Below are 72,089 nucleotides of genomic sequence, written 5' to 3'. Positions count from 1 at the left end.
AGGGAAAGACAGGCTAGATCACAATGCGTGGGTGGGGATGGTAGAAACTGGGGAACGTGCCTTTGGGCAATATCAGTTTTAATTTACACCAAGTCCGGGTCCAGCTTGCGGGAGTTGTAGAACGTGACCGAATGACAGAAACAGAGATGCCTAAAGAGACAACAAAGGGAAAAGAACTCCCGGGAACGGTCAGAAAGATTCTGGGTCCAGGTATTTTGGATCCACAGCTCACAGATACAACAAGGAGAAAGTACTGGCGCCGGGATCGTTCCCAAAGGTAGAGGCAGAGGGGATAAAAATAATAGGGAGTAGGGAAGGCACTTGCCCAACAGTTGTCCAGGTCTCAAGGGAAGAAAGTTTAAATTCAGAATCTCAGAAGAGAAATTAAAAGAAAGGTCACTAGGTGGCGCCAAAATCAAAGGAAAGAATTAAAGTGGCAGTAAGTAAGTAAGTTAAGTATTATACCGCAGTAGTCAAAGCTCCCTGGGGTCTTCCTGGACCCCTGACCTAAACCGTCCTACTTAGGTGGGATCACTCCGCCCAACGGGAACGCTGGGGTGATCAGACAACAGAGGTTCAAACTGCCCAAGACAGCGGTTTTTTATGTCTTCAGAACCTGACTTTTGGGAGCCTCGCCCACCCGGAGACACTGCCCCTTCGCAAGGTGGAAAAAAGAGAGACTAAGAAAGAAATGGGAGATAAGGTCAGGAGGGAGAAAGCTTTGGGTGGTGTGGAGACCTAATTTGAAAGGTTGGGGATTAGAGGTTACTCACCAGGAGGGAGGGACACAAGCAAATCAAGTCCTGGCAGTGCTCACCCCACCGACGGGGTCTTGCAGACCTCCACCCGAATCCAGAACACTCACTGTCCCTTTGTGGTTGCCATCTGTTCCCAGGTGGTAGTGGGACCCTGAGCGAGGGTCCTTGCCTCCTACTGACAAAGAATTGAGGAGGAGAGGCAGCCTGTCCAAACCAACCAAAGTTTATTAGAGAAAGAAGAGGGCTTGTGAAGGAGAGACGGAGGGGGGCTTCCGCCTACCTATCCTTCAGCCTCTCTCTGAACAAAGGGTTTCCTAGGGCTTATAAAGGTTTTTCCCCCATGTGCCTGTCAGTTTGCCGTACTGGGGGGCCCTGTGTGTTGCTGTGATGCTGGAAGCTATGCCACCGGTATTCAGATACCGGCAGGGCCACCCATGGAGGACAGGTTTGAGCTGAGCTTCCAGACCAAGACAGACTAGGAAGAAGGACCCGGTAGTCTACTTCTGAAAAGTATTAGCCAATGAAAACCTTATGAAGAGCAGCGGAACATTGTCTTATAGAGTGCTGGAAGATGAACCCCCCAGGTTGGAAGGCACTCAAAGGATGACTGGGGAAGAGCTGCCTCCTCAAAATAGAGTCAACCTGAATGACGTGGGTGGAGTAAAGTTTTCGGGACCTTCATCTGCTGATGTGGCATGACTCAAAATGAGAAGAAACAGCTGCAAACATCCATTAATAATTGGAACCTGGAATGTACAAAGTATGAATCTAGGAAAATTGGAAATGAAATGGAATGCATAAACATCAGTATCCTAGGCATTAGTGAGCTGAAATGGACTGGAATTGGCCATTTTGAATTGGGCAATCATATAGTCTATTATGCTGGGAATGACAACTTGAAGAGGAATGGTGTTACATTCATCGTCAAAAAGAACGTTTCAAGATCTATCCTGAAGTACAATGCTGTCAATGATAGGATAATATCCATGCACCTACAAGGAAGACCAGTTAATACGACTGTTATTCAAATTTAAGCACCAACCACTAAGGCCAAAGATGAAGAAATAGATTTGTATCAGCTTCTGCAGTCTGAAATTAATTGATATGCAATCGAGATGGATTGATAATTACTGGCGATTGGCATGCGAAAGTTGGAAACAAAGAAGAAGGATCAGTCGTTGGAAAATATGGCCTTGGTGATAGAAACAATGCCAGAGATCGAATAATAGAATTTTGCAAGACCAACGACTTCTTCGTTGCAAATACCTTCTTTCACCAACATAAACGGTGACTGTACACATGGACCTCAGCAGATGGAACACACGGAAATCAAATTGACTACATCTGTGGAAAGAGATGATGGAAAAGCTCAATATCATCAGTCAGAATAAGGCCAGGGGCCTACTGTGGAACAGACCACCAGTTGCTCATATGCAAGTTCAAGCTGAAACTGAAGAAAATCCGAGCAAGTCCATGAGAGCCAAGATATAACCTTGAGTACATCCCACCTGAATTTAGAGACCATCTGAAGAATAGATTTGAGGCACTGAACACTAGTGACTAAGGACCAGACGAATTGTGGAATGACATCAAGGACATCATACATGAAGAGAGCAAGAGGTCATTGAAAAGACAGGAAAGAAAGAAAAGACCAAGAGGGATGTCAGAGGAGACTCTGAAACTTGCTCTCGAATGTTGAGCAGCTAAAGCAAAAGGAAGAATTGATGAAGTAAAGAAACTGAACAGAAGATTTCAAAGGTCATCTCAAGAAGACAAAGTATTATAATGACATGTACAAAGAGCTGGAGATGCAAAACGAAAAGGGAAGAACACGCTTGGCGTTTCTGAAGCTGAAAGAACTGAAGAAAAAATTCAAGCCTCAAGTTGCAGTAGTGAACGATTCTTTGGGGAAAATATTAAACGACACAGGAAGCATCTAAAGAAGATGGAAGGAATACACAGAGTCATTATACCAAAAAGAATTAGTCGATGTTCAATCATTTCAACAGGTGGCATATGATCAGGAACCGATGGTACTGACGGAAGAAGTCCAAGCTGCTCTGAAGGCACTGGCGAAAAACAAGGCTCCAGGATTTGATGGAATATCAACTGAGATGTTTCCACAAACAGATGCAGCACTGGAGGTGCTCACTCATCTATGCCAAGAAATATGGAAGACAGCTTCCTGGCCAACTGACTGGAACAGATCCATATTTATGCCTATTCCCAAGGAAGGTGATCCAACTGGATGTGGAAATTATAGAACAATATCATTAATATCACACACAAGCAAAATTTTTCTGAAGATCATTCAAAAACGGCTGCAGCGGTATATCAACAGTGAAATGCCAGAAATTCAGGCCGGTTTCACAAGAGGACGTAGAACCAGGGATATCATTGCTGATGTCAGATGGATCCTGGTTGAAAGTAGAGAATACCAGAAGGATGTTTACCTGTGTTTTATTGACTATGCAAAGGCATTTGACTGTGTGGATTATAACAAACTATGGATAACACTGCGAAGAATGGGAATTCCAGAACACTTAATTGTGCTCATGAGGAACCTTTACATAGATCACCAGGCAGTTGTTCAAACAGAACAAGGGGATACTGATTGGTTTAAAGTCAGGAAAGGTGTGTGTCAGGGTTGCATTCTTTCACCATACCTATTCAATCTGTATGCTGAGCAAATAGTACGAGAAGCTGGACTATATGAAAAACGGGGCATCAGGATTGGAGGAAGACTCATTAACAACCTGCATTATGCAGATAACACAGCCTTCCTTGCTGAAAGTGAGGAGGACGTGAAGCACTTACTAATGAAGATCAAAGACCACAGCCTTCAGTATAGATTGCACCTCAGCATAAAGAAAACAAAAATCCTCACAACTGGACCAATGGGCAACATCACGGTAAATGGAGAAAAGACTGAGGTTCTCAAGGATTTCATTTTACTTGGATCCACAATCAACAGCCACAGAAGCAGCACTCAAGAAATCAAAAGATGCATTGCTTTGGGTAAATCTGGTGCAAAGGACCTCTGTAAAGTGTTGAAGAGCAAAGATGTCACCCTGAATACTAAGGTGTGCCTGACCCAAGCCATGGTATTTTCAGTCGCATCATATGCATGTGAAAGCCGAACAATGAATAAAGAAGACAGAAGAAGAACCGATGCCTTTGAATTGTGGTGTTGGCGAAGAATATTGGCTATACCATGGACTGCCAAAAGAACGAACAAATCTGTCTTAGAAGAAGTACAGCCAGAATGCTCTTTAGAAGCAGGGATAGCGAGACTGCATCTTACATACTTTGGACATGTTGTCAGGAGGGATCGGTCCCTGGAGAAGGACATCATGCTTGGCAGAGTACAGGGTCAGCAGAAAAGAGGAAGACCCTCAACGAGGTGGATTGACACAGTGGCTGCAGCAATGAGCTCAAACATAATAACGATTATAAGGATGGCTCAGGCCGGGCCAGTGTTTCGTTGTGTTGTGCATAGGGCTGCTGTGAGTCAGAACCGACTTGACGGCGCCTAACAACAACATAAAGGTTTTTAGGTGGGAGGGGGGAAAGCATTATCTTTATTCATGAAATGGGTGGTGAGTTCCAGGAAAGAGGAGGGGTTATGAAAATCAAATACGTGTGCAGCTGGAATTCGAGATGGGCTCCCCCACAAAGGTGAAGGGGACAAAGATGGAGTCCCTCCTGAAGGTTGCTGGGGTGTCGAGGTGTGGGACATGACTTATTCTGGGTTGTTGCACATGCTCCAGTGTTTCGGAGTTCTGGTTTGAACCCCGTTAAGGGGCCCTTATTCTTGACTGCCTGGTGGGAGGTCATTTTGTGGGTCATGTATACTTCTGTTGAGCATGCTCTGCACCTGGGGGCCACTTAAGCAAATAACTTTAAGGAACTGGTTATGTTACCACAAAGCACGGAGTCAGGCCGCCTGCTACAAAGCCAATACTGAAATAGGAGGAGGTAAGCAGCAAGAGGGCTTTATTGAACAGTGGTGTACAAGAGACAGGGGGGTTAAATTTCTCCCAAATTCTGCCTGACTCTAAAGGGCTAACCAGAGGGTTTATAGGGGGAAGGTCAGGGTTTCCTAATGTTTTTAAGCGTGCAGTGCACAGATGGTCTCATACCTCACAAAACAACTACAAGAAACTATTAAACTAAAGATATGCATTAGTCAGACATCTGGACTCTAATCTGTATGTTCGTAACAGGCTGAAAAAACTTACATAAGAATCTCTGGGCTAGTAGAACTGTTCTGCGAAGTCCACCCTGACTGAGATAGGGAGCAAGAAAGAAAGTTGCAGATCAAAAGTGCCAGGCAGCCTTTCTAGCTGCTGTCTTGCAGACTGAAGGCCATTTCTCAGGAGAAGGAAGAAGAGAAGAGAGACCAAGGCCACAGGAGCTGAGAGAGCTCTGCACCCCTTTGGAAGAGCCCGGTGCAGGTGGCGTAATAAAAAAATATTTAGAGATCACTTAGAGCATCATTATGGGCTTAGTTATGTCAAGCTCTCAATCACCCATTTTGAATAGGAAAAAACATGTTGTAAGGTATTAGGGTGTTTGTTACGTTAAGAGTGGGACAGGCTGCTCAGCCATATCTTGAACAGAACCTGAGCCATTTTCCAAAGACTACAGATTAGTCACAGTTTATACAGCTATGCTAAAGCAAACTAGAAAATATATTCCCTCTACTTTAATATTAAAACACTAAAGAATATGTATATTCTCTGCTTCAGTTATCCACTTGATTAGCCAAGAATGGCCATTAGCAGGATGTGTAAAGGAAATCGTTATTTACTCGACCAGTAAGGAATGCACTTCATCAAAGCATGTGAGGGGAGGGGTGGTAGCTTTGTGTGTGTGTTTTAGTTGCAGGAATACAGGCATATTGAGCCAAAGGTCATCTGCCTTAGCCAGCCTGATTCCCTGCCTGCCTCAGTGTGAGGTTTGGGTTCTGTTTCATTTTTTTGCAGATGGACATCCAGTTTTGCCAGCACCATTTGTTAAAAAACTGTCTTTCCTCCATTTGATGGACTTTGGGCTCTTGCCGAAGATCAGGTGTTGAATATATTTACATCTGTGTTCTCAGTTCTGTTCTGTTGGCTGCTGTACCTGCTGTTGTACAAGTTATCAGGCTGTTTTGACTACCATAGCTATATAATAGGTTCTGAGGTCAGGTAGTGTGAGTCCTCCTACTTTATTCTTTTTCAGTAGTGTTTTGCTTATCTGGGAACTCTTCCCTTTCCATATAAAGTTAATGATAAGTTTTTCCATCTCTTTAAAGAATATTGTTGGTATTCGGATCAGCGTTACATAATATTTGTAAATTACTTTGGGTAGAATTGTCATTTTCACAATGTTGAGTGTACCTATCCATGAGCATGGTATTTTTCCATTTATGTAGATCTCTTTTGGTTTCTTGCAATAGTGTTTTGTAGTTTGCTTTGCATAGGTCTTTTACATCCCTGGTTAGATTTATTTCCAAGTTTTTTTTTCCTTTTTTTAGGAGCTATTATAAATGGCATTGTTTTCCTGATTTCCTTTTCAAAGTTCTCTTTATTGGCGTATAGGAATCCAACTGATTTTTGTATGTTTATCTTGTATCATGCTTCTCTGTTGAATCTTTCTATTAGTTCCAGTAGTTTCCTTGTGGAGTCTTTTGGATTTTCTATGTATACTATCATATCATCCACAAATAGGGACAGTTTAACTTCTTCTTTACCAGTTTGGATGCCCTTTATTTCTGTTTCTTTCCTTATTGCTCTAGCTAAGACTTGGAACACAGTGTTAAATAGGAGTGGTGATAAAGGGCATCCTTGTCTTGTTCCTGTTCTCAAGGGGAATGTTTTTAGCCTCTCTCCATTGAGAACAATGTTGGCCATTGGTTTTGCATAGATGCCCTTTTTTATGTTGAGACATGTCCCTTCTATACCTATTTTATTGGGAGTTTTTTTTTTTTTTTTAATCAGGAATGGGTATTGGACTTTGTTGAATGCCTTTTCTGTGTTGATCGAGATGATCATGTGATTCTTTCCTTTTATTTATCTGGTAGATTATGTTGATTGATTTTCTAATGTTGAACCATCCTTGTATACCTGGTGTGAATCCTACTTGGTCATGGTGTATTATTTTTTTGATATGATGTTGAATTCCATTGGGATTTTGTTGAGAATTTTTGCATCTATATTCATGAGAGATATTGGTCTGTAATTTTCTTTTTTTGTGGTGTCTTTGCCTGGTTTGGTATCAGGGTTATGCTGGCTTCATAGAGTGAATTCAGAAGTATCGCTTCCTTTTCTACGTTCTGAAATAGTTTGAATAGTACTGGTGTAAGCTCTTTGAAAGTTTGGCAGAATTCTCCAGTGAAGCCATGTGGGCCAGGGCTTTTTTTGGTTGGGAGTTTTTTGTTTTTTTTTTATTACCTTTTCAATCTCTTCTCTTGTTATGGGTCTGTTCAGATTTTCAACGTCATTTTGTGTTACTTTGGGTAGGCAGTGTGTCTCCAGAAATTTGTCCATTTCCTCTAGGTTTTCAAATTTGTTGCAGTATAGTTTTTCATAGTACTCTGTTATGATCCTTTTTATTTCAGTTGGATCCATTGTAATGTCCCCCATTTCATTTATTTGGGTTATTTGCATTCTCTCCTGTTTTTCTTTTGTCAGTTTGGCCAGTGGTTTGTCGACTTTGTTGGCCCTTTCAAAGAACCAACTTTTGGCTTTATTGATCCTTTCTATTTTTCTGTTCTTTATTTTATTTATTTCTGCTCTGATCTTTAGTATTTCCTTCCTTCTGGTGGCTGTCGGCTTCTTTTGCTGTTCTGTATTTCTTCAAGTTGTGTAGCTAATGTTTTGATTTTGTCCCTTTCTTCTTTTTTTTTTATTAACTTTTATTGAGCTTCAAGTGATCGTTTACAAATCAAGTCAGACTGTCGCATATAAGTTTATATACACCTTACTCCGTACTCCCACTTGCTCTCCCCCTAATGAGTCAGCCCTTCCAGTCTCTCCTTTCGTGACAATTTTGCCTGCTTCCAGCTCTCTTTGTCCTCCCATCCCCCCTCCAGACAGGAGATGCCAACACAGTCTCAAGTGTCCACCTAATATAATTAGCTCACTCTTCATCAGCATCTCTCTCCTACCCACTGTCCAGTCCCTTTCATGTCTGATGAGTTGTCTTCGGGAATGGTTCCTGTCCTGTGCCAACAGAAGGTTTGGGGACCGTGACCGCCGGGATTCCTCTAGTCTCAGTCAGACCATTAAGTATGGTCTTTTTGTGTGAATTTGGGGTGTGCATCCCACTGATCTCCTGCTCCCTCAGGGGTCCTCTGTTGTGCTCCCTGTCAGGGCAGTCATCGATTGTGGCCAGGCACCAACTAGTTCTTCTGGTCTCAGGATGATGTAGGTCTCTGGTTCATGTGGCCCTTTCTGTCTCTTGGGCTCTTAGTTATCGTGTGACCTTGGTGTTCTTCATTCTCCTTTGATCCAGGTGGGCTGAGACCAATTGATGCATCTTAGATGGCCGCTTGTTAGCGTTTAAGACCCCAGATGCCACATTTCAAAGTGGGATGCAGAATGTTTTCATAATAGAATTATTTTGCCAATTGACTTAGAAGTCCCCTTAAACCATGGTCCCCAAACCCCCGCCCTTGCTCCGCTGACCTCCGAAGCATTCAGTTCATCCCGGAAAGTTCTTTGCTTTTGGTCCAGTCCAATTGAACTGACCTTCCATGTATTGAGTATTGTCCTTCCCTTCACCTAAAGCAGTTCTTATCTACTAATTAATCAGTAAAAAACTCTCTCCCACCCTCCCTCCCTCCCCCCTCGTAACCACAAAAGTATGTGTTCTTCTCAGTTTATACTATTTCTCAAACTCTTATAATAGTGGTCTTATACAATATTTGTCCTTTTGCCTCTGACTAATTTCGCTCAGCAGAATGCCTTCCAGGTTCCTCCATGTTATGAAATGTTTCACAGATTCGTCACTGTTCTTTATCGATGCGTAGTATTCCATTGTGTGAATGTACCGTAATTTATTTAACCATTCATACCTTGATGGACACCTCCTTTCTTCTTTTTTGATGTGTGCATCTATTGCTGTAAATTGACCCCTGAGGACTGCCTTTGCTGTGTCCCAAAGGTTTTGGTATGATGTGTTTTCATTCTCATTTGATTCTAGGAGCTTTTTGATTCCATCTTTGAGTTCTTCTATTACCCAGTGGCTTTTAAGCAGGGTGTTATTCCGTTTCCATGTAATTGATTTTTTTTTTCCTTACTCTTCGTGTTAATTTCTACTTTGATGGCATTGTGGTCAGAGAAGATACTTCTTATTATTTCAATGTTTTGGATTTTGTTGAGGGTTTCTCTGTGGCCTGAGATGTGATCTATTCTAGAGAATGCTCCATGTGCGTTAGAAAAAAATGTGTACTTTGCAGCTGATCGGTGGAGTGTTCTATATATGTCTATGAGATCAAGTTGGCTGATTGTGCTCTTTAGCTCTTCTGTATCTTTGTTGAGTTTCTTTCTAGATGTTCTGTCCCTTTACGGAGAGTGGTGTGTTGAAGTCTCCTACCATTATTGTGGAACTGTCCATTTCTATTTCCAGTGCTGTTAAAGCTTGTTTTATGTATTTTGGAGCCCTGTCATTGGGTGCGTAGATGTTTATTATGGTTAAGTTTTCATGATGGATCATCCTTTAATTATTATATACGGTGCCCTCTTTTTGTCTTTTATGGCAGATTTTGTTTTAAAGTCTATCTTATCTGAGATTAGTATGGCCACCCCTGCTCTTTTCTGGTAGTTATTTGCTTGATATATTTCTTTCCATTATTTGATTTTTAATATATTTATGTCTTTGTTTCTAAGGCATATCTCTTGTAGACAGCATATTGATGGATTCTATTTTTTTATCCACTCTGTCACTCTGTGTCTCTTCATGGGTGCATTGAGGCCATTGACACTTACTGTAATTATTGATAAGTGTGAGTTTATTGTTGTCATTTTGTAGTGTTTTTTTTTTTGTGTGTGTGTGTGTGTGGTGCTAGCATTTTCTTTGTTCCTCTTATGTTCCTGTGCTGAGTTCCTTTTGTTTGTGAATTTCTTTCTCATTTCTTTTGTTTTTGTAGATTTTGTTTTTATTGAGACTTTATGTGTTTCTTCTTTATTTTGATGAGTAGGTTTGTCAGCTTTCTTTATGGTTACCTTGAAATTTACACTTATCTTCCTAGGTTTGACCAGTCTATTATTACTTGGTATCACCTTGCCTTCCTTTCTATTAGAAAGTTCTGTACCTATACCATTTATTCCCTGTTTTATTGTTCTGACGTTATTGTTATTTGCAGGTTAACCTCTCTGCTTCCCTGTTGCAGTTGTTTTCGTTTTGGATAGTCCTTGAGAGCTCATTTCCGAGGTTGGTATCTGGCTGGTACAATCTTGCATCCTAGATTCGGGCTGTGGTCTGATGTTGTTTGTTCTCAGATCGAAGGACTCCCTTTAATAATTCTTGTAAGTATGGTTTGTTTTTTACATATTCCCTTAATTTCTGTTTATCTGGAAATGTCCTAATTTCACCATCATATTTGAATGATGTTTTGCAGGATATATTATTTGTGGTTGGCCTTTTTTTTCCTATCAAGGTTTTATATATGTCATCCCACTGCCTTCTTACGTGCATGGTTTCTGTCGAATAACCAGAGCTTAGTCTTATTGTTTCTCCTCTGTATGTGACTTTTAGTTTTTCTCAAGCTGCTTGCAGGACTTTTTCTTTGTCTTTGGTTTTAGCGAGTGTGATTAGCCTTGTTGCTTTTCTTTTGGGGTCTATTCTATATGGGGTTCGTTGAGCTTCTTGGATGGTCAGCTTTTCATCATTCATGATATTAGGGAAGTTTTCTGTCAGCAGTTTTTCAATGATCCTCTCTGTTTCTGTTTTCTCTCCTTATTCTGAAACTCCGATCACTTGCAGATTTTTGCTTTTGGTTGTTCCCCACATAATTCTCAGGATTTCTTCATTTTTCTTCATTCTTTTTCTGATTTTTCCTCAAACAGAGTTGTATCCAAGTGTTTGTGTTCAATTTCACTGAGTCTGTCTTCCATCATTTCACACCTGCTCCTCTGCCCTTCTATGACACAGCCCATTTCTGAAATCTTCTTGATTATCTTTTGGATTTCTAATTGTTGTTTTTGTATGATTTCTAGTTGTGAATTCTTCTGGCATTTTGTTCCTGTACTACTTTCCTGAAGTGTTCCATTTTTTTTGTCTGTATTTTCCATAAATTTTTCTGCCTTTTCCAAAAATTTGTGTATTTTTTCCTCATTTTTGTCAGCTTTTTGCTTCAACTCTTGGATTGCTCTGAATATTAGAGATTTGAATTCCCTGTCAGGTAGTTCTAGTGCGTTTTCTTCTACTGGAAAGTCACATGGTGTTTTATTTGGACGCCTACTGGAACCATCCTATCCTGTTTTTTTTTTTTTTTTTTTTTTTTTAATATGTTTTGATATTGTCTGCTGTCTTTGGGACATTCAGTAGTTATTTTCTTCATTTCTTGGTTGTAGATTTGTTAGTTTCGTCCTGCTTTTTTGTTTTATTTGGTTATGTCTGAGCAGGCCGGCTGTGCATTCTTTGTTGTCTGCTTGTCTGTAGTCACGATGCTTTTCACCTCCTTGTCCAATGGGCAGGGGAAGTCAATCAGTTATGGTGCAGCAGGGGAGGTCCAGCTGAAGGGGAGGGGCTGGGATGTGTTGTTTGTGGCATGTACTAAGGCCAACAGGGCTAGCCAGGAATCAGTGCTGGGCAGGTTCCAGTAGGCCATGCCTGTGCTGCTCAGGGGTGTGATGTTCTGTGCCCAGTGCAGATAGGCAGGAAAGAGGAGGGAGGTTGTGATGTGTGGAGCTAATAGGGGTATGGCAAAGAGGAGAGAGAAACAGGAGCCAAAAACAAACAAGCAAAGAAAAAAAATAGTGCTAAGGGAGCTTGCAATTGGAGTAGAAGATGAGAAACTCAGAAATGGAGTAAAGCAAAAAGAAAAAGGGAAAAAGAAAATTTAAAAAACCTAGATAAAAATTTGGAAAAGAAAAAAAGAAAAGTCCCTAGGAGTCCCAGAGTCCCACTGGTAGGACTGCTAAGACCGGGGAAGTGGCTCTCAGGCTGCGCAGTATAGCCTGGCTAGGGGGGTATAGATGTCACACAGCACCAAGTATTCAGGAGACAGGAAAAGAAAAGTGTGGCAAGACAAGAATTGAGACATGAAGACAAAAAGAGAGAGAAAGGAGAAGAAAGAAAGAAAGAGAAAGAAAGAGAGAGAGAGAGAGAAAGAGAGAAAGGAAGGGAGGGAGGGAGGGAGGGAGGAAGGAAGGAAGGAAGGAAGGAAGAAAAAAAATACCCTCAGGGACCCCACCTATGTGGTTGTGCAGATTGGGGGAGTGGCTCCTAAGCCGTGCAGTGCAGCCCAGCTAGAAGGGGCTCCCAAGCTGTGAAAACAAACAAAACAAAACAGAACAAAGAAAAACAAAGGAAAAAAAGAAGCTCCAGGGATCCCACCAGCGTGGAGTTGCAGGCCAGGGGAATGGTTCCCCAGTTGAGCATGACTTCACAGCCTTCCAAGAAGAAGCAAATATGGCACACGGAGCCAGGTGTTCCAGAGAAAAGATGGGGAGGTGGTAGTAGGCACAGAAGAAACCAAAAGAGAAGGAAAGAATCCACACCAGCTCAGGGGCCTGGCCGGTGTGGGCAGGGTGAATCCAAGCAGCCTGAGGGCAAAGGAGTTGCCTCCCGCCAAGAGACTGAGGCTGGCAGGAAGTAGGGAGCTGGGGTGGAGGGGCATATAGGAAAGCATGTGTCCCTCGTTACCGGGTGTTCTGTCTCCTGCTGGGAACTTCGTGAAGCTGCTTTCCAGTACTCCCTGTCTGCACATCTGTGATGTGGTTGGGATGAGTCAAAGTGTCACTGATGTGGCACTTCCTGGCTGGCAGAGCCACTGCAGCCAGCAGGAAGCTTGGAGGTATAGCAGCAGGGAGAGAATGAGGGGTGGGAAAGCGTTTATCACTGGTTACCAGGGATGCTCTGTCTCCTGCTAGGTCTGCGAAGCTACTTTCCCTTGCTCCCTGTCTGCCAATCACCAACAGGAGTCCAAGATGGTGGCTCTATAGGACCCTCTTAATGTCTCTCTCCTTGCTGTCTGTCCGCTGTCAGTTTTTTATTCCATTTGGTGCTTAGCTGAGTTTTTATCTCTTCATTTGACACTTCAGGTTCCAGGAATGACATTTGCTTCTGTTTTACTTAGTTTTTCGGGTCTTTGCTCTGGAGGGACAGTGTGGTGCTTCTCTCTATGGCACCATGTTAGCCGGAAGTCCTCTGCTACTGAATATTTTAATTGATTTTTCCTTTTTCTATTTCTTGTTTTCAAACATAAATGAAAAATATCAAATCAAAGATTAGGAAATAGTTAGAATTTTAAAAAATCTCCAAGGCCAAGAAAGAACCATATTGGTATTTAATTATAATCTGTTTTTATTATTATTATTAAATTTTATTATTATTTCAAATAAACAAATGACTGCTGACACTTTGGATCGCTATATAAATCATTTTGTATAGTGTCTAAAAATCATTCAAAGCAATATTTCACACATTTGACCCTCAACAACCTTCGTATACAAGGGTTAAGTATTCTACCAATCCTCACCCCTTCTTTTCTGGTTCATTATTATTATTTCTAGTTATATATACTCATGTTTCATCCTTCTTTACTTGAGTTAGATTAAAAGTTAAGAGGGATTCATTGATATAGTTCTCACTGGACTTTTTCTAACCTCATTAAATGTTGGTCGTTTTTCAGAAAAGCTTTAGGAAAAATACCACTAAGTATGTCTCTTTTCTACCTTTCTGCTCCTTTCAATACGAAGAATATTTATGTCTCTAATATTTTGTTACTGAATGAGAAAAATTTCTGGAGAGTTTTTTTTTTTATAGCTCTTATTCCATAGCTTCTATAGTAACAAATAAATAGCATGTTTAAGAGAAACTTGTAAAAGCCATAATATTACAAAAGTTTTGTTTTTAAAATATTTTAGAAGTACTTCATGCAGAATGAGGTAAGTTACATGCATTTATCTTCTTATTTTAAGATGAGTGGATTATGAGTGTGAGAAAAATGATTAGAGGGTTTTAAAATAAGTAGATTTCTTTGGACAGAAGGTATGGTTTATATTGTCCCTTTATCTTAAGCTCAAATTAAGTGGATTTCCTTTGTAAAAGAATGGATCGAAATTACAACAGGGAATATATCTGCTTGCATATGTTTCCGTCTAAAGAACTGGTAGCTGATACCAGATGTATCTAAACACTGAACAAACGGCTTTTATTCACTAAATTTTCAAGATGGCTGAGCTGACAGACAGACTTCCGTTTTGGGGCTGTGACTGTGGAGCTGGAGAGGTATTATGGGCTCAGTGTCTGTTTTAAGATGAACAGGATTAATATTTATTTCCACACATTTCAGCGATTTCTTCTGTGAAAAGTGTAGTCGGGGGGATCAGATGAACACTTCTCTTCCTCAAGAAACATTAGTGCCTTGATTTTTCCTTATTCTTATTACAGCGAGTTTTCTCATAATTTTCCTATAAAGACTTCTTTTTAAAATTTTTAATTTTGTTGTTGAGAATATACACAGCAAAACATATACCAATTCGACAGTTTCTACATGTACAATTCAGTAACATTGATTGCATTCTTTGAGATGTGCAACCTTTCCTACCTGCCTTTTCTGAGTTATTCCTCTCCCATTAGCGTGAAATCACTGCCCCTAAGGTTCCTATCTAATATTTCAAGCTGCTGCTGTCAGTTCAACCCCATATAGATAGTTCTTAAAAGAGCGTAATGCTCAAGGCAGATATTTTTTTACTGGTTAAGCTAAATTATTGTTTGGTTTTGAGAAGACTTCAGGGAATGTTGAAAGGTTTAATGTTTAAAGGTTATCTCAGGGCAACAGTTTCAGGGGTTCATCCAGCCTCCATGGATCCAGGAAGTCTGAATTCCGTGAGAATTTGAAGTTGTTTTCTGCATTTCTCCCATTTTGATCAGGATTCTTCTATAAAATCTTTGATCAAAATATTCAGTTGTGGTGTCTGGGCACCATCCAGTTTCTTCTGGTATAAAGACTTTCAGTATTATAAACCAGTAGATTGATAGGCTGAGATTTATTATAGAATCTTGGAAATATAGTTTTTTTTTTTATTGTTTGCGTCTCAAAATAGGAAAGCTTGCTTCTCTCTTATCTCAATGAACTACATGATGGTCAAATTATATAATATTTGAAACTACTTAAAATATAGCATATAGCCCCCAAAATGTGTAAAATGGTATTTCCCTCGTATCTTCCAGTAGAAATTATAATTTAAATAGGAACTGCTACATTAATTTCATTTGATCGTTTCTTCAATGATTATTTGAAGTAGTAATCATCGTTTAAGACTCTGGTGATAAAATATGAACAAAACAGACAAAAATACCTGTCCAAAAGGAGCTTGCATTATAGTCGGGGAGACGGACAATAAACTTGATAAGGAAATAAAATATCTAGTAATTTAGAAATTGATAAATGCTGTAAAAAAAAAAAAAAAAGACAGGGAGAGGGGGTATGAAGTAGGATTTGAGCTTTTTGATAGGTTGTTGGGAGAGTCTAAATTTTGCGTAAAGACTCCAAAGAAGTGAGGAAACAAGCCAAGGAGTTGCCTGGGTGATAACCTTTCTAGGCAGGGAATCAAGCAGGGCAGGGAATAGGAAGTATAAAATCCTAACCTTTTTCACAGTAAAAACACTCATAAATAAAAGAATAGAGGACGATTACCTCAACTTAATAAAGCGCCTCTGCACAAAAACCTGTAAGTGACATCATACTAAATGGTGAAAGACTAAATGTTTTTCCTCTAATATCAGGAAAAAGGGAAGAATGTTCACACTCATAGCTCTCATTCAGCGTAGCCCTGGGAAATGTAGTCAGTGCAATAAGGCAAGAAAAATAAATGCCGTACAATCAGTTGTAATTGATTGGCAGATGACAAATCATCTACACAGAAAACCCAAGAAATCTAAAAAACTTCTAGAGCATATAAATGAGTTCACCAAGGTTGGAGTATACAAGATCAACACATAAAATATCACTCACGTTTCTGTCTACTAACACTGAACATGTGGAAACCAAATTAAAAACACAATGTTATTTAGAATTGCTCCAAAGATAATGAAATACTTAGGCATACACTCTACAAAGCATGCATTGGATCTATATATTGAAACTGACACAAGGCCGATAGAAGAATTAAAGAAGACTGAAATAAATGAAGAAATATAGACTGTTCATGGATTAGAAGACAACACAGTAAAGATTCCAGTTCTCTCCAAGTCTTTCTTTAGGTTTAATGAAATTCCTATCAAAATCACAGCAAGGTTTTTTGCAGGATAGACAAGATTATTACAGAATTTAAAAGTAAAGGCACTGTCTCAAAAACAGCAAAAATTATATTGATGAAAAGAAAGTGAAAGCAATCACTCCACCCAATATTAAGGCTACCCTATAGGTACAATCAAGACAGTGTGGTATTTGAGGAGGGATGGACACAGGGATCAATTTAACAGAATGAAGAACCCAGAAGTAGTTTCACAAATATATCCAAATAAGTTTTGACAAAGGTGGAAAAGCAATGGGTAAAAATACAGTGGGTAAGAGTAGCCTTTTCAACAAATGGTGTTGGAGCAATTGGACATCGATAGACACACACAAAGAACCTTGACTGACTGACTGAGACAATCTAGTGAAGTTTCCAAGAAGATTCTAATGCGTTTGCATGTCTTTTTATTTTTTCAGATGAATTAGCAAATGAATTAGGTGAGTTTTAAAAATTTATTCATATTTTCATGCCCTGAAGAGTTTTCACATTCATTCGTTCATTCAACTTTACGGAAATACATGCTGTGTGTCATGCATTGTGCTAGATGTGGAGGATATGGTCCTGGCATATACATCTGTCCTCAGGGAATTTTTGGGGGGGAGGGGGGAGATAGGAACATAAAATATTCCACTGCCGTAAAATTTGTGTGATGATAGAGTCTTGCACATATGTTCAGAAGCTGCTAACTCTAACTGGGAGAACCATGGATGGCTGCAGGCAGGGAGTGCCGCTGCTCTGGGGTGAGGAACAGACCCAACTCATGCCCCTTCAGTGAGCTCCAGCATTGATGGAAACCAGGGGATTCTGCCCTGTCATGGTTGACATGACGCAGAGGAAAATTTTTGCATGTGAGGGGTATCAGGTCACCTGGTGTTCAGCTGTTGTTATTACTTGCTCTCAAGTTGGCTCCAACTCCTGGTAACCTTATGTATGACAGAACAAAGCATTGCCTAATCCTGCACGATCTCCAGGATCTTTGGTACAGCATAGATATTGTGGTTATCGTGTCCATCTATCTCATAGAGGGTTTCCCTTGTTTACGCCGACCCTCTACTTTACCACACATGATGTCCTTTCCTAGTGATTGAGCTTTCCTGGTCACATGTGTGAAGTAAGCGAGCCGAAATCCTCACTTCTAAGGAGCATTCTGGTTGTATTTCTTCTAAGAGTGATTTGTTTGTTCTTTTGGTATATTCAATATTCTTTGCCAACACCACAATTTGGATGCATCAGTTCTTCTTTTGTCTTCTTTTTTCATTGTCCAGCTTTCACATGCATATGAAAGGTGATCAACAAGCATTCCTTAATGTGTCACTATGTTACAGTAACAAATTCAAAACAAGCTGGAACTTGGCTTTGATCTCTATAGTAGCAGAAAAAAATACGGGAAATCTTCATGTGATCAATTCAGCTTTGTGCAGATGACATATGTCTTGCTGTCGTCAGCTGATTCTTGGGGACACCTGATAAGAAGGGCATGTTCAGAATTTTAGTGTTTACTAAATGCCCAAATGCACACACAAAAATAGGGGTTGTTTTCTAAGCCTGCTGAAATCTGTACCTCAGATGACCTGAGCTTATTGATGGGCTAAAACTAAAATAAGTTCTGGTTACACAGTGTCTCAACAAACTTTGATTCAAACTTCATGGCACTTGATCTAACTGGAATTATGGTAAGAAGCTAAGGAGGTATCTTTTGACATGAAAATCAAAATATAAAGCTTCTCATGTGTCTCTCAATGACAAAATAAAAGGACAAAACACTTTGTGAAATGTACTTGCTGTTAGAACTCACAATGAGATTATTTCTAAAGCAGATACCCCTAGATTAGAGACCATGTAGCAAAAGTATGAAAGCCCAATTCTCTGTTGAACCTTGACCTCTACATTTGCCAGCTCGAGGGGCCAACATCCAGTTTGCCAATCAGCCTCCATCAAGTTCTACCTTGGGAGGTCTAGGTAACTCATAAAACAGTGGGCATCTTAGCCTTATCCAGTTTTTGAACTCTTGAGCTTTAACCACTCTACAGTAGTGATATAGTTGTATTTTATCCATAAGTTAGCATGGACGTCTTTTAAAAGACAACTCTGACTGACTTAAAGTAGGGTTCCAAAAGAGTATTAGACATTTATTTTAAAGCTATAGCTAATTTACTTATGAAATACTCTAAGTATTAGCTTCTTAGGCCTAAGATTCTTTTCTGGAACATATATATAGGCTTTTTTTTTTTTTTTTATAGGCACAGCACTTCTGACACCTTGTGGGGAAATTAGTCAGGGCAACGATTGCTTCAGGCTTTTTCTGACATTTGTCCCCTTTGCCCCTAAAGATTGAAATCACTATGGGCAAAGGGATATGGGGTCGATATAACCGATGTGTATATAGAAAATACTGAGGCAGATATTACAGTTAGCATTTGCCTTTTGACAGGTAATGTGGTAAATTTTAGTGGTAGAAAATAGGATGCTCATTCTTCAACCTATTTCTCTTTCAAAACAAAGTTCCAATAACCTGATGCCACTTTTGGATGAGCTGGATAAATAAACTTCAAATATAAAAACAGAAAAAAATACAGCCCATGTGAGATTTTACTTCAAATTAAGATACAAATAGCTATAAGAGATAGCTATTTTGATTGTCTAATTACTTCAAGGAAGAAGGGAATAAGAAGTGAAGAAGGCTTAATTATCGTACTGATCTTCAGTTAATAATCTCACATATTATGTTGCCTGTCTGTTACCTCAGTGACCAAGTGTTCATAACTGACTGTTTTGTTCTACTCTGTCTTGGCCAAATTTAAGTCAGACTTTTTTCCCTCCCCACGGGCACCTGGACTTGGGCTTGTCCCCAAGCCTGAGTAAACACAAAACTTCAGACCATTCCCTCCTGATCAGCCTTTCCCAAGAATCAGCTGACCACAGAAAGTCACATTTCCTGTCAAACTTCACACACCTACAGTCTGCTCATTTCCCTTTATTGCCCAGCTTACTTCTGCTCACTCCTGTTTATTCTTTTCTATAAAAGAAAAGCCTCTTTCTGTTTGAATTTGAGACACTTGCAGTTCTTGAGTTTGGAATGTTCTCCTTATTGAAACAGTCTTCTTGAAACAGAGTCTCTCCTTTTCTATGTCTGGATTTGTTTCTATTTAACATCAGTAATTTTGCAAAAGAAAAGAAAATAAAAATCCTCACAACTGGGCCAATAAGCAACACCGTGAGAAACAGAGAAAATACTGAAGTTGTCCAAGATTTCATTTTACTTGGATCCGCAATCAATGCCCTTGGGAGCAGCAGTCAGGAAATCAAAAGACATACTGCATTGATCAAATCTGCTGCAAAAGACCTCTTTAAAGTGTTAAAAAGCAAAGATGTCACTTTAAGGACTGAGGTGTACCAGAGCCAAGCCATGGCATTTTCAGTTGTCACATATGCATGTGAAAGCTGGACAATGAATAAGGAAGACTGAAGAAGAATTGATGACTTTAAATTATGGTGTTGGTGAAAAATACTGAATATGATATAGCCAACAGAAGAATGAACAAATCCGCCTTGGAAGAGATACGGCCAGAATGCAGCTTACAAGTGAGGATGGCAAGACTTCGTCTCACTTTCTTTGGACATGTTATCAGGAGAGACCAGTCCCTGGAGAAGGGCATCATGAGTGGTAAAGTGGAGGTCATCGAAAAAAAAGGAAGACCTTCAACAAGATGGATTGACACAGTGGCTGCAACAATGGGCTCCAACCTAGCAACGATTGTGTGGTTGGCGCAGGTGTGGGTAGTGTTCTGTGCTGTTTTACATAGAGTTGCTATGAGTTGGAACTGACTCAGCAACGCCTAACAACAGTTTTGCAAAGCTAGGATTGATAAAGAAACTTACGTACATTTGATGACTGAGCCAAGCATCAGGTTAGGCCTGTCTTAAACATTTTTGGACATGTTTTGGAGTACAATGTTCAGGGTAGGATTTAAATTCTCAGTTTTATTTGTGTATGTTAGAATAGAAATATTTTCTAAGGAGAATTTTGATTTCGCTTCTGGATATTCACCTACCTCGTCTGTAAGCAGAATTGGAAGGCCCTTCTTCCAGAAGTAGGTTCTGTCTTGCTTGGTTATCTCAGATTCACAAGAGGGACTCAGATCTACCACAGAGCCCTTCTTGCACCGGAGCCATTTGTTAAGGCAGCTAATTTTATTTCTTACGGGTAAAATAATGACGCCACATCCTATAGGCAGGCATTAAACTCTTAAACTTATTCCTGCCTGGTATAAATAAATATATAAATGAAAACACGATAGTTAACAAAAGATTGCTGAAGAAGTATGCTGTTGTTCAAAACACTGTCTAACTTCCAACTAGATTAAACCAGCCTAACAGAAAAGATCATGAAAGAACTCTATCACTTTAAAAAAAAGCAGACCTAGAATTCTTGAGAGTAATGTTAGGAAAAAATATTCTTTGAAAGAGGGGACTACCAAGAAGTGACTTTCCGAGTATCTGATTGATAAGAATCTCAAGGACAAATTCTTTGCTATTACGATTTAAATGTTAGTTGTACTTCCTCTGAGAAGCCCATTCATTTTGGGTAATGCCGTTAAGCACTGTCTTCTTAAGGTGTCCAGTGTTGCTTAGCTGTGAATGCCTGTGTGAAGCTTCAGAAGCAGAAAGTAGGTTATTTGTAACTTCTGCTATCTGTCCCCTTACATCTCATTTATAGCATGGCTTTTTGTTTTAGCCTTTCTGATTCCATTTCCTAGCCCTAGCATTGGTTTCTACCTTCTATCTCATATTCATTTGATTTCCTATATAGTTCACGTCTCTTTTAAGAAGTCTTATATCGTTTGTAGAAAAAGACAGCTATAAATATGTGTGTAGACACATAATATTTTATTTGTATAATTGTTGTGACACTTTCTGAAATGTGTTAAACTTCCTCTTTAAGCCTTTGAAGTTCTTTCTTAACTCTTTTGTTCAGCACACAAGGAGATAGGAGATTATCTATATATATTGGTTTAGATCCAGATGTACGTGTATAGATATATATGAAACTACTAGCATGTATTAACTATACCATTTATTTAGTGCCTCCTATACATTATCCTGTATTTCTATAAAGTCAGGCTTATATAGTAAAATTTTCCCTTTTTACGTATACAGTTTGGTGAGTTTTTGCCAAGAACACACTCCTGAAACCATCACCACAACATAAATGCTCCCTCATGCTCCTTTGTGGTCAGTTTTTTCCCCCCATTGCCCAGCCACTTGAAACAGCTGATCTGATTTCTGCCTTTTTAGTTTTGTGTTTTCCACGACGCCATAAACAGCAGAAACCTACCGTAGGTAGACTTCCGTGTCTGATATCTTTCAATTAGCATAATGCCTTTGGAATTTATCTAGTCTCATGAATCAGTAATTCATTCCTTTTCATGTTGAGTTGCAATTCACTGCATGGACGTAACTTGCTTATCCATTCAGAGTTGAAGTACATTTGGGTTGTGTACAGCCCAGGGCTCATATGAACAAACCTGCTATAAACATTCATGTCCCTGCCTTTTGTGGATATATGTTTTTAATTCTTTTGGTATATTTATCTAAGAGTGGGTATATTTACCTATGCTGAGTGTATGTGTAACTTAATGAAAAACTGTCAAACCTTTTGCAAAGTGACCATCTATGAATATTTGTTCTATAGACATAAATTTGGAAACGCTGGTAGCATAGTGGTTAAGTGCTACGGCTGCTAACTAAAGGGTCGGCAGTTCAAATCCGCCAGGCGCTCCTTGGAAACTCTCTGGTGCGGTTCTACTCTGTCCTATAGGGTCGCTATGAGTTGGAATTGACTCGATGGCACTGGGTTTTTTAGTCACAAATTTCTTTGAAAAAGAGAGTCATACATAACTGGATAGTCTAGAAGTGATATATTCTAGAAGTAATTATTGAACAAGAAGGAAGATTGAAGTAGATGTGACCTTCACTACCTTATTTATTATGAGATTGAGATACTTTATTATAGATATTTTAGGGAAGAGAGTAACAGCTTCACCTGTATATAATGATGAAGCATGAAAACCCAAGCATTTCATAATCATTCATGTCATAGTGAAATGTGTTGCAGTGGTCTAAACGTCCATATGTCAAGTGTGGGACAGAACCACATCTGAGATAGCCTAGTGAGAAATGGATGAAGTCAACTTCAGCTTCCTGTGCCTTCCAAATCACTCCTTGGGGGATGAGTTTGGTCTGCTATCTCCTGCCCCAGTTCCCTTATCACGACGAAAATCTCATCGTAATGTATATCACTTCACAAATAATGTCACCACAGTAATATATGTTATCCAAACTTCCTCTAACAAATGTTAGTCTCTTAAGAGGTTTCCAAACTGGGAACTCTTCTTATTATCTTTCTCTTACTTAAATTATCCTTGTCTAAATTTAATCCTAATTTAGTTAAAAAATACCAATAGTAGTTGGAATTGGAGCTAGAAAACCGGGAGCAAGTTATGATTCTTTGACTCAATAAAACATGTTTAGTTCACATTAAGTAATAATAACATATATTATTCATAAAACAAACATCTTTAAAGTGTGCTTCAGATAGGAAAAAAAGGGCGTAGTACTGATGCTTGCCTCTATTTATTAGCCTGGAGGCCAATGCTGATCATGTCGGTTATTCAAAAAATGCTTATCAACTTTCTAAATTAATGGGAATATCTGATTGTTCTTTTTGATGTTTTTCAGTGACAGTTACAAAAGAACTAGGTGAGTTGTGCTTACGTTCTTCTCATGAAACCATATTCTTATACCGTACACGAACCCAATGACAGTGAAAGAAAGACCCTTGGGCAAAGAAACCTTTGTGTGCACAGGCAACAGGGGTCCACCTCATGTCCTACAGTCAAGCTGGGACCAATGAGCCCTCTCTATCTTATAAACTAATGTATTTAGCTGTCATCTCTAATAGTGGATCTAAACACAATCCCAGTCCCTGCCAAGCCATGTGCATTGAGATTGTAAGGAAAATTATAAAAAGAACATTGAAGCCAGGGTCTGAAATGACCTGGATGACTTTTTAAATTGACTGGACCCAGTAACCGAAGCAGAAAATAGAAAGCAAATCGAACTAAAAGCAAGAAAGTTGATCCCTCAGATTAAAAGCAAGGACCAATTTGAATTAGCCATAAGGAGTCAAGCTGTGCAACGAGTTTCAATAAGAGAAAGGAATGGATGGACCATAATATAGCTGAGCTTGGGTAATCATGTAGGTGTATTAGTGTTTAGACTGGCTGCTACATATGATTTGTTCAATAATTATCTCTGGGATAGTAAGCACTCTCCTGAAGTCTTATTTCGTTTCTTGATTACAGAGGAAAGAAAGCTCCACGGACAGTGAGCGGTCACACTTCTTTCAAAATGACTGTAAGTCCCCTAAATAAAACTAGGAGCCCTGGTGGTGTAGTGGTTAAAAGCTTGGCTGCTAAGCGAAGGGTCGACAGTTCAAACCCACCAGACACTCAGTGGGAGAAAGATGTGGCAGTATGCTTCTGTAAAAATGACAGTCTTGGAAACCCCCTGTGGCACTACTGCTCTGTCCTGTAGGGTCACTATGAGTCTGAATAGACTCGATGGCATTGGGTTTAAATAAAACTAGTTGTAACATTTCTTTTCCATTTCAGGATTGAGAAAGGCTCAAATACATACAGGTAATTGTACTATGAAGGAGAGTAGAGCGATAGTGCCATTAGGGTCAAATTGCAAATGTGAATGTAATATAGTTCCCTACATTAAAAAATAATAAATAATGTTGATGCTAAAATAGGAGATGTAGCAGGGCACAGTGGGAAAAGGATGGGCTATACAGTCAGACAGACGTTACACCATTTCTTCCTCAGCTACTTACAGTCGTTGTTGTTGAGTGCCATCAGGTTGGTTCTGACTCATAGCAACCCTATGCACAACAAAGTGAAACACTGCCCACTCCCACTGCATCCTCACATTCGTTGCTATGTTTGAGCACATTGTTGCAGCCACTGTGTCAGTCCATCTCCTTGAGGATCTTCCTCTTTTTCACTGACCCCCTACTTTACCAAGCAGGACGCCCTGCTCCAGGGACTGGTCCCTTCTGATAACATGTCCAAAGTAAGTGAGAGGAATTCTCGCCATCCTCGCTTCTAAGGAGCATTCTGGCTTTACTTCTTTCAAGACAGACTTGTTCCTTCTTTGGCAGCACATGGTATAGTCAATATTCTTCATCAGCACATAATTCAAATGCATCCATTCTTCTTTGGTCTTCCTTATTCATTTCCAGCTTTCATGTGCATATGCGGTAATTGAAAATACCATAGTTTGGGTCAGGAGTACCTTAGTCTTCAAGGTGACATCTTCGCTTTTCAAAACTTTAAAGAGGTCTTTTGCAGCAGATTTGCCCAATGTAATATGTCGTTTGATTTTTTTTTAATTGTGCTTTGAGTGAAAGTTTACAATTCAAGCCAGTTTCCCATACAAAAACTTATACACACATTGTTATGTGGCCCTAGTTGCTCTCCCTATAATGTGACAGCATACTCCTCCTCTCCACCCTGTATTTCCCATGTCCTTTCAACCAGCTCCTGTCCCCATCTGCCTTCTCATCTCGCCTCCAGACAGGAGCTGCCCACATAGTCTCATGTGTCTATTTGAGCTAAGAAGCGCAGTCCTCACCAGTATCATTTTATGTCTCATAGTCCAGTCTAATCTTTGAAGAGTTGGCCTCGGGAATGGTTTCAGTTTTGGGCTAACAGAGAGTCCGGGGCCATGTCCTCTGGGGTCCCTCCAGTCTCAGTCAGACCAATAAGTCTTATCTTTTTACTAGAATTTGAGGTCTGCATCCCATGTTTCTCCTGCTCCATCAGGGATTCTCTGTTGTGTTCCCTGTCAGGGCAGTCATTGGTGGTGCTGAGCACCATCTAGATCTTCTGGTCTCAGACTGATGGAGTCTCTAGTTTATGTGGCCTTTTCTGTCTCTTGGGCTCATGTTTTCCTTGTGTCTTTGGTGTTCTTCATTCTCCTTTGCTCCAGGTGGGTTGAGACCAATTGATGCATCTTAGATGGCTGCTTGCTAGCTTTTAAGACCCCAGATGCCACTCACCAAAGTGGGATGCAGAATGTTTTCTTAATACACTTTGTCATGCCAGTTGACCTAGATGTCCCCTGAGACTATGGTCTCCAGACCCCCGCCCCTGCTACCCTGTCCCTTGTAGTGTTTGGTTGTATTCAGGAAACTTCTTAGATTTTGGTTTAGTCCAGTCGTGCTGACTTCCCCTGTATTATGTGTTGTCCTTCCCTTCACCTAAAATAATTCTTGTCTACTTTTTTTTTTTACTATCTAAATTTTTTGTTTTTTTAATTAATGAATACTCGTCTCTCTCCCCCCTAACCTTCAAAAAATATTTTCTCCTGTGTTTAATCCTTCTCTGGAGTTCTTACAATAGTGGTCTCATACAATATTTGTCCTTTTGAGACTGAGTACTTTGACTCAGTACAATTCTTACTGGGTTCATCCATGTTATGAGATGTTTCACGGATTCATCGTCGTTCTTTGTCGTTGCGTAGTATTCCATTGTGTGAATATACCGTAATTTCTTTATCCATTCGTCTGTTGATGGGCACCTTAGTCGTTTCTATCTTTGTGCTATTATGAACAATGCTGCAATGAATATGGGTGTGCATGTATCTATTCACGTGAGGGCTGTTATTTCTCTAGGATATATTCCAAATGGTGGGATTGCTAAATCGCATGGTAGTTCTATTTCAAGCTTTTTAAGAAAGTGCCAAAACAATTTCCGAAGTGGTTGTACCATTTTATATTCCCACCAGCAGTGTATAAGCGTTCCAGTCTTTCCACAACCTCAACATTTATTGTTTTGTGTTTTTTGGATTAATGCCAGCCTTGTTGGGGTGAGATGGTATCTCGTTGTAGTTTTGATTTGCATTTCTCTAATGGCTAATGATGGTGGGCATTTCCTCACGTGTCTGTTAGTCTCCTGAATGTCTTCTTTGGTGAATTGTCTGTTCATATCCTTTGCCCATTTTGTAATTGGGTTATTTATCTTTTTGTTGTTGAGGTTTTGCATTATCTTATAGATTTTAGAGATTAGACACTGATTGGATTTGTCATAGACAAATATTTTTTCCCAGTCTGTGCATTGTCTTTTTAGTCTTTTGGTAAAGCCTTTGGATGAGCATAACTGTTTGACTTTTAGGAGCTCCCGGGTTCTCTAGTTTCTTTTAGGGTGTTTATGCATTGTTAGTAATGTTTCGTATACTGTTTACGCCATGTTGGGGCTCCTAGCATTGTCCTTATTTTTTCTTCCATGATCTTTATCATTTTAGATTTTATGTTAAGGTCTTTGATCCATTTTGAGTTAGTTTGTGTGTATGGTGTGAGGTATGGGTCTTTTTTCATTTTTTTGCAGGTGGATATCTGGTTATGCCAGCATCATTTGTTAAAGAGCCTGTTTTTTCCATAATTAACGGACTTTGGGCCTTTGTCAAATATCAGCTGCTCAAATGTGGATGGTTTTACCTTTTTGTATCTAAGTTCATAAGGGATACATAGGGGATATAGGTCTGTAATTTTCTTTATTTGTGGTGACTTTACCTGGTTTTGGTATGAAAGTTATGCTGGCTTCATAGAATCAGTGAGGGAGTATTCCATCCTTTTCTATGCTCTGAAATACCTTTAGTAGTAGTGGTGTTAATTCTTCTTTGAATGTTTGGTAGAATTCTCCAGTGAAGCTGTCAGGGCCTGGGCTTTTTGTTGTTGTTGTTGAGAGTTTTTAAACTACCTTTTCAATCTCTTCTATTGTTATAGGTTTATTTAGTTGTTCTACCTCTGTGTTAGTTTAGGTAGGTAATGTGTTTCTAGAGATTTGTCCATTTTCAAATTTGTTTAGAGGACAATTTCTCATAGTATTCTGTTATGATTCTTTTCATTTCAATTGGGTCTGTTGTGATATCGTGTATCCCGTTTCTTACTTAGGTTATTTGCTTCCTCTTCTGTTTTTCTTTTGTCAGTTTGGCCAGTGGTTTATCAATTTTGTTTATCTTTTCAAAGAACCAGCTTCTGGTCTTGTTAACTCTTTCGGTTGTTTTTCTGTTCTCTATCTTTTAATTCTGCTCTACTTTTTATTATTTGCTTTCTTCTGGTGCCAGAGGCTACTTTTGCTGCACTCCTTCTATTTGTTTTAGTTGTAGGGATAATTCTTAGATTTTGGCTCTTTCTTCTTTTCAGATGTGTGCATTTATTGTTGTAAATTGACCTCTGAGCACTGCTTTTGCTGTGTCTCAAAGGTTCTGGTAGGGAGTGTTTTCATTTGATTCTATGAATTTCTTTATTCCGTCCTTAATTTCTTCTATAACCCAGTAGTTTTTGAGCAAGGTGTTTTTCAGTTTCCATGTGATTTTTTTTCTGTTATTGATTTCTACTTTTATGGCTTTATGGTCAGAAAAGATGCTTTGTAATATTTCAGTGTTTTGGATCCTGTTAAGGCTTACACGATGGCCTAATATGTGGTCTTTTCTAGAGAATGTTCCATGTGCATTGGAAAAGGTAGTATGCTTGCTGCTGTTGGATGGAGATTCTGTATATGTCTATGCGGTACAGTTGGTTGATGGTGACATTTAGATCTTCTGTGTCTTTACAGAACTTCTTTCTGGATGTTCTGTCCTTCACTGAAAGTGGTGTGTTGAAGTCTTCTGCTGTTGTTATGGAGCTGTCTATCTCTCTTTTCAATGCTGTTAGAGTTTGTTTTATGTATTTTGGAGCCCTGTTGTTGGGTGCATAAATATTTATTATGGTTATATCCTCCTGGTATATTTACCCTTTAATCATCATATAGTGTCCTTCCTTATCCTTTGTGGTGGATTTTATCTTGAAGTTTTATTTTGTCAGAAATTAATATTGCCACTCCTGCTCTTTTTTTGACTGTTGTTTGCTTGATATATTTTTCTTCCCATCCTATGAATTTTAGTTTGTTTGTGTCTTTAAGTCTAAGGTGTGTCTCTTGTGGGCAACATAGAGACGGATCCTGTTTCTTTATCAATTCTGCCACTCTCTATCTCTTTACTGGTGCATTTAGTCCATTTACATTCAGTGTAATTATTGGTAGGTTTGAGTTTAGTGGTGTCATTTTGATGTCTTTTTTTGTGTGTTGTTGACAGTTTCTTTCTTCCACTTAATTTTCTGTACTGAATCATTTTTCTTCCTATATTGTCTTTTGGTTTTTTTCATTCTTGCTATGTTTGTATTTGCTGAGTCTTTATGTGTTTCTCATTTTTTATTTTGATGTGTAGGATTGTTATTTTCCTTTGTGGTTACCTTAATATTTACCCCTATTTTCCTAAGTTAAACCTATCTTTTTGTTCTTTATATTGCCTTGGCTTCCTCACCATATGACAGATCCATGACTGCATATTTTAGTCCCTCTTTTTTGATTTAATGTTGTCATCTTTTACATAATGATGTCTCTGTTTCCATTTTGGGCATCTTAACTTTGATTTGTGTGTGTGGGTGTCATTTCCCTATCTGTGTTAATATCTGGTTGCTCTGTCCTGTGTTCTAGTATTGGATTATTACCTGATATGATTGATTTTCTAACTGGAGAACTCCCTTTAGTATTTCTTGTAATTTTGGTTTGGTTTTTGCAAATTCCCTAAACTTCTATTTATCTGGAAATGCCCTATTTTTGCCATCATATTTGAGAGACAGTTTTGCTGGACATGTAATTCTTGGATGGCAATTTTTTTCCTTCCAGGCTTTATCTATGTCATCCCATTGCCTTCTTGCATGCCTGGTTTCTGCTGAGTAGTCCAAGCTTAGTCTTATTGACTTTTCTTTGTAGATGGCTTTTTGTTTATCCCTAGCTGCTCTTAAAATTCTCTTCATATTTGGTTTTGGCAAGTTTGACTATAGTTTGTCTTGGTGACTTTTTTTTGGGATGTACCTTGCGTGGGGCTCAATGAGCATCTTGGATAGTTATCTTCTTATCTTTCATGATATCACAGAAGTGGTTCTGCCAACAAATCTTCAACAATTCTCTCTGTATTTCTTTTATCCCCTCTCCCCTGTTCCGGTACTCCAATCACTCATAGGTTATTCCACATTATTCTTAGGATTTCTTCATTTTTTAAATTCTCTTATTTAATTTTTACTCAAATATGTTGGTGTCAAGTGCTTTATCTTCAATCTCACTAATTCTGACTTCCATTTCCTGAATTCTCCTCCTATGGCTTTCTATTGAGTTGTCTAAATTCTGAAATTTTATAGTCTTCTGGATTTCTGTTTGCTGTCTCTCTATGCATTCTTGCAGCCTATTAAATTTGTCATTGTGCTCTTCTCTAATCCCCTAATGCTTTGTCTGTGTGTTACTTGGCTTATTCTGCATTTTGCCTGATCTCTTTCCTGACCCCTTGAAGAGTTCTGTATATTAATCTTTTGTATTCTACATCTGGTAATTCCAGGAATTTGTCTTCATCTGGAAGATTTCTTGGTTCTTTGTTTTGGGAGCTTGCTGAAGCCATCATTATCTGCCTGTTTATGTGGTTTGATATTGAGTGTTGTTCCTGAGCCATCAGTAAGTTATTGTATTTATTTATGTTATGTTTGTTTACTGTGTCCTAGCTTCTTGTTTTGTTTTGTTTTGATATGCCCAAATAGGCTGTTCGAGTGGGCTAGTTTGATTATTGGCACCTTTGAAGCTCTAACGACCTGTCACCAGGTGGTTAGATCTGTTACTATGTGTATGAGTCCATGATTCCTTTTACTTTTCTTGTATGGATTCAGCTCAAGTGTCTAAGTAGTCGGTCACCAAGTGTGTGGTGCAGGATTTCACCTACAGTCTTAGATGAGCAGGGGTGATTGGTGTGGACACAGGTATCTGGCTGCACTTGGTGGGGGGGGGTCATGTGCTGAGCAAGGCAGGGGGCTGACAACTGCCCCTGAGTATCTGTGAGGAAAGCTTGCCCCTGTTCCCTTGCACGCATAGGTGGGTGGGTTTTGTAGCCGAACTATGATCGCCCAGTGCCGTTGGCTGTAAGGACTGGAAAGCACCACTTATCCTTGGACCCCTGTCATGGCTGGCTAGGTGGCATGAGTGAAGCCACCAGTCCTCAGGCCCCTGATGTGGGTAGGTGAGGACCCTGCTTAATAGGTAGAGCAGCATTAAACATCACAAACCTGCCTCTCCAGCATGTAGCTGAAACAGTTGAAGTTAGACTTCAGGTATATACTGTGTCGTTCTGTGCTTATGAGGCCTATGCCGTTGAAATGGGCCTGCACAGGTCTGTGCAGGGCTAAAGGTATTCAAAGTCCATGGACTCTTTATGCCTGTGCCTAGGCAAAGGAGTTGTGCCAGCCTTGAGTTCCCAGCTTAGTGGAGCTAGCAGATTACTTTTTCCTGTTAGTTAATTTGTTCCCTGGGAGAATGACTCAGGAAATGCGATAGGCACTACTTCCAGCCCAGGGAAAACAGCTATCACTGACTGAAGCTGGCTCGGAACCTGATGCAGAGCAGGGTGGTGTCAGGAAAATGGGAGAAAGTTTTTTCCCCAAAGGGGTGTTTTCTCGTCGACATGGTAGATTAGAACCCAATTAGATGCATGTAATTATCTTTTGCCGAGAGTGCCACTTTTCTTTGATTCTGGAGGCATGAGTGGACTCTCTGCTGCTCGGTCTCTCCTGATGTAGACAATGTGTCCTGAACACCACTGCTTGCCTCACCATGCTTGCACCAGCAGATTTGGCCTGTGGGGTTCTGGTTCCTGCTGAGTCAGGTCTGGCACCTCCTTGATGCTTCTGAACTGTCTCGCCCACCCCCTGCCACTTGGTTGGATTCCTCAACTTTACCTTTGATGTTCAGGGCTCCTAGATTGTCATATATAATTGATTCACTTGTTTCTTCAGGTCTTTGTTGTAAGAGGGACCACAGGAAGCATCTGACTACTCTGCCATCTTGGCCCCACCTCCTCCATTTCATTTTTGATGATTTCCAATTTTCCTAGATTCATACTTTGTGCATTCCAGGTTCTGATTATTAGTGGATGTTTGCAGCTGTTTCTTTTCATTTTGAGTCATGCCACATCAGCAAATGAGGGTCCCGAAAGCTTGACTCGGTCCATGTCATTACGTTCAATTCCACTTTGAGGAGGCAGCTCTTCCCCAGTCGTCTTTTGAGTGCCTTCCAACCTGGAGGGCTCATCGTCTAGCAGTATATCAGACAATGTTCTGCTGCTGTTCATAAGGTTTTCACTGGCTAATTCTTTTCAGAAGTAGACTGCCGGGTCCTTCTTCCTAGTCTGTCTTAGCCTGGAAGCTCAGCTGAAACCCATCCCCATGGGTGACCCTTCTGTTATCTGAATACTGGTGGCATAGCTTCCAGCACCACAGCAATACAGAAGCCCCCACAGTACTACAAACTGACAGACACATGTCTGACCTGTAGACCCATATTTAAAGGGCTCATACAATTAGGTCAGGTCCACCTGATAATCTCCCTATTTTAAGATCAATGGCACTGTATCACATAACCTAATCACAGTAATAAAATCTCATAATCACAGGTTCTGCTCAAGGTGATTATACAGGGAGTGTAAAGCAAGGCATAGAAATCTTGAGAGCCATCGGAAGACCCTGCCTACTACATCTCTCATTAATTTAATAAAATAAGAGAGAAGGCCTTCCGTAGTTGGAAACTCTCTACACACACTTGAAATATGTAAATTAAACGACCAATGTTCAAATATAAACTTGGCTGATTTCATGGGGAAAATACCCAGAGGACACTAAATCCAATTTATAATTCTGCAGCACCTTTCAGTAGAGAAAAAATATTTATGTTGTCTGATCTAGTGCACTGGGTCATTCATAATACAGCTTGAAAAACTTAATATCTTGGATAGCAGATGTCATGATGGGTCATGGGGCTGTAAGAGCTATAACTGTGCTGTGCAAGAAGGTTTAGGATAAAGGAAAGAAGAGATATAGGATATAAAATGTATAAATAGGGAAGAAAGGTTTTTTGTTTTTCATTTTGTTTTTTTGGTGAGCAAAGAAATTTTCTCCAAAATTGTAAGATCTTAGAGAAATAGAAGGGTTGATTTAACCAAAAGTGTCTAATAAATGTATACTTGGCTAATATTACATATTTTTTGAATTTGTGGTTAAATATCAAAATCTTTACAATGGCTGTGCTTCTGTAAATGAACCACCAACTCAGAATTACAATGTATGATTTATATACCTACAACAGCAAAAACCTAGATCTATATCTCATTTTTATTTATTAAGAATGTCAAAATGCCGTCGTACTATCTACTATACACAAAGCAATATGAGGCATCCAAAAAAGTCTATAAAACTGCTTCATACCTTCCTGATTGGTTGGTAGCATAATCTTATCTTTTCTAATCACAATTGGTAGAAAGGAGCCCTCTCTGGGCTGGGCAACAGTGTATCTGTCAACGCGAATTCCAGATTTTCTTAGAGGGAAGTTGTTCATCCAGGCAGGTGATCAAAAGAGTTTATCCATCTGCCTTAATTATCTAGTGAATGTAAGTCCGTGTTGCTGAGCCCATGCATAACCTCTATTCCTGCCACCATGGCCACTTTTTTCATGAGCCCATTGGGCAATGACAGGAGTGAGTGGGCAAAGAGGATGACTGGTTTCCACAGAAGGCATCGTCCTATCCACCTGAGAGTTAAAATCCTCCTCTGCCGAGGTCACCCTTAGGTGAGCATTCACATGAGACACAAATATTTTCACTTCTTTGGACCATTCAGAGAGGTTTAACCCCATGCCTCCTCCTCAAGCCTCTTTGTCACCAATTTTTCAGTCATGTTCCCTCCAAATCCGTGACCACACAGCCAAACAATTGGACGCAGCCCATGAATCAGAATACAATTGCACATCTGGTCATTTCTCCTTCCAAGCAAGTAGACAACCAGGTGCACTGCTCAAAGTTCTGCTCGTTGGGAAGATCTCCCTTCACCACTGTCCTTTAGGGAGGTCCCAGAAAGGGGCTATAGTACTGCACTGTCCACTTCCGAGTGGTGCCTGCATATTATGCAGAACCACCTGTAAACCAGGCATGAGTTTTCTCTTCCTCAGTCAACTGATCAAAAGGAACTCCCCATGAGGCCACCCGTGCAGACTAGGAGGGGGCAGATAATGTGACAGGAGTGGAGACCATGGGCATTTGAGCTACTTCCTCATGCATATTACTTGTGCTTTCAGGCCCATTTCCTGAATGATGTACCACTTCCAATGAATGATGGAGTGCTGCTGTGCATATCTGGCTTTATAACTGTGGGTCAGACAACACCCTGTTCATGATGGGCAACCCAGGCTACATGGTGACTTGGTGTCTCATGGTTAAACATTCAGTCTCCAGTAGGGCCCAATAACAAGCCAAAAGCTGATCCTCAAAAGGAGAGTAGTTATCTGCAGAGGATGGCAGGGCTTTTTTCCCAAATCCTAAGAGTCTGCACTGTGATTCACCAGTAGTAGCCTGGCAAAGACTCCAAACAGCATCTCTATCTGCCACTGACACTTTAGGCACCATTGGATCAGCTGGATCATATGGCCTGAGTGACAGAGTGGCTTGCACAGCAACCTAAACCTGTTGCAGAGCTTTCTCTTGTTCTGAGCCCCACTCAAAAATAGCAGCTTTTTTGAGTCACTTGATAAATAGGCCAGAGAAGCACACTTGAATGAAGGATACATTGGCTCCAAAATCCAAAGAGGCATGAGCACCAGGCATTATGCCTCCTTTTTAGTTGTAGGAGGAGCCAGATGTAACAACTTATCCTTCACTTTAAAAGCAATATCTCAACATGCCCCACCTTCTAACACACAAATGTCTTATCAATAAGTCTAGAGTCATTGATACTTCTTCCTTACTAGATCCAATCAGCATAATGTCACCAATGTAATGGACCAATGTGAGGTCTTGTGGAAGGGAAAGGCGATCAAGTTCCCTGCAGACTAAATTATGACATAGGGCTGGAGAGGTGATATACCCCTGAGGTACGATTGTGAAGGTGTATTGGTGGCCTTGCCAGCTGAAGGTAAACTGCTCTTATGTTCCATTGAAATGGGTATGGCGAAAAAAGCATCAGCCAGATGAAGAGTTGCATACCAGTTACCAGGAGATGTATTGATTTGCTCAAGCAATGAAACCACATATGGAACAGCAGCTGCAATTGTAGTCACCCCCCGGTTAAGTTTACAAATAATCCACTGTCATTCTCCAAGATCCGTCACTTTTTTGCACAGGCCATCTAGGTGTGCTGAATGGGAATTTGGTGGGAATTACCACCTCTGCATCCTTCAAGTCTTCAATGGTGGCACTAATCTCTGCAATTCCTCCAGGAATATGGTATTGCTTTTAGCTTACAATTTTCCTAGTTAGAGGCAGTTCTAATGGATTCCACTTGCATTTTTCTGTCATCAAAGCCCTTATTCCACATGTCAGGGATCCAGTGTGGGGTTTCTCCCTATTGCTGCATATACCTGTTCCAATTATGCATTCAGAATGGGTTCAGGGGCTCATTGGACCCTCTGTGAGATGGACCTGAGCTAAGATTCCATTAATAACCTGACCTCCATATGCTCCCACTCTGACCGGTGGGCCACAGTGATAATTTGGGTCTCCTGGAATTAGCATCAGTTTAGAACCAGTGTCCAGTAATCCCCCAAAAGTTTGATTAGTTAATCTCCCCCAGTGAACAGTCACTTTCATAAAAGGCTATAGATTCATTTGGGAAGGTCTGGGGAAAAGATTAACAGTATAGATTTTTGGCAGTGCAGTGGGGTCCTTCCTCAAGTGGGCCTGACCTCCCCTTTGTTCAAGGGGTTGTGTGTCTGTAAAGTGGCTCAAGTCTGGGAATTGATTGAGAGGCCATGGCTATTCTGGCAATTTGAGTTAGACTGCCCTTCACTTGACCTAGAATTCTTCACTTGTACAGATCACCTAAATATTTAGTAGATTTTCTGTTTCACTCCTAGAGACACCATGACTAAGTAGCCAACACCGTAAGTCCATACGAGTCAGAGTATTCTGGTCACTGCTTTCACCCTGATGTCCATCACAGTAACCATGCCCACTTCATCTTTGTTGACTGAGTGCTGCCACATGGCCCCTACCACCATAGGGTCCAACCAACCCCATTGTAGTGAGGTGTTTTAATTCAATTAGAGCAGTTCCTGCTGTCAAATCAGACTTACATAAAATAGCAATCGCGGCAGTTTTCAAGGATACTTAGGCTTCCTTCACAAATTTGTTGCTCACCATTATGGTAAAAGGTGTGTCCTCTGGGCACTCCATGTGTGGGTCCGTGGGTCTAACCTGATAAATCCACTCTAACATGCCAATTTTCCTAAGTATTTGGACACCTTCTTCTACAGTATATCGAGGCAGATCTGATACTTCTACTTGGTTTAGCATAGGCAACCACTTAATCCATGCTTCAGTTAACCAACCAAATGCTCAAGGAGATTTCACAAGGCGTGAACACCAAGCAGTGGGGATAATTGAGTCTGCCCACCACACTGGGCCTCTCCTTGAGGGAGAATTATACTTTGTACACCATTCAATTCAGACCTGACCATGTGGCTTATTTCAGCCAATAGAATGTGACGAAAAGTGATGTGTGGTTTTCAAGAAGACACTTTAAGAACTGTCATGTGGTCTTCCACCCTTCTCTTTTACCCTCCCCACAATATCCTAGATATTCACCAGCCTAAACCCTAAACCTGACACTTTGTGGCATGGAATTATAAATAAACTCTTTTGAAAGTCACTGGGATTGTGTCTGTGTATGTTGTTGGGAGGGGTCGAAAAGGTAGTTAGCTGCAGCATAATTTAGCTGACCCTGGCTGACACAACTGGACTAAGAGATACCAAAAAGTGCTGGTGAAGCATCCTGAGGCTGGGAACACTGGAGAGCCATCACTGTCCAAGGCCAGAAGGCAAAAGCGGAGTAGGGAGGCCTTGCAAGAAAGGAGCCAAAGAATTAACACCCTGACCTCATCCCATTTCCACTCCCTGATCTACTACTGCTGCTGCCCATTGGCCAACCTCAAGCAAAGGGATCTAGAGGGGAGACTCCCTGGACTCAGGGCAGAGTAGAGAAGGAAGGAAAGCAGAGATGGCAGTATAAGCAAAGAAAATCCAATATACTCTCTAGCAACAACCTTCTTAGAGATCCCCTTACAGCCCTAATATTTCTCTCTCCTAGTTTAAGTGTGTGTGTTCTGCCTGGAGTTTTCCCTTCCTCAAGTTGTGGGGTCTCAATACAGATGAGTAATGTCCCTCATTTATTTCCTTTTCCGCTAGGAAAACAGATCTACAGAGTCAATAAAGCTTGATTTTTTTCTCGTCATGTCTGATAAACAAGAAGAATTCTCTCCCTGATATTAGAGAAACTGGGGACCAAATGCATATTGGTCATTGACATTGTTTCTTTCAAGGAACATTCCTGGAGATATATATATCTATATATATATATCTCCAAAAAAACTCATTGTTCATATTTTGTGAGTGCGCTCTGCCTTCTGTTGCTGTACACTGGCAGAGAGGCAGTAGCCAAAACAGTAAATAGCTGGGATGAGATTCCCTAGGAACAGTGTACATTGAGAAGAGAAGATCGTTGAAAATCAGATCCTAGAAAATGCTAACCTTTTGAGGACAGATGAAGAATAATAATTCATGGGGTAGCTGAAAAGAAATGACTAGAGAGGGATAAGGAAGAGAAAACAGTGATTGGATGAAATAGACTGATAATGGAATGAAGAAGTATTCCCACTGAAAGATTCTTCACAGGTTTGTGCTAATTTAAGGGCTGGTGTCTATATATTAAATTTTGAAAATAGAAAGAAGGATTTCTGTGAAATTGGTACAGGATGGAGCATGGGAGTACAATGACATAGGTAGTGAATAGACATTAATGTTGTAGAAGGGCATTCTAGACCACTTTTAAAAGAAATTTAGCTCTGAGGAAGATATAAGTGATAAGAAAGTAGCTAAAGGGAGAGAAGGACTCAAGGGCTAGTTTGAAGACAGAACAGTGTTGAAAATTACTGTAACATCAATGGAAATGTTCTATTGTGAATTGATTAAGAAAAAAGTGGATTTGTACATCATATAAGGTCCATTAGAATATAGGATGAGATGCAGGAATTACCTTTGGATAATTTTAAGGCTGTTGGAAAAAATAAAATCCTGGATTTGGAAACAGATACTGTGCGTGTCAGAAGTCAGAAAGTTGATGGCTCTCATACCAGAAGACCTCTATTGTCTTCAAGAAGCTCAATGAGGGAGAAACTGTATCTTAGAACTGGATGTACGTGAGTGTAGGTTATTGTGAGACGTGGGAAGTTAGGAAGATGTGCTAAAAAAACAACTCCGTTTGGCGGGAGTCCAATATTTGGAGGGTGACCATGCCAGTGGGTTGCTTGAAGGTCAGTTGGGACAAAAACTATTGATGTTGAGGAGAATGATAGGAAATTAGATAAGCTTTCAGCGGTATTGATAACCTGAAAACCAAACTCACTGCTGTTGAGTCAATTCCACCTCATAGCAACCCCATGTGACAGAGTAGAACTGCCCCATAGGGTTTTCTAGGCTGTAATCTATATTGGAACAGATCACCAAGTCCTTCTCCGGCGGAGCTACCGTGGTGGTTTGGATGGCAAACCTTTCAGTTAGCAGCCAAACACTTAACCATTGAACCACCAGGGCTCCTTTTAGTCTTCATAATGGCCGTAAAATTAGTATCCCCAGTTCACAAATGAAGAAACTGAGATTCAAGGTCATGAAAGAATTTACCCAAAATCCTAGCTATAGATGGGAAAGAGAAAAGCCAGAATTTGAAGACGAGGCTGCCCGACTCTAGAGTTAAGCTACTAAGTGCTAAACGGTCCTTCTTCCCAACAATGGCATTTAGTTTGTCTTGAGTGATGTTGGGCTACCGGGCTAGGTGACAAAAGTCACCAGGTAATGTGATGGCACAACTGGAAGGTTGTTAGATCACTGACAGAGTGGAATACAGCATATAGAGCATGGTTGTATAATCTGATGTAAAAAGAGAATTTTTATATGAGGCTGGAAGGCAAACATTCTGGAAAGAACTGAGAAAAGCAAAGAGAATGCAGATATTTCTCCTCCCTCCCACTTCCAGTACATGGAAAATGGGCACAATATCAGTGTCTGTTTCAGAAAGTAAAGGCATCATTTGTTGCAAAAGCTATGTTTCAGATAAAGTAATAAGATGAAGTGTACTGACTTCAAACCAGGCTGAGCCTCCAGATACCAACAAGAGGCTTAAATATATCGGTATCTTTTGGCTTCTCTGTTCCAGCAAACCCTGGTAGTGGTGTAGTGGTTTTGAATGTTAATAAAAAATTGTTTTCCTTTCCCTGCATTATCCAGTTGTGGGTGATCGTTGTAGGGTGGTCAGAATCTGAGCCTTTGGATCCTGGTGGAGTCTGATTTGAATAGCTTTATCTCCTACAGTAGAAGACTATTCTGGGAGGCTAAGCCTTGCTACCATGATCTCAGTGTTCTACATGGATTCTTGGATTATTATTCATTTTAAAACCATGACATTGTAATTATTCAGGAGTGGATTGTAATAATGGGTTGTATATGGTGATGTTGTGATTGGCCGGAAGGTGAAGGAGCCGTCAGTGGTATCTCAGTGAGGTACAAAATTCTATAGATAATAGACAATGTAGTAGACAATGGCAATGGTGTCACTGCTGGCTCGCTGGTAATCACCATGTTATAACTGCTATCATGTATACATTGTCAAGGAAACCCTAGTGGTGTAGTGGTTAAGAGCTATGGCTGCTAACAAAAAGGTTGGCAGTTAAAATCTACCAGACACTCCTTGGAAACTCTATGGGGCAGTTCTATTGCATCCTATAGGGTCGCTATAGGGTTGCTATGAGTAGGAATTGACTTGATGGCAACAGGTTTTTTTTTTTCAATACATTGTCAAAAATGAAATGGAAATCTTGAAGATTAATATCCTAGGCATTAGTGAGATGAAATGGACTGGTATTGGCCATTTTGAATCCAACAATTATATGGTCTACTATGCCAGGAATGACACGTTGGAGAGAAATGACATTGTAATCATCATCAAAAATAGCATTTCAAGTTCTAGCCTGAAGTACAATGCTGTCAGTGATAGGGTAATATCCACATGCTTACAAGGAAAACCAATTAATACAACTATTGTTAAAATTTACACACCAACCACAAATGCCAAAGATGAAGTAACTGAAGATCTTTATGAACTGCTGTGGCCGGAAGCTGATCAAGCATGCAGTCAAGATGCATCAATAATTACTGGTGATTGGAATACGAAAGTTGGAAAGAAGAAAGAAGGATTAACAGTTGGAAAATTTGGCCTTGGTGATAAGAATGATGCCAGAGATCACATGCTAGAATTCTGCAAGACCAATGACTTATTCATTGGAAATACGTTTTTTTCAACAACACAAACAGCCATACGTATGGACCTCACTGAATGGTTTACGCAAGAATCAAATTGATTACTTCTGTGGAAAGAGACAATGAAGAAGCTCAATAATATCAGTCAAGACAAGGCCAGTGGCCTTCTGTGGAACATACCATCAATTGCTCATAGGCAAGTTCAAGTTGAGGCTGAAGAAGAGCAAAGCAAGTCCAAGAGAGCCAAAGCACAACTTTGAATATATCCTGTCTGAATTTAGAGACCATCTCTTGAATAGATTCTATATTTAAACACTAATGACAGGAGCCCAGAGGAGTTATGAGATGACATCAAGGACAGTGTACATGAAGAAAGTAAAAGGCATTAAAAAGACAGGAAAGAAAGAAAAAACCAAAGCAGATGTGAGAAGAAACTCTAAAACTTGCTCTTGAGTGCAAAGTACCTAAAGCAAACAGAAGATATGATGTAGCAAAAGAGCTGAACAGAGGATTTCAAAGGATGGCTTGAGAAGACAAGGTAAAACATTCTAATGAAATGTGCAAAGACCTGGAGGTAGAAAACCAAAAGGGAAGAACATGCTTGGCATTTCTCAATTTGAAAAAACTGAAGAAAAAAGTCAAGCCTTGAGTTGCAATATTGAAGGATTTTATGGACAAAAGTGGAATGATGAAGAAAGCATCGTAAGAACATGGAAAGAATACACAGAGTCACTGTACCAAAAACAATTGGCCGATGTTCAACTCATTTACGAGGTAGCCCATAATAAAAAACTGCTGGTACTGAAGGAAGAAGTGCCAGCCATGCTGACGGCATTGGAGAAAAACAAGGATCCAGAAACTGATAGAATACCAATGGAGATACTTCAACAAACAGATGCAATGCTAGAAGCACTCACTCGTCTATGCCAAGAAATTTGGAAGACAGTTACCTGGCCAAACAACTTGAAGATATCCATGTTTGTGCTCATCCCAAAGAAAGGCAATCAAACAGAATGCAGAAATTATCAAACAATATCAATAACATTACATGCTAGCAAAATTTTGCTGAAGATAATTCAAATATGCTGAACTGCCAGAAGTTCAGGTCATATTCAGAAGAGGATGTGGAATAATGGATATCATTGTTGATGTCAGATGGCTCTTGGCCAAAAGCAGAGAATAGAAGAAAGATGTTTTCCCATGTTTTATCAGCTACAAAAAGGCATTCATCTATGTGGATCATAACAAATTATGGATAACACTGTGAAGAATGGGAATTCCAGAACACTTAATTGTGCTTATGCAGAACCTGTACATGCATCAAGAGCAGTCCTTCAAACAGAACAGGGGGATACTGCATGGTTTAAAATTGAAAAGATGTGTGGTAAACTTGTACTCTTTCAATTACTTATTTAATGTCTATGCTAAACAAACAATCTGATAAGCTGGGCTATATGAAGAAGAACGAGGCATCAAGATTGGAGGAAGATATGCAGATCACACAATCTTGCTTGCTGAAAATGAAGACGACTCAAATCACTTATCAGGGAAGATCAGGCGATAGCCTTCAGTATAGATTACACCTCCACAAAAAGAAAACAAAAATCCTCACAACTGGGCCAGTAAGCAACATCATGATAAGCGAAGAAAATATTGAAGTTATCAAGGATTTCATTTTACTTGAGTCCACAATCAACACCCACGAAAGCAACAGTCAAGAAATCAAACGACGTATTGCATTGGGGAAAAATCTGCAAAAAACCTCTTTAAAGTGTTGAAAAGCAAAGATGTCACTTTGATGACTAAGGTTACTTGACTTAAACCATGGTATTTCCAATTGCCTCATATGCATGTGAAAGCTGGACAATGAATAAGAATAACTGAAGGAGAAATGATGTATTCGAATTATGGTGTTGGTGAAGAATACTGAATATACCATGGACTGCCAGAAGAATGACTAAATCTGTCTTGGAAGGAGTATAGCCATAATGCTTCTTAGAAGGGAGGGTAGCGAGACTTCATCTTAATGTGATTTGGACATGTTATCTGGAGGGACCAGGCCCTGGAGAAGGATTTCATGCTTGGTAAAGTAGAGAATTCGTGAAAAAGAGGAGGACCCTCAACAAGATGGACTGACACAGTGACTGCAACAATGGGCTCAAACAGCAATGATTGTGAGGGTGGCGCAGGACCAGACAAGCGTTTTGTTCTGTGGTACATAGGGCTGCTGTAAGTCGAAACTAACTCGACAGTACCTAACAACAACAACAACAGGCTATGGTTCCCAGTGGTTTGGCCGAACAGTAAGCTAGTTGCTGTTCCATAATGTAATCTAATGCAGTGTAATTTAATCACCTTCCACAATGTAAGCCAATGTAATATAATCAATAGTTGAAAGGGGAGTTCCTTAGGGTGTGGTCTGCCTCCAGACTAGAAATAGATAGTTTGGCAGAACTCGCTCTGTCTCTCCACTTTGCACTCTTCTTGTTGCCTGGTCTAAGGATCTTGGAATTGGAGCCTGCAGAACTCTCCACCCTGATGCCTGACCTATGGTTTCAGACTTGCCAGCCCCCCAACAATTCCATGAGTCAGCACGAGTCTCCAGCCTATCACCTGGCCTACAGGTTTTGGATTTATCAGCCCCCACAACTACATCAGCCAATCCCTTGAAGTAAATCTCTCTCTCTCTCTCTCTAATGTACACATAAACGTATGTATCATTGGTTCTGTTTCTCTAGGCATCCCTAAGACATTAATTATTAAGATTTAACTTCACACTGTATACAGTCCAGTACTTGGGGCACACACTTGTTATGTGTGCTTTCTGCGATGCTCTCAAATCACCTATGTATAAGTCACTATTGTGTATGCTTCTACAGTGCTTTTAAAAATATATATTTTTAATAATATTTGATTGCATTTTTGGTGAAAGTTTACACAGCAAATTAGGATCCCAATTTCTACACAATTTGTTCAGTGAGATTGCTTATATTTTACGTAGCGTGTCAGCTTTCTTATTATTTCCGTTCTGGTTTTTCCATTAATCCAGTTTCCCTTCTCCCTTGATTTCTTGTTTTTACTGTACAGTAAATATTGACCATTTGGTCTCATATAGATGCTTTTTTCAAGGGAACGCAGTATTCAGGGGTGTTATTGTTCATTTTAGGAGCCAATCTGTTATTTAGCTAAAAATGACCTCATGGAATAATTTTCGTTCAAGGTTTAAAGAGTATCTCTGGGTGATAGTCTTGGGGAGTCCTCCAGTCTCAACTAGTCCAGGAAGTCTCGATGGCCGCTCATAAGCTTTTAAGACCCCAGATGCTACTTACCAAACTAGGATATAGAACATAAACTTTATATATTATATTATGCCAGTTGACCTAGTTGTCCCATGAGTCTATGGTCCTATGTTTTCAGACCCCATAAAGCAATCTCACCAGCTGTTTGGTTAAGTCTAATAAGTATCCGGGTTTGAGCTCTCTATGTGCTTTATTGTACATATGAAGATATACGGATGCCTGCACTTAAGTACACACACACATAGTACATCTGCATGTAAAACCTGATGCCATTGATTGATTCCGACTCATAGCAATGCTGTAGGACAGAGTAGAACTGCCCCATAGCGTTGCCAAGGCTGTAAGTCTTTCCAGAAGCAGACTGCCACATCTTTCTTTCACAGAGCAGCTGGTGAGTTTGAACTGCTGACTTTTGGGTTAGCAGCCAAGTGCTTAGCCACTGTGCCACCAGAGCTCAGTGTATAGATCCATCTATATGTGTCCGCCTATATACACATATATACATACTTACACGCTTCTATACATACATTCATACACATGTGTCCATAGTCTTATTATGTAGTGTTGTTGCATAATTGTATATGTCCTAGCATTTACCATAAACATGCTTTTTTCTTGCCTACTTAGTGACATCCTTCACTTTGATCAAGCTGTGCACACTTCACCTATATTTGGTGTTGTATTTCCCATTCTCCAAAATAACAAGGGTCTACTATCTGGAGAGTGATCTCCTCTCCCCCTGACCTATCCCTGGTAACTACCGGCAAACATTGGTTTCAGTGTGTATACCTAGTCTTGTCTTTTTATAATAGCAAAATCATACAGTATTTGTCCTTTTGTGATTGACTTACTTCACTCAGCATAATGTCCTCCAGTTTCATCCACAGTATAATATATTTTGAAAACTCATCATTAATCTTTATGACTGCATAGTATTCCATTGTATGTATGTACCACATTTAGTTTATCAATTCATCTGTGGACAGCCACTTGGGCTGTTTCCGTTTTTTGCTATTGTGAATAGTGCTGCAGTGAACATAGGTGTGCATATGTCTAATCGTGTCTTTAGTATTCAATTTCTAGGGTATATACCTAGCTTTATAATACTTTAAAACACCTATGTATACCCGTTGTCATTGAGTCAATTCCAACTCATAGTGACCCTATAGGACAGAGTAGAACTGCTCCACAGGGTTTCCAAGGAGCGGCTGGTGGATTCCAACTACTGACCTTTTGGTTAGCAGTTGTTGCTCTTAACCACTGTGCCACCTATAAGTCACTTATAATGTGAAGCTAGAAATAGAGAGTTTCTGATCTTAGAAATAGAAACATGTATACTTCTATGATGCTTTTAACCATTACCTGTAAGTCATTAGAAACTTTTCAGTCATTAGAAATTATAAGTCATTATAAAGTTGTTCTAAACTTGGAAATAGATAATATAAGTATGAGAAGTATGCAGTAAACAGGGACATAAATATGCCATATGACAACCCCCTTAATTTCTAAGAAATCAGATCTCTACAAATTTTCCCTGGGACATAAACATGTCATACAACAATTCCCAAAATTGACAATAAAACATATTAATCCTGGTTAGACATGATAGCACCTAACCCTTATTTTGTGAAGTGAAGGTGAAGAAATTTTATATAAACCCTCACTTTCTGCTCTCTTGCTGAGGAAAGACAGCAGCAAAACATCACTCTGACTATCGCTCTCTCTGAAGACTGAACGTCTGTGAGATACCGCCCACCACAAGTGACCTCAGACCCGAGCTACAAGGCAGTCAAGTCTCCTCGCAAGACCACTCAGAAAAGGTAAAAGCCTGAAGTCTAAAATCTTGCCTCTAATCATTGAACTAACATTGTAATTGTTAATTCTGATTCTCCAGTGATAAATGAATGTTAGTTGAATGTCTTGCCATGACTACCTTGCAATAAATGAAACAATTTATGCATGACAAACCTGAACATTTCTTTATTTAATTTCAGAATAATAATGCTCACAAGACACTTAGCTATATACAATTTCCTCACTGTATCATTATATACTTATGATTTAGGTATTGGTATAATGCTCTAAGAAGTCCCTGGGCAGACGAAATTGCTACACTCTAGGCTACTAAACAAAAGGTTGGTGGTTTGAACCTACGCAGACAAGCCTCAGAAGAAAGGCCTGGCAATCTGCTTCCAAAAGGTCATAGCCATGAAAATACTCATGGAGGGCAGTTCTACTCCGAAACACATGAAATCACCACGAGTCGGAATCGACTCAAGGGCAAAAAAAAAGAAAATATATATGTATGGTATATAATCCTCTGGGAGTCCCTGGGTGGTGCAAGCAGTTAATGTGCTCAGGTTGAAGGTTCAAGTCCACCAGAGGTGCCTTGGAAGAAAGGCCTGGTGATCTACTTCTGAAAAATCAGCCATTGAAAACCCTGCGGAGCACAGCTCTACTCTGACACACATGGAGTTGTCATGAGTTGGAGTCACCTTGATGGTAACTGGTTTATAATGCTCTAACCCAAGATTACAAAAAGGGTATAGAGTTGCTTTTGTACATATAGGGTTGTCGAGTCAGAGTCTACTGAATGGCAACTGGTACAGGATATCTAATTACAGCAGAATAACAAAAAGGGATAGAAAAGCTAAAAAAAAGGAAAGAAAAAAATCAACATGATTTCCTATGGATTCTGCCTGTTCTGTTATCATTTCCCAGTAATGAACCATCATAGAGTCCTCATTTTCATTGTGATTTCCTACCCAGAGTCTGCATGATTCAAACTTTTGAAATTTGTAGGGAAAAATTCTATAGATCCCTGTTGGCTTTATTAAGAGTTTTTGCTCCATGAATGGTAGAAAGTTGAAGATTTACTTTCCTTTGGTTGCACACATGGTAATATTATACACCTAAACGAAAAGCCAAATCTTGTTGCTGTCAAGTTGATTCCAACTCATAGTGACCCTATAGGAGAGCGTAGAGCTGCCCTGTAGGGTTTTCAAAGAGCAGCTGGTGGATTTGAACTGCCAATCTTTTGGTTAGCAGCTCAGCTCTTAACCAGTGCGCCACCAGGCCTCCGTTATACACCTACTCTTTACTTATCGACTATCTCGTTATTTGACATTTCCCATTTATGACAATAGTAAAAAATCTACTATCCAGCTACATTATGCATTAATGACATATGTCTGGCAGTCACAAACACTGAGGTGTGAGGCAAGAGTAATGCTGGCTGTCTTGGTTGGGCCATGATTCTTAGTGGTTTGGCAGTTATGTAATGATGTAGTCATCCTCCATTTTGTAATTTGATGTGGCCATTCTCCATTTTCACATAACTCCCTGGTCTTTGGAACCTAACCTTGTCGATAAGTGAGAAGTGGGTGTACATAGTGCGTGAAGCAGGAGAGGGAAATTCAGTGTAGGAAAATAAAAATAAAAATCCAGGACTGTTCAAGACTCAATGAGAACCCAAAGGAAGTATGTATAAAAAAATGGTGTTATAATGGAGCATTTGGGGCTGAGAAGCCCCAAATAGTACGTGACAAGAACTAGATCCCAGGCAACAGATCTTTCTCCAAAGACAAAACATTGTACAACTATTCTCTATGAGTTTTATTGGAGAATAACAGCTGATCCACAGGGGCATAGGGAGGATAACAAGTGCCTGGGACGGTCTCTGAGTTGCTCCCCACACCCCAATTTCAAGATGCATAGACGTTGGTAGTGGCCACATGTCGGCAGAAACACCTTTCCTCTTCTTGTCCGGCTGTCTTAGTCAGGTGTCTTTCATATTTGTGGTGCATGAGAATGTCATTCTGCAACTCGCCTGACACCCCCTTAGACTTGTACCGGGGGGGCAAGTGCCCCCCTCTTTTCCCAACTCTCTCTATGCCTCTGCTGATCCACACGCTGGAGGAATTGGAAAGATGACTGTGGATTTCATCTGCTTTTCCACTGTTTTTTATCTGTGCCATCCTGGAATCCAAATTGCAATTTAGTTATCATGTCTCCTTCATCTCATTGGGTTTATACCAATTTCTGTGTCTTTTTTTTTTCTTTCTCTCTGTATGAATTTGACAATTTCAGAGAGTACTGGTCATGTATTTTATAGAATTCTTGGTTTGTTTTCTCATTATCAGAAGAAGTTACGAATTTTGAGGAAGGATACCACAGAAGTGGTGTGCACTTTCCATCACATTGTATCGGGGGAAATGATATCAGTACAGCCTATTACTACTTATTTTTAACCTTGGTCACTGGTGAATAAAGTTAAAATTTTTCCTTTCCACATTCTGTGGGTTAGAAGCTAGTCAGTAGGTTCAGCACTTGAGGAAGCAGATGGGAACTAAGCTTCACCTCCCAGCACAGAATTGCAGATTTATTGTTTGTTATCCCAGGAAAGAATCTGACTCAGTAGGATTCTTAGCAGTTGATCAGACATTTTATAAAAAGAAAATAATCAGATGTGGTAGCTTATTGAAAGTGGATGAATGGTGTTTGCCTGTGGTCTGCCCATGGCCCAGCCAACAGGAGCAAGCAATCATTAAGGATGAATTGGAGGCTTGGATCATCAATACACTCAGTATATTGTTTAGGGATCTACAGTGTGGTTTTTTTCCTTCATGAATTGGGAATTCAACTTTCAGATAGATTTATTCTAGTGAGAAGTCAGCTTTTCTGAAACTGTCTTTTTAAGCAGAGTTTTAGCATCATTGGTCACCGTGTCAAGGAAATGAAGTTGCAAATAGAAGTTTTTTCTAAAGTAGAGACCTGTAGCAAGGAGACCTCCATTAGCTGAGCAGAACCTCTCCACATATTTCAAAAGCCTTTCCCCTATTGATTCATCTTTCTTTTTTTCCAGCAACTTTGGAGATTCAATGATTGCCTGGAGTTCCTCCACAGGCACTTGCAAATTCTCAGCCAAATTTTGAAGAGTAATGTCATCTACCCCAAAGAGAACTCGATATTCCTTTAAACTTGCCTCCAGCTTCTTTATGTCATTATCAGTGAAGATGCCCACCATAGGCAAGGTGGCCAACGCTCCAGCCTTCAAGGCTTTCAGCCAGATCTTCTGCCTCAGAGAATCCCTCTTTCTTTCAATGGCTTCCTCAGTAACATTGGGCAGGGAGAGCATAAATATATGTCGTTTTTGAGTAGGGAGATCTTTTAATAGGGTGTCTATCAGGATTGGGAAATCATACTTAGATACATCATGGGTGGAGACCAAGAAGATTTGTGGTTTGTCCATCTTAATCTGCCTAAAAGAGGCCAAACAATTGTTTCGGATCTTCTGCAGGATTTCTTCTCTTTCAAAGTTCTTTGGTTTACTTTTCTGTTCATTCTGTAAATCGATGTCCACCTTGGTTCTAACGAAGTAGAAATTTTTCTTCATACATTTAATGACCTCGGCAAATTGTGCATCATTTTGCCTGAAGCGTGTAGCAGAAATGATGATAAAGAAGTCGTATTCACCAAATTTTACTTTCCGCAGATAATCCTGTGGTCGGAAATTAATGGTCCCAATGCCAGGCAAGTCCCAAAGTGTCACGTTGGGAAAACGTGGGTGTTTGTATGGAGTTGCCTTCATGGTCGTCTCTACCACACCGGTGGGGGCCGCATCTTCTTCTTCATACCCAACTCCTCTCAGGGCATTGATGAGGCTGGACTTTCCTACACCAGACTCCCCTGTCACAGCAATATTCAGTGGGGCACTATCAATTTCTTTTAGTACATCATCAATTACAGCACCCACACTATCAATGTAACCTTTTTCCAAGTTGGACTTGATCAAATTGATGGTTTCCGCAGAGAGGATTTTGTTTTCCACCTTGAAATTCATAAAATATGCATTCATACTGGAGGCCAAATTTTGGTGTTCTTCATTATAAGAAGTAGAAGAGAAAATATCACCCATGGTGAATAAAGCATCTAAAAGAAGGAAGGAAGAGAAAAGTTGAAAGAAATTACTGTACTGGAAGAAGGTCTTTGTGCCTTGTTCTTACCAAAAATACCATATTCTCAGCACTATTTCCCTTAGTTATGTCTTAACACGGGTTGGTTTTTATCTTACTTAACCTCTTTGTTATGGAAATATTAAACTTGTACAAAAATTAGAAAGAAAATGACATACTAAACCCCATGTGTCCATTAGCCAGCTTCGGCAACCATCAAATTATGTCCAATCCCACTCATCACCTTTTTCCTCTAAAGCGAAACCAAGATAGCCCATCATCCCATCCATAAATACATCGGTTTACCTCTCTAAAAAATAAGGAATTTTAATTAACGTAACTTCAATACTATTATCACACCTAGAAATCAATAATAATTCCTCACTGTCATCAATATTTAATCAGTGTTTAAATTTGCCCAAATGTAAACAGGTCATTTATTTATTTGTTTATTACAGCTTTACTTTCATTAAGATGCCAAGAAAGTCCACCCACTGTATTTGGTTGATAAGTTTCTTAGATGGCATTAATTTGCTTTACATATGCACTTTTCTTGCCTTTGGAACTCATGTTCATTAGTCATTTTCTTCCAGGAATATTATCCACTTTCAATAACACAAAGCTTTTTCATTCTTCAAGTCCCAGTTTGTACTCACTTACTCAATGCAGTCTTTCTACATATTCCAGCCCTTATTTAGCACCTCTGTTTTCTTTTTCTTTTTATATTTTATTTACTTTGTTGCTGTTGTTGAGAATACACGCAGCAAAACATACACAAAACCAAGTTCTACATGTACTATTCAGTGACATTGATTAAATTCTTTGAGTTGTGCCACTATTCTCCCAGTTCATTTCTAAGTTGTTCCTCCCCCATTAAGATAAACTCGCTGCCCCCCAAGGCTCCTGTCTAATCTTTTGAGTTGCTATTGTCACTTTGGTACCATATAAAAAAAAAAAAACCAAACCCAGTGCCGTCGAGTCAATTCCAACTCATAGTGATCCTATAGGACAGAGTAGAACTGCCCCATGGAGTTTCCAAGGAGCACCTGGTGGATTCGAACTGCTAGTGACCCTATAGGACAGAGTAGAACTGCCCCATAGAGTTTCCAAGGAGCACCTGGTGGATTCGAACTGCCCATCCTTCAGTTTGCAGACGTACCACTTAACCACTATGCCACCAATTTTTTTGGTACCATATACATAGTTCTTAAAGGGCATAATGCTGAAGGCAGACATTCTTTACTAGTTAAGCTATTTGGTTTTGAGAGCACTTCAGGGAATATTTCTGGTTAAAGTTTTAAAGATTATCTCAAAGCAATAGTTTCAGGGGTTCATTCAGCCTCCACGGCCCCAGAGAGTCTGGATTCCATGAGAATTTTGAAATTCTGTTCTCATTTCCCCCTTTTTGATCAGGATTCTTCTATGGAACCTTGGATCAAAATGTTCAATAATGGTAGTGGGGTACCATCCAGTTATTTTGGTCTTATGGCAAAGGAAACAGTTGTTCATGGAGACAATTAGCCAGACGTTCCATTTCCTTCTCTTATTCCTGACTCTCATCTTTCCAAACCAAGGAACCAAATCCCAAACCCACTACCTCTGAGTTGATTCAAACTCATAGCGACCCTATAGGACAGAGTAGAACTGCCATATAGGGCTTCCAAGGCTGTAAATCTTTACAGAAGCAGACCGCCATATTTTTCTCCCTCAGAGCAGCTGGTGAGTTCAAACCACTGACTTTTTGGTTAGCAGCTGGGAACTTTACCAGTGCACCACCAGGGCTCCTTCTCAATATGGCTCCTTCCTAATAGGGCTCCAAGCAAATAGAAACCAATTGATGTGCCTTGGATGGCTGCTTGCAAGCTTTTAAGACCTCAGGCATTAGGCAATGAACTCAAAGGTAGAACAGAAGCATGAAACACATTATTAGTCCAATTAACTGGGATGTCACATGAAACCATGACCTTAAACCTCCAAACCAAGGAATCAAATCCCATTAAGTGTTTGGTTTCACATAAGCAGCCACGGCAACTACTCTTTTTGTTGTTGTTATTGTAAATATATCTATCATACAATTTCTGCAAATTCAACTTTTTACAGATGTACAACTTAGTGATACCAATTACAATAATAAGCTATACAACCCTACCTACCCTTAATCAGTGCAGTGGTGGTTTAATGGTAGAATTCTTGCCTCTAATGTGGGAGACGTGGGTTCAATTCCCAGCCATCATGTCTGTCAGTAGTGGCTTGGGTACTACTATGATGCTGAACAGGTTTCAGCAGAGCTTCCAGACTGAGATGGACTAGGAAGAGAGGCCTGGTGATCTACTTCCAAAAATCAGCAGTGAAAATCCTCTGGATCACAAAACAATGTTGTACAATTTGCAACCAGTCATGGGGATGGCACATGACCAAGCAGTGTTTTGCTTTGTTCCATTGTGTGTCGGGTAGCCGTGAGTCAGGGCCAATTCAGCAGCAAATAACAACATTTTCTTTTAAGCTTTTTATTTTTATACAGTAATCTAATTGCACAAAATATCTTATTATGTAGGACACTATTTGATGTGAAGATTGTTTTTTACACGGTAGCAGAGCAGATTAAGAGTATGAAGAATACTGTCATGGATTGAATTGTGTCCCCCCAAAATGTGTGTCAACTTGGCTAGGCCTGATTCCCAGTATGTGTGATTTGTCCACCGTTTTGTGATCTGATGTGCTTATGCTATGTGTTGGAAAGCCTAACCTCTATGATGTTAAAGGGGCAGGATTAGAGGAAGTTATGCCAACAAGGCAGGACTCAATCTACATGATTAGGTTGTATCTTGACTCAATCTCTTTTGAGATATAAAAGAGAGAATTGAACAGAGAGGAAGGAGACCTCATATCACCAAGAAAGAAGTATGGGGACGGGAGCACATTCTTTTGCTAGGGGGTCCCTGAGCTGAGAAGCTCCTAAACCAGGGTAAGATTGATTACGAGAACCTTCCCCCAGAACTGCCAGAGAGAGAGAAAGCCTTCCCCGGGAGCTTGCGCCCTAAATTCAGACTTTTAGCCTCCTAGAATGGGAGTGAATAAATTTCTGTTTGTTAAAGCCATCCATTTGGGGTATTTCTGTTATAGCAGCACTGGATAACTAAGAAAATGGTCTATTCTATTCTCCATTGGTCTTTTCCCAGATCCATTTTCTTCTTCCTTAGCCCTGACCTGTGACCCAGGTAGACACACCTCTGGACTGTCTCACCAGAAGGTGCTTACCCTCCAGTTCACAGTGTAATTCAGCCATTGGGAGGCAGCAACAGGTAGAAGTCTGAGTGTAGAAGGAGGGAAAGGTGAGTGCATTGCTTCGCTGTCGTCCCACTGCTTGGGCTGCATCTCTGGCAATCTTGGCATCCATGACAATTTGTACTTTCTGCTGTGGGGCTCCTGTTGGCTGTTTCAGTTCCTATGGGGCTTTAGCAACATTTTCTTCCTGTCTTCCTTCAGCCTTAGGATCAGTAAAGGCTTCTCACACTTTCTAGCCCCTGGGTGCTTCACCACTCCTTTTTTTATCTAGTTAAGCTGGCGCACCTCTCTGCAATTTCCCTTTCATTGGCGCATCTTTATTTGAACACCTTGGGATGAATCCTGCCTGCACTGTGATACCTGACTGATTCTTCCCTCAAATAAGGTGCTGTAACGGTGTCTTAGAAGAAGTACAGCCAGGATGCTCCTTAGAAGCAAGAATGGCGAGACTGTGTCTTACTTACATACTTTGGTCGTGTTGTCTGGAGAGATCAGACTCTGGAGAAGGACATCATGCTTGGCATAGTACAGGGTCAGCAGAAAAGAGGAAGACCGTCAACGAGGTGAATAGACACAGTGGCTGCAACAATGAGCTCAAGCATAACAACGATTGTAAGGATGGTGCAGGACCCGGCAGTGTTTTGTTCTGTTGTGCATAGGGTTGCTATGAGTCAGAACCGACTCAACGGCACCTAACAACAACAACAACAACAACGATGCGTCTGTGTCATTTTCTTCCTAAAAGATATACTGTGTCTCTAAAAAAGGGAAAACCAGTTGCAGTGGAGTGGACTCCAACTCATGGTGACCCCATGTGCATCAGAGTAGAACTTTTTTTCACAGGGTTTTCAATGGCTGATTTTTTGCAAGTAGACTCCCAGGCCTTTCTTTTGAGGTACCTCTAGGTGGGCTTGAACCTCCATCAATCTTCTGCAGTATAAATGAGCTTGGTGGCAGGATGTGTGTTTTGTTGACTGCTCCATCACAGATCCCATAACAGTGTGATAATTGACTCTTTAGGGAGTAAATGGATGAATGAAGGCATTAAATGCGGAAACTGTTTGAACACTGTTGGGGATAGCTGTGCGTATTCTCCAGCCCTAAGCATACAAAACCCAGTACGATTGAGTTGATTCCAACTCATAGCAACTCTGTAGGATAGAATAGAACTGCAAGGCTGTAAATCTTTACAGAAACAGAGTGCCACATCTTTTTTCCTCAGAGCAGCTGGTGGGTTCAAACCGCTGACTTCTTGGTTAGCAGGTGAGAACTTAACCGGTGCACCAGCAGGGCTCCTTCCTAAGCCCATAGTGGGCCATTAAAGGATAACTCCATTTAGAGAGTGGGGGCAGTATTCTGATAAGGTCAGACAAACTAGTGAACATGAGCTGTCCTTAGAGTTACCAACCAAGAGGTACATAAGCCAATACATGCATAGAGATCCACTACATAAGCAGCCCCTGGTTTTTATTCAATCTAAAGGAAAAATGGAAAAAGCTGTCCAAGTAAAGAACAGCTACAGAACCCTGTTCACTCTGAATGCAGACGGCTGGATCTCCTTGTTTCCAAAGTAGGAGCTGTCACCCACAGGTCTACAACCTCCTGAGATGCTTATTTAAAAACAAAAGAAAAATAACAGATCCAGAGAACAAATACCCACAGATGTCAGGAAAAAAGAGCCATTGAAGTTTAGCCATTGGGATCCACAATTTTGTCAAGCATTCCTGTGAATTATTAAGGCATGTTACACCTTAATAGTAGTGACCTCTACTGGTCAGATGCCTGACAGGAGGAGGGATACCTACAATGAGAGAGAGAGGCAGAGACAGGGCAAGACAGATAGAGAAAAAGAGGACAAAAGATCATGATAGGCGAAGTAAAGTGTACAGTGGGTCAGCTTATTAAGGCAGATCCTAATGCCTGCATCTGTCCTATAGACTTGTTATGAGTCAAAATCAACTCGACAGCAGTGGGTTTGTTTGGGTTTTTAAGAACTGGATCTTAGAATGTTGAATAAAGGGCACAAGATGGTCTCTGAGAATTTCTATATACAGAATGTCACACTAGGCCTTTAAGAGATGGTACCAGGGCACCAAGACATAGAGTTGATCATTCACATTCTGGCCAAGCTGAGGACACATATATGCCTCTGGCAGAGGTTCTCAGCTTGGGCAATTTTGTCATCCAGAGGACATTTGGCAGTGTCTGGAGACATTTTTTGTTTCTCCCAACTGGGAGATGGGGATTCTAGAAGCATCTAGTGGGTAGAGGTCAGGAATGCTGCTAAACATCCCACAATGCACAAGATAAGCCCTTCTCCCCTCTCCCCATCGCTTAAAACCAAGTATTATCCAGCAAAAATGTCCAGAATGCCAAGGCTGAGAAATCCAGGACTCTGGTAATGATTGAACAATGCAGTCACACCTCCTTCAAGGGACGTCCAGCACAGAACAGTCCAGGAATACTGGGGTGGAGAGCGCAGGACAAAGCAATGATTTTGGAAGAAATTACTTTCATAAATATGTGAGGCCTGGTTGGCGGGATTCATTATTAGTGATGCGAAATATTCTACTGGAAAGGAAATAAAACATATGAGAAATGTGGAGGAGTTCTTTCAATGTGTCATATTGGAGGCAGGAGACTGGGGTTTAGGCAAATGTTGAGAATTTTTCTGACACTTCTGATTGCCCAGTATCCATTTTCTCACACCCATCCGCAGAGAAGATTGGCAGGTGGGAAGGAATATGAAGGAGGCAGGGACCAGGAGAGGCTCACAGCAGGGAGTATGATAGCTCATCCCCAAGTGATACACATACAGCCAATGTAAGGCTGTCCACTGAGCCCTGCAACCCTGGGCAAATGGGCCCAGAGTGACCCAGGAAGGTCTGGTGCAACAGCCTGGGAAGCCTGAGAAGCAGAAACTCGGGGGCTGGGAGAATCCAAGTGTGGAAGCAGCATTCATTGCCAAGGCTCCAGCTGTGATCATACCTGGCTTTTGACCTGGAAGATGTGGCTAAAGAATATAATAAAAGAGAAGTTCAATCTGCAGTTAATTCTAAAAATGAACACTCTAACCAGTTTACTGAGGAAGGGGAATGGTTCCCCTCAGGCATGGCAGAATGGTGCTGCAGAAGCAAATGGTGGGCTTTAGAAGGTTTCACACTCTCAATGGACTGCCTGATCCATTCAGGCCTGATCCTATATTTTAAAAGTGTTCACTGTAAAATTTGGCCTAGAGGCACAGCTAGATGGAGAAGTGAGTGGTTGCTTCCATTTACTACCACAGTGACTAATCCACTGATTAATGATAAAAACAAGCACAGACTGAGATCTCAGAACTCCGGATGACAACTGTGGTGTTGGAGAGCCAGTAGGAGTCCAGAAGCAGGAAAGAGAAGGAACAGGGAAGGAGCAGCAGCTGGGAGAACCTACCTACTAACATCATGAGCGCTTGCTCATTGCAGGCATTTTGGGATGGGTCTGGGCAACACCCCAAACAGGGAACGCAGAAAGGGAGCTAATCTGAGGATGCTCTAGCCCGATTTCGTAAGGCAGCACAGGTTGGCCATGGAAATTTGCCAGCTGTGCAATTGGAAGGATGTGAAGGGAGACTGTGATGCTGTAAGAGAGTGCTGTTGAATCTCACTGAGGACTGAGACAGACAGGCAGTAGGACAGGGAGGAAATGCAAGGCAGCCGGATGAGGGGAATACTTTGGACAGACAGGAACACAGAGGGAAATGGCTAGCTCCTTGCCCATCATGGGGCACCACGGGAGAGCCTGTGAAAGGGCATGCATGAGGGAAAGGCATAGACAGCCCACCACGTTCACCTCAGGAAAGTCGAACTCCAGCACTTACGTCAGAGGCTATGACCAGCTAAATGCCCCCTTCGTGTGCATGTGTATTGAATTCCGGAGATCAAGCACCCAGAAGTGAATCAGCACTGAAAAAAACCTAAGAATAAGCATGCCCTTTAGTCATTCTCAGATGATACCAAGCTCACTGCCACTAGGTTGATTCTGACTCGTAGTGACCCTGTGGGGTGGAGTGGAGGTGCCCCGTGGGATTCCCAGGGCCATGAGTCTTTGTGGAGGTGTGCTGCTGCAGCTTTCTCCCACGGAGCAGCTGGTGGGTGTGGACCACAGCCTTTTGGTTGGCAGCCAGGTGCTTGGCTGCTATGCCACCAGGATGCCCAAATTAAAAAAAAAAAAAAAAAAAAAAAACACAAAAACCAGCATACAGAATTTAAAGTTAAAAAAAAGTCTCAAGTTCAAGAAAAAATACTAAACCACACCAAATCACGAGAGAAGAGGGACCAATGAAAAAGAAAACAACTAGAAGAGGAAATTTCTTCTACGGAGGACAGACTAATGCAGAGTTGATAATTTTCAGACTGTGGAGCTAAATATGTTTAAAGAAAGCAAAAAGCACAAAGAAAACAAACTATTGGAGGTCAGGAAACAAAAGGAGGAACTAAATGAGAGACTCAATAAGGTAATTGAAAACAAACAAACAAAAAAAGAGAGAGAGAACTATTGGAACTGAAGAATAAAGCAAATGAATTATAAAAAGCAAGAGAAACACTCAACAATAGAGTCAAACAGACAGAAGATACAGTAAATGAACTGGAAAACAAAATAACTGAACTTACCAAGTCTCAAGGTGAAAACAACAAAGAAAAGCAAACAAATCCAAAAGAAAATGTGAGATTCAATTAAGAAATCTAACATTGGAAGTATTGGAATTCCAGAGCACCATGGCAACATTTAAGGCATAGAAATTATTTTCCAAGAGATAACCAGAAAGAAATCCCCAGATCTGAATAGAGAACCAAACTTGTGTATAGAGGAAGCTACACAAACTCCAATTAGAAGAGACACAAAGAAGATCAACTCTGCATCATATCCTAATAAAATTCTTCAAAACCAAAGACAAGGGGAGAATTCTGAAAGTCGCAAGAGAAAAATGCAGTATAACATACCAAAGAGCTTTCATAAGAATCAGTGTGAATTTCTCCCCAGAAACCCTAGAGGCCAAAAGACAATGGAGTGACATATTCAAAACGCTGAAAGAAAACAATCGCCAACCAAGAATCCTTTTCCCAGCAAAGTTGTCATTCAGAAACAAGGGGGGAGTCAAAACATTCCCCCCAAAACAGAAGCTCTGGCAATTTGCCACTGCCAGCCCAGCTCTGAAAGTATTTCTCCAGGGAGTACTCCAAGTGGAAAGGTAAGAGCATTAAATGAGTAATCATCCATGCATGGGAAGAAAATAAACAAAAAATATGAGAGAGAGAGAGATCACCCCACAAAAAACGCAATAACCTGGGCAATCATAAAGACCAAGTACATGGTATTTGCAGGGAATAAATTCAATAATTAAATCCCACAAGCAATACAATATCAAGTTTGTAAAAAAATAAGTCCAAAGTAAACTATATCAAACATAAGTTGTATATTGATGTTAATAGAGACACACCAACAGAAATGGGGGAGGGAGGATCGAAAGGAATAGATTTTATTATGTTAAGGTTGTATGTTAACTGTTGTTCATATGTTAAACATTGTTGCAATCGTAGGTTGTGTCATGTAACACATGCGATAACCACTAAGAAATGACCAAGAAAAAACATTCAGAAGAAGGAAGATAGCACAAAGGCGCATCACAAGGCAGCAGCCAAATACAAACAGAAATAGAAAAATCAGGTTAAGAAAGAAGACATGAAACACTCAAAAAATATGGAGCAAAATGAGTGAGGTAGACACGTCGTTTTCACTAATAACCTTAAATATAAATTGTCTAACCCCGCCTTGCAAAAGATAGAGAGTGGCAGAATGGATAAAAAAACACAATCCATCATTTTGTTGTCTACAAGAAACAAACACATCTTAGACATAAGGACACAAACAGACTGAAAATAAAAGAACGGAGAAAAATGTTCCATGTAACCAATAAACAAAAAAGAACAGGGGTGGCTATGCTGATATCAGATAAAATAGACTTTAAATCAAAATCTGTTACAAGAGATAAAGAAGGACATTACGTAGTAATAAAAAAAGAGTCAATCCAGGAGGAAGACAACAATTATAAATGTATGTGCTCCTGACAGCAATGCACCCAAATGGATGAAAAAAATACCGACTAATATGAAAGGAGAAATAAACAACTCCACAATAATAGTAGGGGACTTCAACACACCGCTTTCAATTATAAACAGAACATCTAAGAAGAAGATGACCAAGGGCACTGAGAATTTAAATAAAACCATAAGCCAACTGGACTTAACGAACATACGGGTATGTGTTGCTTAACATCTGTTTGGGCAAAGTCCGACCACATGTACATTCGTGGTCCCATAAGGTTTTTTTTTCTTAAAGGAAAGGCAGTTTTCCTTTTCCTTATTATTTCCACTAGTAGTTTTAATGACCCCAACCCAGACTCATGAAGCATGGGACCATGGTGGGGGGGGGGGGGGATAAAGACAAGTGAGGCAGAGGACATGGGTCTGGGTGCGGGTGTCAGGCTTTGTCCAGCGAGCAGGTGAGTGGCTGTGGCAGGTGAGTGGCTGTGGCAGGTGAGTGAGTGGCCGCGGCGGGGATTGCAGGCCCAGGCTGCTCCTGCTGCTCTGGCAGGCAGAACAGCAGGAAGGGCTGGGTGCTCTGCTATCTCCTTGCTTGCTTCACCTTGTTTGCTCCTGTCACTATCGTCTCAAGTGCTGCCTGTCTCTTCAGCGTCCACTGGCAGCTCCAGCGGCAGCAGTGGCAATGAGGATGACCAGAAGTGGGCTTCCATAAAATTTTAATACCGTGTTCACAGACTGTCCAAAACACATAAGGTCCTATTTCACAGAACATATCATACTTGTATAGATAACACTTTACCCAGCATCAGAACAATATACATTCTTCTCTAGCACGCATGGGTCATTTTCCAGAATAGACCGTGTGGGAGAACACAAAACAAGTCTCAACAGATATAAAAGGATTGAAGTCATACAAAGCAGCTTCTCTGACCATAACAGTATGAAGCAAGAAATCAGCAACAGAAAAAAATAAGGAAAGAAAATAAATATAAATACATGGAAACTAAATAATACACTACTAAATAACTATTGGTCATAGAAGAAGTCAGAAGTAAAATTTGCCTAAGTGCTTCTTCATGAGCACAAAAGGTAAGGATTGTGAAATATCAACCATTATAAAAGGACGCATCACTAAATGGCATTATACTTTATCAATTTATCCTGAAAGGCCCTAGTTTTCTTCACAAATGTAAGAGAAGATTATCAGTATCCTTACCTGACGATGAAAACCCAAAAGCACTCCCAGATCCTAGAAACTCCACTAACAGCAGAAGTGGAGTGCAAACGGGGCTTCTTCACTCCTATTCTAGTGTTCGTGGAATGGAAGGAATGAGAAGTGCTGGATGGGGAGAGGTATGAAAAGATCACTTGAAAATAACATAAGATTGAGACACACAAACCCATATTTCTTGTGTTTACCCAGAACCAAACCCAGTGCCGTCGAGTCGATTCCGACTCATAGCGACCCTATAGGACAGAGTAGAACTGCCCCATAGAGTTTCCTAAACCATAAAACATCTGGTGATACGTACATTTTAAACTATTCTATGGGGAAGTTCTAAGAAGCACTCGTGGTGCAATGGTGATGAGCTCAGCTGCTGACCACAAGGTTGTTAGTTGGAAATCACCCAGTGGCTCCAACGGAGAAAGACCTGGTCATCTGCTTCCCTAAAGACTCTGGCTAAGAAAGCTCTATGGAGCAGGTTTACTCTGTCACATGGAGTCACTGTGAGTCAGAATCAGCTCGATGGCACCCAGCAACATGGGGAAGCTCTAGAGGAAGGCAACAAAACTGAATAAATTTCCCCTGGGAAATAAATAACATCCAAAACATTTGCTTTAGATTTTCCTTAACTTGAACAGTTAACTACAACCGTCAAGGAGCCAGTCCTGCCGCCTACCAGTCAGGGCTCTCTAGCTTCCAGACTGAGCAGCCCAGCTCTCCAATCCATGATCCTAAATGTTTTGTTAGCCGGTGTTTACTTACAGAAAGGAGGTATTTTAGTTCAGAAATCAGCTCTGAATTGTCCTGCTAAATTACCAGAAAATCCTCTGTCTGATTGATGTGGCCACTGGAGTCCAAAGCACAGGAATCTTCCTCTGCTGTGCTCCAGTGGTCCAGTCTCTTCAGCTGACACCCAGGTTCTCTTAGCCCTTATAAAGCAACAGCAGTAATGCAGCTGGACAGAAATTGAAGATTTCCCTGACTCCTACCCCACCCCTCAGTGTGAGGCTGACTAAGCACAACGAGTGGGGAGCTGGACACATCTCAATATCTAATGAACTTCCAGGAATGGAAAAGTGAAACTGGACTTGTTTGTCTCCTCTTCCCAACAACCGAGTCAATTCTCAGAAGAGAAATATGAGGAGCCCTGAGAGAGCAGGTCAGCTGTGTTATTTTCAACTTACAGCTTGGTAAGTGCGGAGAGCACAGAGAAACAACTTAGAAACAAGTTGAGGTGTCCTCCAGAACCCCGGAGAGGTCCTTTTCTCCTGACCCCTGGCCCCACAAATTCAGCCTGAACTAAGATTCACACAGCAGGGACTCTGAGTCCTGTGCAAATGCCAGTTACACACTCACTGTGACCCTCCCCTCTCCCAGCCCCTATGACTATAAGGGTAGGTTTGTTTCCCTCAGACTACTATTGTCATAGGCTCAGAGTGAGAGTTGGACAGTGGGTATGAGAGTTTGGGGTGGAGTAGTGAGAAGGCAACGAGAATGGAGGAGGAAGAAATCTGTATTGATGAAACCACATAGCTGGGCAGGGCTGCATACACTCAAGGCCCCTTCACACCCATCAGATCTCTGATGGTTCTCAGTGACTGCAGGAGGGGTTTGCATTTATCCCTGTTCATTCAAAACAATTTAGACTCTCTGAGGATTAAGTCCCTCACTCAAAACTGCACAGAGAACAGGTGGAAGACCTGGGACTCAAAACCACATTTTGACTTTTGTCTTTCAGTCAGCAGTTGACTGAAGGCTTCTAAACATTGAGCCACCTTTGGTAATGGAAATCCAGAGGGTAGTAAACACACACAGACCGATTTCATCTGTCTTGCAGCCTAGTGAGGAGGAAAACCTTTACAAGTCACTATTAACAACCGATTCAATGATCCTAAGCGTGCACGATGCTCTGCTGGACAAATATTGAGGAGGACAGGGTCAGAAGACAGGGGCGTCATCTATTACAGTGTTTGTGGTGGTTCTATTTTCGTTTGGGCCCCAGAAGCAGCTTTTGGCAGATATAACTTGAGCGCTTTCATAGACTCAGGACTGTGTCAGCATTGTCTCTTCTACTTGGAGAAAGGGTGGGGTGGTCTCAGCAGAAGTAATGGCCTCTTAGAAGTCTATTATACAGCTCTGGATAAAAACTTTTAAGAGAGGCATGGCAGACAGGATGAGAAGGAAACTCTTTCCTTTTATCTCCCTCTCTGATTTTTCTGTTTCTCCCTTTCCTTACCAAGCTACATCCCCTCCCCGACAATGTATTCTTTAGAGGAACAGAAATGTGACTAAAGGAGAAACACGCCCTGGATTTCAAATTTAGAATACTCACGGGGAGCTACCTGCAGTGTGGTGGCAATAGTGTCACACCTTGTCTTACTTCCGGGAGAATGAGAACCAGCATTACCATCAGCCCAAAGCTGATTCCTGTGAGGTGGAGGTCAGACATACCTCCACTCCCCAACGTTTTTTTTTTTTTGTCTTTTTTTTTAATAATTTTTATTGAGCTTTAAGTGAACGTTTACAAATCAAGTCAGTCTGTCACATATAAGCTTAAATACACCTTTCTCTATACTCCCACTTACTCTCCCCCTAATGAGTCAGCCCTTCCAGTCTCTCCTTTCGTGACAATTTTGCCAGTTTCTAACCCTCTCTACCCTCCTATCTCCCCTCCAGACAGGAGATGCCAACACAGTCTCAAGGGTCCACCTGATACAAGTAGCTCACTCTTCATCAGCATCTCTCTCCAACCCATTGTCCAGTCCCTTCCATGTCTGATGAGTTGTCTTTGGGAATGATTCCTGTCCTGGGCCAACAGAAGGTTTGGGGACCATGACTGTGGGGATTCCTCTAGTCTCAGTCAAACCATTAAGTCTTGTCTTTTTATGAGAATTTGGGGTCTGCAGCCCACTGATCTCCTGCTCCCTCAGGGGTTCTCTGTTGTGCTCCCTGTCAGGGCAGTCATCGATTGTGGCCGGGCACCATCTAGTTCTTCTGGTCTCAGGATGATGTAAGTCTCTAGTTCATGTGGCCCTTTCTGTCTCTTGGGCACATAGTTATTGTGTGACCTTGGTGTTCTTCATTCTCCTTTGATCCAGGTGGGTTGAGACCAATTGATGCATCTTAGATGGCCGCTTGTTAGCATTTAAGACCCCAGACGCCTCATTTCAAAGTGGGATGCAGAATGTTTTCATAATAGAATTATTTTGCCAAATGACTTAGAAGTGCCCTTAAGCCATAGTCCCCAAACCCCCGCCCTTGCTCCACTGACCTTTGAAGCATTCAGTTTATTCCGGAAACTTCTTTGCTTTTGGTCCAGTCCAGTTGAGCTGACCTTCCGTGTGTTGAGTATTGTCCTTCCCTTCACCTAAAGTAGTTCTTATCTACTAACTAGTCAGTAAATAACCTTCTTCCACCCTCCCTCCCCCCCCCCGCCGTGTAACCAGAAAAGTATTTGTTCTTCTCAGTTTATACTATTTCTCAAGATCTTATAATAGTGGTCTTATACAATATTTGTCCTTTTGCCTCTGACTAATTTCACTCAGCATAATGCCTTCCAGGTTCCTCCATGTTATCAAATATTTCACAGATTCGTCACTGTTCTTTATCGATGCGTGGTATTCCATTGTGTGAATATACCACAATTTATTTAACCATTCATCTGTTGATGGACACCTTGGTTGCTTCCAGCTTTTTGCCATTGTAAACAGAGCTGCAATAAACATGGGTGTGCATATATCTGTTCGTGTGAAGGCTCTTATTTCTCTAGGGTATATTCCGAGGAGTGGGATTTCTGGGTTCTATGGTAGTTCTATTTCTATCTTTTTAAGAAAACGCCCGATAGATTTCCAAAGTGGTTGTACCATTTGACATCCCCACCAGCATTGTATAAGAGTTCCAATCTCTCCGCAGCCTCTCCAACATTTATTATTTTGTGTTTTTGGATTAATGCCAGCCTTGTTGGAGTGAGATGGAATCTCATCGTAGTTTTAACTTGCTTTTCTCTAATGGCTAATGATTGAGAGCATTTTCTCATGTATCTGTCAGCTGCCTGAATATCTTCTTTAGTGAAGTGCGTGTTCATATTCTTTGCCCATTTCTTGACTGGGTTGTTTGTCTTTTTGTGGTTGAGTTTTGACAGAATCATATAGATTTTAGAGATCAGGCGCTGGTCGGAGATGTCATAGCTGAAAATTCTCTCCCAATCTGTAGGTGGTCTTTACACACTCAGACGCAAAACACCATGTAAGGATCTGTCTATAAACCAAGGAGTGCCAAGAAATGCCAAGAAGTGCCAAGAAATGCCAGGGGCTACCAGGAGCTGAAAGAGACAAGGGAGGATCTTCCTCTAGAGCAGAGAGAGAAAGAACTTAGTCCTGCCAAAGCCCTTAACCCAGACTGTCAGCCTCCAGAACTGTAAGACAAAATATTTCTGTTTTTCAAAGCCACTCACTTTGTGGTATTTTTGTCAAGGCAGCCCCAGGAAACTAAGACACTCCCTAAATACATTTCCCTAAATACATTTCGTGATATTTTTGTCAAGGCAGCCCCAGGAAACTAAGACACTCCCTAAATACATTTCATGACCTAAGGCATGCAGACAGGTTAGTGGAGACTCCATGCAGAACTATGTATACTTTGTGCCATTCCCAACTCTCCTGAGCCCCAACCAAATGGACTCATAGAAAAGTGGGGCCAGGCCTTGCACCAGCTATGAACTCTGGGAAATCAGTGACTTTCATGTGCCCAGAAAACAAAGTGAGCCAAAGCCCTGGGTTTATTCCCCATTTGATCGTCATCAGAAAAGGCTGAGGGAAAATCAATATGCTAATTTATTCCAGGAAAACATGATATTTTTCTATATGATCCGTGGACAGGGCATTTTCTGGAAAGATGGTAGAAATTGCTACCTCCTACCCCTCACCCCACCATACACCTAGTTAAAGTCATCTACAAAGGAAAGATTTAGTGCCTGCAGTGAGGACAGGTCTCTCCAGTGCAGGTAAACATTTTTAACTTAGAGGAACAATTAGGGATAAATGCTCCATTCGTGAACCCCTAACTCCCAGGTCCCTATTCCCTGCGGGGTTCAGCCTGGTGAACCAATTGATGGACTATTACAATTTCAGGCTATCCCAGACATTGTCTGTGGCTGGCCCTGATTTCAGGAGGACATCTCCAGGTTGAAAATCAAGAGATTCTGCTTAGACTCTAAGAGAATATGAGTGGCACATCCTGCCCCCTTTCTCCAAATTTGTTCCCACCAGAAAATGTCTAATGCTAGGATCACCTAGGTGAGAGGTGACTACCAGCTACACTTATGGGTGGGTAGGGTTTGGAACAGCAAAGGTATTTGAGGAGGTTTTACTTGGATCCCTTAGGAATGTCAGAGATGGGACCTGCTCGGAATTTGTCACTGAAATGAAAAGAACCCAGACCCCAAGCTCAACTGCCCTTGGTGTCAAGGATCCACCTTGTAATGTCTCAATATGAGCCCAGTCATTAGCCAAGTTGCCCTCTTAGCAGCTCTCTCGCTTACCAGCTCCTGGAAGCAGAGGGGTGTCTGTGATCAGCAGTCAGGGACCACTCCTGGGACTTCACCTTTTTCCCTGGGAAGGGCTCCTTGCCCTCCCAGACAGAGGCAGCTCCTTCTGAGTCTGTCCAAACTGGAATGCAGATCAAGTTTTGTGTAGATGTTGGACTTAGGAAGAGCGAAGAGATATAAAGAAGAAGTGCTGGAAAGTGACAGCCTGTGGGCTCTGAATTTCCTTCCTGCACCCAGCTCTCACCCCTCTGCTCTTTCTATAGCTAAGTCCACCTCCCTGCTCACAGATTTTGCACGCAAGGGGAGAGGATTTCGGTGAGGGTGGGTTTCAGTTTCTGTTCCCGGAAATGACTCTAATTCTCAAAGAGCAGAAGTGGAAAGGTTTCTCATCTCTAGATGCTCGAAGGTCCAGATGGTGCAGGAGACAGAGCAGCTCCGTCCTGTGCACACATAGGCGGGAGGGCACCAGCGAACTCCCTGCAGCCTGTGCAGGAATCCGTGCCTGAGTGGCCTGCAATGGGTCCCTGCCCACCTGTCTTGGCCCACCCCCCTGTCAAACTATGTCCTAGAATATTGACACTGAGCCCTGTGTGACTGGCAACATTCAACCCCCCACGTCAGACCTAGTCCCACAATAAGTGCAGACACTTATGGAAAATTTGTTTCTCTGGGGTGCCTTGCCCTTGCCCAGCTTTTTTTCCTGCTCTGGGCTGTGGCAAGTTCCATCAAGCTCCAGATCTTGCACCCTGCCCTCAGCCCTCTGTCCCTCTACCCTCTTGTAAGCACAGTTGCTCCTGGCACTAACGGTTGTCTCTGTCTGACCTTGCAGACCCCTCTCATTTCCATGAGTGACTCACAGCGCCCAGCTCATCCTCTATCTCCTCAGCATCCTGGGTGGTGTCCTACTTTATGCAAGCACCCCATTGAACAACCTGGTCTCCTGCTTTGCTGCCGGCCTCACTTACAGTGACTTTTACCTGCTCACAGCCTTCTCCACTGTCACATGGTCACTGGCTGCCCTGAGCATCACCTGAAAATCCTCCACACCCACCATCACTAATGCAGATGTTCCACCTCTCTCCATAGACCGACGCCCCAGGCTGTTTGCTCAAGGAAGCTTCTCTCCACCCTTCTTGAGGTTTGCCATTTCCTGTTTTGCCACTCTTTCCTATCCTGCTGAGATTCTGTGGGCTTGGATTTCAAATGAATATCCTCTGCTTGTCCTCTGAACTCTTTTCATCCTTCTCTGTCCTTTCTCCTTATCTGCCTGCAAATCCCTGTGCCTAGAGAGCAGGAACCTGCTGTAGAAGAATGTCCATGGGTCTGCTACAAGTTCATAGTGCCACAACTCCCCTGAGGCCTTCATGACCACAGGTAGCTTCTTATGGTCCTCTTAGCCCTGTCGTCTGCTCGGGTTGACAGGTTACTGTCTTTGCCACCTATGCAATGTAAGCTCTATGGCAGTGGGACATATACTGCCTTATCACCAGTGCCTACAACACAGCCTAGCATATAGTAGGTGCACAAAACAAAGTTGTCAGATATATGAGACTGACCTCATACCGGAATCTCTGAGCTCCCTCCCCTCCTGACCCATACCAGGTGGCCATGCCCATTTCTTTGCCGTAAAATAGAGGCAGCCAGAGAACTGACTCCAATTACACAAAGCAAGTCAACAGGCCACCCTGGCCTTCCTTCTTATATCCTCACACATTAGGGAGAAAGAAAGCAGAAGTTCCTGCTTGCTCCACCTGGAAAAATCCATCTAAATACCCTTGATTGCCTTTCATGGGCCACATGCCAGCCTCTGGAGCATTGACGTTCCCTGGGCATGGGGGAGTGTGACTGCCTGGCCTTCATCACTTCCACTCCATGGCCAGGACAATATGGTCATTACCAGGGGAAGATAGGCTAGCAGGATAGTCTGAAATCCTGAGCAGGCTTGCAAGACCATACGTGGTTTAGCTGTTGCACATTGACCGCTACATCCATAGCCCTTCTGACTCTCCCTACATCTTCCCGTTCCATTCATAAAGGCTTCTCCAACGTTTTAGTTTGCTCTGAGTTTCTCTCATGCCCAGTCCTATGTAAGGGCTGTTTCCACTGCCTGGAACAACACTTCACAAGGCTACATCTAGCTCTCTACTCTGGCACCGTGGCCTTGGGGAGGCTCCATCAACAAAGCTGCGGGCACTGCCTCTAGACCTGTTACCTGCTTCCCACATGCCCTGTCCTTTTTCTTCACAGCATTGGGCATGCTCATGACCGCCTAACACAGCACTGTAATAGATTTGTGACCATCTGTGTTTGCCGTAGTCCATGAGCTCAGAATCTGACGCGTCAAGCGTGTGTTGCTCATTGTTTATCCTTAGAGCTTGGCCTGGTGCTGATTGACCTGCTGGCAACCATGAGAAGATAGTGTGGTTTGAGTCCCTGGATTACTCACTTCCTGCTGTGACCTTGGGCAAGCCACTTAACCTCTCAGTGATCCTGGTTCCCTCATTCTGAAAGAGAAACAGTAGGAAAAGCTCCCCGGAGCTTTGCAGTCAGTAAGGAGATTCCCAGGGCACAGGCAGTGCGACTGTAACAGGATGGTAGAGTGGCTCTGCTTCCCCAGGGTTTTGGCAGAGACAGCAAATGCTGACAACGAATTGGGAAGCCACTTATAGAGCTAACTGACAGGTTGAGAGGTGACAGGCAACAAGAATCACTTAGGGGGCATATGTCTTGGGGATGTGCTTTCATTTCATGCTAACAATAAGGGCCTCAGGGAGAGCACAGTGGCTGGACATGGTCTCTGGGGACAAGTCAGCCTCAGCCAAAAGCAGCTGAGTACCCCATCTGTTGCAGAAACCAAGGGGGGGAGAGGAGGGCTGCAGGTGGGGACCTTGCCTATCCCAAATCCCAGTGCAGACCTCTGCATGAGCCCCTCATTATTCCTCCTACTAAAGGGTATATATGGATATTTTCAACCCCCAGAGGCCATGGATTGCCTCTATAGCACAAGAGTAAGTCCTTTCCTGCCCCCAACAGCTAAGTCTCCTCTTCCCCCTCTACCTAGTAAGTTTCCCGAAGAGTAGGGATTCAGGGCAGAGGACACAGAGGAAGAAACGGAGGAGAAGCTCTTTTCCTGTCCCTTCTGCTGATTTCTCAGTCTGAGATGGGACTGAGCTGGGTCAGGGGAGATTTAAATTTGACAAGGACCTGGGGCTTGTTTATTAGACTAATTGGACTTCTGATTACCTGCATAGGACCAGGAGACAGGATATTTCCTGATGTGGCAGAGAAGCAAGGAACCTGTGTCATTTTCCAAGTGTGGCTTGGGAGGAACAGGCCTCCCTAGTGAAGCAGCGATGCAGGGGCCAGTGTGGGAAGGAATCAAGTTGCTTTCAGAGTTTCCATAGCAGATTCCTCAATTCCACCTCAGTGTGGCCCCAGCACCCAGGGGCTGGCTCTCCCTCCAAAGCTCAGTGACCAGGAGCAGGGGTGGCAGACGGGCTTAGCCTGACCAGCCATCACTCAGTGTGGAGGGAGAAAGGGGGGAAGGAGGCAGGGCAGAGAGGGGAAGGAGGAGGTCGTCGTGGCATCTGCACTGACCCTGAAACCTGTTCCATCATCCCAAGCACAAATTGTGCTGTGAAGACCATGCCTTCATTGGGGGTCTGTGTGAGGTGACCTCTCCGTCATTGAGGACCTGAGTCCTGGCCCAAGTGGCCAAATGCCTTCCCTTCTCTCACTGAGCCTTCTCAAGAGAACTGCCTAATCAGGATGCCTTTCACTCTCCTATTCTTGGAAGTGCCTGTTTTGTCTGGAAGAGGAGCAGACATCAGCTACTTTCACTTTCCTGTTTATGCATGAAATTCCTGAGAAAAAAGTCAGAGTCCTTCCCTGGAGGTTCAATGCCCTTCCCCTTTTTAACAGCCAAATCATGGTTTCCTTTCATACACTGTGATTGATATAAGAAGCTTACATTGTGAAAGCCAGCCTTTCTCCCACTGAGAGATTTGAAACTTGTTATGGGGTTGCTATGAGTCAGCATCAACTCCATGGCAACAGGTTTGGTTTGGGTATTGCTGCTTCTGGCTTCAGAGTATTTAGATCTAAAACAGCAATGACACTTCTCAGGGCTATGGGAGCTTCATTAAGAAAACCTCTGAGGTAGCCTGTGATCTGCACAGCCCTGTGCAGGTCTCACTCATCAGATGGATCCCACATCTCTCACCATCACTGCCCAGCACCCCTCAGCCACTGCAAAAGCAGAGAGTAAAACTTCCTTCTTGCATTCGCCAGGGGTTCTTCCCTGGAATTAGGGAGAATCTCGATTGATTAATTCAGTAACTCGTCCAGCTAATATTTATCATGCCCCTATTATACGCCAGAGAGGGGCCCTAGTGGTGCAGTGGTTAAAGCACTCCACTGCGAATGGAAAGGTTTGAACCCACCAGCCGCTCCGCAGGAGAAAGGTGTGGCAGTCTGCTTCTGTAAAGATTTACAACCTTGGAAATGCTATGGGGCCGTTGTACTCTGTCCCATAGGGTCATTATGAGTCAGCATGGACTGGATGGTAGTGAAGTTTTTGTTGTTGTTGTTTTGTTACATATTATAATTTTAAGAAGCCCTGGTGGTGCAACATTTAAGTGTTTGGCTACTAACCAGAAAGTTGGTACCCAACCCACCAGGGGCTCCATCGGAGAAAGACCTGGGACCTGCTTTCAAAAAGACTACCTACTAGAAAACCCTATGGGAGCAGTTCTACTCTGTCACATGGGGTTGCCATAAGTTGAAAATCGACGCCACAGCAACTAACAACAACAACATTATAACTTCAGGTAGTAGGTTAGGTGATAAAAATACAGTGGAGTTGAGGACAGAGTGACTGGGGTGGTCATTTTAAATAGAGTAGACAGGGAAGGCCCTTCTGAGGAGATAGATGGCTCCATGAGACCTAAATAATATCACGACCATTGGAGGAGGGTGTTCCAGGCACTGAGAATGGCCAGTGCAAAGGCCCTGAGGTGGAAAAAGGCTTGTCTTGGGAAGGAAGCTAATACAGAAGAAATGAGGAATCTAATATATTGAACTCCTAACTTCTGCAGTCTCTGGGTTTGATGCGTTATGTGTAGCTACTCGTTTAATCTCAACAGCTATTTGAAGTATATATTACCTCTGTTTCATAGGTGAAGAAATGAGGTTCAAGGAAGTTAAGAAACTGGCTGCACAGCTAGTAAAAGGCAGAGTCAGAGTTCCACCACAGGGGCCTGATTCCAAAGATGGCGCTCTTTCTATCGCATCACATTTAAGGACAGAGTCATCGCAGAAGTATATTTAAAAATAAGTAAACAAATAAGTACCTACAGCAAACTCTTTCCCATATCCTCAAAGATCTGGGGTCCACCATTTTATTCTGGGTAGTTTCTCATCTCCCCCTTGATGTGATCTCCCTCTTTAATTGGAGCAGAAATGTCTCTTTTCCCACCAGAATCTTTCCCCAAGGATTTATAAGGCAATGTTCAAACAACTCCATCACCTTAGACCTGAGCATAATGTTCATTTGCACCAGATGCCCGAATAGAGTGGAGATGAGCCAGGAATGTGCTGCCTTTAGACTGGCGTGGCATCTGACAACCCCTTCCAAAGTTAAAGGCATCAGGAACAGCATTTTCTCTGCCACGGTAGTTCTGCATGTCCGTCCTGAAAATGTGGGCAGCCTGAAATCTCATTTGCTATTCCCTGCTGGTATTACTGATGCTGACGTTTTGCTTCTGACTTTGTTGTGGGCAGGTGACAGATGAGCAGATTCAAAACTTGAAACAGGGCAGTCATTCTAGAGCAAAGCAGAAAACACAAGAAATTTTTCCTTAAAACAAGACTTGAGGACTTATGCTTACATCTTTATCATATGGACTTGGGAAATACCTAGTATGGTGGCATAATAATGACTGAAATCACGAGGGAGGCCTATCCCCTCGCATAAATTCTGCAAATACTCGGAAAGTTAGTTTTTTCTATTAAAGTATTGCAAGCTCATCTGATAGGTTCTTCCCATTTGGCTTCTTGATATTCCTGAAATTAACTTTCAGTGCTTATAGTAATTAATTTAACTGGCATTTTTGAAAAGAATAAAAAAGCAAGTTCTGCTTAACATAAAATACTGATTTTTTTTAGGGGAAGGATTTGCATGGAAGTCCGGGAGAGCTTGCATGAGGGAGGAGGAAGCGTCAGGGGGTGGTGACATTCCTCAATAAGATGGTCCCTACATAGTTAAACATTCAGCTAAAAATATAGTCTCCAGAGGTGGTCCTGACCTGGCTTTTAAATGTTAACAGAGACAGATAAGAGATAAGAAAGGTATAAAACCCTAAGGACTACCGGGGCTCAGATTCTTTCTCTACCTGAGTAGCCACCTTGACGCTCCCTAGTCAAGTGTACTTTTACTACTAACCCTCTGTTAGCTAATAAACCTCTGCTCCCTTGGCACTATTTGTCTCAGTGTTTGAATTCTTTCCTACACTGAAGACAAGAACCGAGGCCATTCTCCAGTAACAAATTAAGGAAAAGAAATTTGGCCAGCTGGTTTTTTTTAAAAACATGCACAAATCTGAAAGTTTTTCAAATGTTTACATGTAAAGTTCTCTAAGATTACTGAAAAAAAAATAATAATTTCACACCTTTACATCCTAGAGGATTTAAAATTTTAATGATTCGTCTCAAAAAAAATTGAAAGGAATATTTAAAAAGAAATTTTGCTAACAGCTGCAGGAAAATTAAAGGAAGATTTTAAAAGAAATTTTGGTAACAGCTGCAGCAAAATTTTTCTTCTCTGTGGAAGAATGAAATTCAACTTTATGCAGTAAATAAGGTGAAAAGAAGCTGATACAAGCCTATCAGCTAAAATTGTTGGAAAGGGTTAAAAATTCTCAAGATCAAATACATGAGGAAAAGCCAGTCTATTAAAACATAGTAGTCCATTTAACTACTGTGAGATTCTCCCA

General features: G+C 41.3%; 1 protein-coding gene across 6 annotated transcripts; it reads right to left on the bottom strand.

The window, feature by feature from the left end:
- Positions 1 to 44,916: 44,916 nt before the first annotated feature.
- IFGGA1 (interferon-gamma-inducible GTPase 10) lies at positions 44,917 to 66,399 on the bottom strand. 6 transcript variants are annotated; one of them, XM_064278399.1, is made up of 3 exons: positions 65,955 to 66,399; positions 65,092 to 65,218; positions 44,917 to 48,936 (listed from the first exon to the last, which is right to left on the bottom strand). In XM_064278399.1, exon 3 carries the CDS (start codon positions 48,920 to 48,922, stop codon positions 47,666 to 47,668), a length of 1,257 nt encoding a protein of 418 aa, XP_064134469.1. In that variant the 5' UTR covers positions 48,923 to 48,936; positions 65,092 to 65,218; positions 65,955 to 66,399; the 3' UTR covers positions 44,917 to 47,665. The 6 variants fall into 6 exon arrangements, with proteins under 6 accessions (XP_064134469.1, XP_023406478.2, XP_023406472.2 ...); XM_023550710.2 differs by lacking the exons at positions 65,092 to 65,218; positions 65,955 to 66,399 and adding exons at positions 59,544 to 59,666; positions 60,369 to 60,512; XM_023550704.2 differs by lacking the exons at positions 65,092 to 65,218; positions 65,955 to 66,399 and adding exons at positions 59,544 to 59,666; positions 59,860 to 60,301.
- Positions 66,400 to 72,089: the final 5,690 nt, after the last annotated feature.

The sequence above is a fragment of the Loxodonta africana genome, chromosome 2, assembly GCF_030014295.1.
Source record: "Loxodonta africana isolate mLoxAfr1 chromosome 2, mLoxAfr1.hap2, whole genome shotgun sequence".
NCBI classification, from domain to species: Eukaryota; Metazoa; Chordata; class Mammalia; order Proboscidea; family Elephantidae; genus Loxodonta; species Loxodonta africana.
Note: the sequence above shows the minus strand (reverse complement) of the source record. Positions and strands in the feature narration are given on the sequence as shown.

Coding starts and splice junctions, on each gene's coding strand:
- IFGGA1 (XM_064278399.1), bottom strand. CDS start 48,922: ATGGGTGATATTTTCTCTTCTACTTCTTATAATGAAGAACACCAAAAT.